Here is a 72,089-nt window from a genome sequence, read left to right as displayed (position 1 = left end):
CTTTCTTGTTTTTTTTTAAATTAATTTTTAATTTTCTTTAATACCAAAAAACACCAAACAAACGCAAACATTCTTAACTTTTGATCCTTCTGTTCTACATATATAATCAGTAATTCACAATATCATCACATAGCTGCATATTCATCATCATGATCATTTCTTGGAACATCTGCATCTATTCAGAAAAAGAAACAAAAAGAAAACAGAAAAAAATTCATACATACCATACCCCTTATCCCTCCCGTTCATTGATCACTAGCATTTCAATCTAAATTTATTTCAACATTTGTTCCCTCTATTATCTATTTTTATTCCATATGTTTTACTCATCTGTTGATAAGGTAGATAAAAGCATCAGACACAAGTTTTCACAATCACACAGTCACATTGTGAAAGCTATATCATTATACAATCATCTTCAAGAAACATGGCTATTCGAACACAGCTCTACATTTTCAGGCAGTTCCCTCCAGCCTCTCCATTACATCTTGACTAACAAGGTGATATCCATTTTATGCGTAAGAAGAACCTCCAGGGTAACCTCTTTACTCTGTTTGGAATCTCTCAGCCATTGGCACTTTATTTTGTCTCATTTCACTCTTCCCCCTTTTGGTCAAGAAGGTTTTCTCAATCCCTTGATGCTGAGTCTCAGCTCATTCTGGGGTTTTTCTCAATCCATTGATGCTGAGTCTCAGCTCATTCTAGGATTTCTGTGCCACATTGCAAGGAAGGTCCACACCCCTGAGAGTCGGGTTCCATGTAGACGGGGGAGGGTGGTGAGTTTGCTTGTTGTGTTGGCTGGAGAGAGAGGCCACATCTGAGCAACAAAAGAGGTTCTTTCGGGGTGACTCTTAGGACTAATTTTAAGTAGGCTCAACTTATCCTTTGTGGGGTTAAGTTTTATATGAACAACCCCCAACATTGGAGGCTCAGCCTATAGCTGTGGTTTGCCTGCACTGCTTGTGAGAATATCAAGAATTCAACTTGGTGAAGTTGAATTTTCCCCCTTTCTTACCATTCCCTGAAGGAGACTTTGCAAATACTTTTTATTCACTGTTCAAATCACTCTGGGATTTATTGGGGCTTCACTCTGGACAAACCAACAAAATCTCATTTCCTACTCAAAGTTCCATGTACTTATGGTGTTCAATTAAGCTATCTATATAAGTTGTATTAGGAAATGCACTAGTCAAAATATATATTTTGTACCAAATAAACATTTTTTGCTTTAGTCTCACACATAAGTTAAAATTTTAAAATATTAATTACCATCTATTTTCAGCACCCTGCAGTAATGATATTCCTTTGTTCTTCCTCATGCAAAAACATTTTTAAAATTTGTACATTTAGTCACTATCATTATATACTCTAGACATTAATAGACTATACCATCTTAGCCTTATCATCTATCTTTCTTTCTGATTTCATTTGTGCCCCCAGCCCTCCTCCCTCTATCATTCTCACATTCAGCGTCATTCAGTGTTTTAACATAATTGTATTGCAGTTAGGTAGTATTGTGCTGTTCATTTCTGAGTTTTTACATTCAGTCCTTGTGCTGGCTTGAAAGGAAGTATGCTCCCTAGAAAAGCCATGCTTTAATCAAAACCCCATTTCATAAAGGTAGAATAATCCCTATTCAATACTATATGTTTGAAACTGTAATCAGATCATCTTCCTGAATGATGTAATTTAGTCAAGAGTGGCTGTTAAGCTGGATTAGGTGATGACATATCTCAACCTATTTGGGTGGGTCTTGATTGGTTTACTGGAGTCCAATAAAAGAGGAAACATTTTGGAGAATGAGAGATTCAGAGAGAGCAGAGCAGAACGACATAGCCATGAGAAGCAGAGTCCACCAGCCAGCAACCTTTGGAGATGAAGAAGGAAAATGCCTCCCAGGGAGCTTCATGAAACAGGAAGCCAGGAGGAGAAGCTAGCAAATGACGCTGTGTTCACCATGTGCCCTTCCAGATGAGAGAGGAACCCTGACCGTGTTCACCATATGCCTTTCCAGATGAGAGAGAGAAACTCTGCCTGTGTTTACCATGTGCCCTTCCACTTGCGAGAGAAATCATGAACTTCTTTGGCCTTCTTGAACCAAGGTATCTTTCCCTGGATGCCTTTGATTGGACATTTCTATAGACTTATTGTAATTGAGACATTTTCTCAGCCTTAGAACTGTAAACTAGCAACTTATTAAATTCCCCTTTTTAAAAGCCATTCCGTTTCTGGTATATTGCATTCTAGCAGCTAGCAAACCAGAACAGCCCTGTTGCACAAACTGTATCCCTTCAGCTCCAATTACCCAATATCTTACCCTATTTCTGTCTCCTAATGGTCTCTGTTACAATGAAATTCTCCAAGTTTATTCACTAATGTCAGTTCATATCAGTGAGACCATACAGTATTTGTCCTTTTGTTTCTGGCTAATCTCACTCAGCATGATGTCCTGAAGGTCCATCCATGTTGTTACATACTTCAAAACTTTATTCTGTCTTACAGCTGCATAATATTCCATTGTATGTATATACCACAGTTTGTTTAGCCATGCTTATGTTGATGAACATTTTGGTTGTTTCTATTTCTTTGCAAATGTAAATAGTGCTGCTATAAACATTGGTGTGCAAATGTCTGTTTGTGTCCTTGCCCTCGTGTCCTCTGAGTAGATACCTAGCAATGGTATTGCCAGGTCATATGGTGATTCTATATTTAGGTTTTGAGGTACTGCCACACTGCCTTCCACAGCGGTTGTACCATTTGACATTCCCACCAACAGTGGATAAGTGTGCCTCTTTCTCCACATCCTCTCCAGCACTTGCCATCTTCTGTTCTATTGATAATGGCCATTCTGGTGGGTGTGAGATGATATCTCATTGTGGTTTTGATTTGCATTTCTCTAATAGCCAGGGAAGTTGAGCATCTCTTCATGTGCTTTTTGGCCATTTGTATTTCCTCTTCTGAGAAGTGTCTGTTCAAGTCTTTTGCCTGTTTTGTAATTAGGTTGGCTGTCTTTTTGTGGTTAAGTTGAACAATCTTTTTATAAATTCTGGATACTAGACCTCTGACATTCTGATTAGTAACTGTCTTGGAGCACATTTATTTGGATCTATTCTCTTTGGCGTATGCTGCACTTCTTGGATCTGTAATTTTAAGTCTTTCATAAGAGTTGGGAAATTTTCAGTGATAATTTCCTCCATTAGTTTTTCTCCTCCTTTTCCCTTCTCTTCTCCTTCTGGAACACCCACAACGTGTATATTCATGAGCTTCATGTTGTCATTCAATTCCCTGAATCCCTGCTTATGTTTTTCCATTTTTCCCCTATATTTTCTTTTGCTTGTTGGATTTCAGATATTCCATCCTCCAGTTCACTAAATCCTGGCTTCTGCCTCTTGAAATCTAACATTTTAAGTTTCCATTGTTTTTTCATCTCTTCTACTGTGCCTTTTGTTCCCATAAATTCTGTGATTTGTTTTTTCAGACTTTTGATTTCTTCTTTTTGTTCATTCCTTGCCTTCTTTATATCCTCCCTCAATTCATTGATTTGGTTTTTGATGAGATTTTCCATGTCTGTTTGTACATTCTGAATTAATTGTTTCAACTCCTGTATCTCAATTGATTGTTGGTTTGTTCCTTTGACTGGGCCATATCTTCAATTTTCCTAGTGTGATTTGTTATCTTTTGCTGGCATCTAAGCATTTAATTACCTTAATTCATTTATTCTGGAGATTGTTTTCACTTCTTTTACCTAGGGTTTTCTTGCTGGATGAATTTGTTGTCTGTTTGTTCTTTGACATTCAGTTCAGCTTTTTCTGGACACTAGCTTAGGTTCTGTTTAACAGAGGAGAAATTTTCAGTTCTTGTTTTCTCATTTCTTGCCCTGCCTGTATGGTGCCTTCCTCCCCTCACCTTAGGAAGGTCTACTTAGGTATTATAGCCCCCAGACGGATTTTCCCAGAGCAAACTGGTCTCCTGTCAGGAGGAAAGAGTCACCTGCATCAGTTTTCCCTGATGGTGAGACCCAGCAGGTTGAAAGACTTTCCTGTGAAGTCTCTGGGTCTGTTTTTCTTATCCTGCCCAGTATGTGGTGCTTGGCTGCCTGCGGGTCCCACTAGCAAAAGATATTGTGGCACCTTTCACTTTGGCAAACTCTCCCTGCTGGGGGCATGGTGGAGACAGAGGAGAGGTTGTAGGCTGGTTTTAATGGCTTCAAATTACCAAGCCCTGGGGTCTGGATTCCTTGAGGGAGGGATTCCACCTGAGTTGGGCCTCACCCCTCCCCTGGGGAAGGCACAGGCTCCAGACAAGCTCTCAAACAAGCTTGTTTCTGCCTATGCCTGGGGCAGTTGCAGCCTGAGAAGCCCTGCCACTGTATCCAAAGGCAGTCAAGCCTTTGCAGAAGTACAGCCACAAAAACCTCTGGTTTTTTTTTTTTTTTTTTTGTCCATCAGCCCTGTCCCCTTGGTGCCAGGGCAAAAATCAGTGACCTCTGCTTTGACCAGGTTCACCTGAGCTGGAGGCCTATTTTTAATAGTCAGAATTTGTGTATTAATTCCTCACTTGAAGCTTAGTTGCACTCAGCCCCTGCTGCTGGTAAAGTCTCTTTCCTTTCCCCTCTGGGAAGTAGCCTGTGGGGGAAGGGCACTGGCCACCACAGCTTGGGGCACTTACAGTTCTGGGTGGGCTTGCAACCAGTCCAGCTGGTCCAGATTGGGGTGCACTGTGTGTCTGGTCACTGATGTGGCCCCAGGGGCTATTCTATACTATTCCTGGTTATTTAGTAGCTATTCTGGAGGACATACTATATCCCACACTTTGCTAAGCCACCATCTTTCCAGGATCTTTTTCTTGTTTTTTGATGTAGGCATTTAGGACAATAAATTTCCCTCTCAGCACAGCCTTTGCCACATACCAAAGTTCTGATAAGTCATATTCTCATTTTCATTCTTCTCCAGATAGCTACTGATTTCTCTAGCAATTGGTTGTTTAAGAGTGTGCTATTTAATCTCCATATATTTGTGAATGCTCTTACTCTTTGGTGGTTATTGAGATCCAGTTCATCCCATTGTGATCAGAGAAAGTGCTTTGAATTATTTCAGTGTTTTAAATTTATAAACGTCTGTTTTGTGCACCAGCATATGATCTATCCTGGAGAATGTTCCATGAGCACTAGGGAAGAATGTATATCCTTGTGTTTCAGGGTGCAATGACCTATATATGTATCTGCTAGGTCTAATTCATTTATCAAGTTATTTAACTTCTGTATTTCCTTGTTGATCTTCTGTCTGGTTGTTCTATAGAGGAGAGGAGAGTGGTGTATTGAAGTCTCCTACTGTTATTGTTGAAACATCTATCACTCCCTTCAGTTTTGCCAATGTCTGTCCCATGTTCTTTGGAGCTCCTTGATTGGGAGCATAAACATTTATGATTGTTATATCTTCTTGGTGAATTGACTCTTTAATTAGTATATAGTGTCCTTTATCTCTTATGATGTCTTTACATTTAAAACCTATTTTGTCCAATATTCACATAGCTACTCCTGTTTTCTTTTGGTTACAATTTGTGTGGAAAATCTTTCTCCATCCTTTCACTTTCAATCTGTTTGTACCCTTGTATCTAAGATGAGTCTCTCGTAAGCAGCATATAAATGGATTATGTTTCTTAATCTATTCTGCCAACCTGTATCTTTTAATTGGTAAATTTAGTCCATTAACATTCAAAGTTACTACTGAAAAGGCATTTCTTGAATCCACCATCTTATCATTTTTTATTTTATTTGTCAGGTCTAAATATTTGTTCCCTTCTTTCTCTTTGTATTCTTTAAATTACCCTTAGTGATATTCTTCAATTCTATGTCCTCCTCCAGACCTCCCTCTCCTGTCATTTTTTTTTTTTTTCAGCTGGCAGAACTCCTTTCAGTATCTTGTAGGACCAGTCTCTTGTTGACAAATTCTTTCAGGACTTCTTTGTCTGTGAAAGCTTTAATCTCTCCCTCAGTTTTGAAGTACAATTTGGATGGGTACAGAATTCTGGGCTAGAAGTCTTTTTCTTCAAGGATCTTGAATATATCATACCACTGCCATCTCACCTCCAGGGTGCTAGTTAAATAGTCTGAACTCAATCTTATATGAGTTTCCCTTGTATGTAGTAAATTGTTTTTCTCTTGCTGCTTTCAGGATTTTCTGCTTCTCTTCAGCATTTGACAGACTGGTTAGTATGTGTCAAGGGGAAAGCCTATTTAGATTTATTTTGTTTGGAGTTCATTGGGTTTCTTTGACTTGTATATTTATGTCCTTTATGAGGGTTGGCAAATTTCCCCCCCTTTTGTCCTCAACTACCCTTCCTAGCCATTTACTCCTCTCTTCTTCTGGGACACAAATGATTTTTATATTTGTGCACTTTATTTTGCCTATCATTTCCCTGAGATCCAATTCAACATTTTCCATTGTTTTTGCCATTTGCTGTTTTGAGTCTTCGAAGTCAGTTATCTTGTACTCTATATCACGTATTCTTTTCTCTGTCTCTTCAAATCTGGTGTTGTATGCCTCTAGTATGTTTCTTATTTGGTCAACAGAGTCTTTAATCTTTTTGTAATATCCACTATTTTTCTATTTATTCTTTCAAATTCCTTTTTATGCTCTTCCACTGTCTTCTTGATCTCCTTTATGTCATTTGCTATCCCACTTATTTTATTAAGTACAGTTATATGAACATCTTTGATTAGTTGTTCTAAAGTCTGTGTCTCCACAGGTCTTTTAATGTGGTCATTAGGCAAGGCTATATCTGCCTGCATTGTGATATGCTTAGTGATCTGCTGTCTTCGTGGCATGTAAATATCTTGATTGATTTACTTTGGGAGTTGATTTCTTTCAGTAGTTTACAGCCTTGTGTTTGCTGGGTGTTTGTACAGCAAGGAGCAGGGTACAGGGTGGAGCACTCAGTGTGGTGATTTGTTTCAGGGCAGGTATAGGCGCAGGTTGGGATGTTATACTGATGCTTGTGAACATCAGCGCTCAGCAGCCAGGGAGGATGTAGCTGTGTGGGTGCACCAGTCTGGATTGTGTAACCCTGGTGTGTGCTGGTCTGAGGCACGGGGCCTTTTGTGTGCATGCTGTAGAGCTACGGCAGCAGGTCAGCATTATGGCTTCATGAATTGGGGGCAGGTGTGATCCAGCTGTGTAGGTCAGCACTTTCTCAGAGCTGGGAAGAGCAGCTGAGGGCCATGTACATGTGCAGTTCTAGGACTGCTATAAACTGAGGTTCCTAGAGCTGAATGATGTGATTGGGGGCCCATGCACATGCTTGGGTCTAGGAGTGCTATAAACTGATGCGTGGAGCTTGGGGGGGTGGGGTGAGGCTGTACGACACTATAGGCAGGGGAGCAGGGGTAACCTGGGTATGGAGGTTAGTGCCCACAGCCTTTGTGTGGTGGCAACAGCCTGTAGGGAACAGGGAGGGGGAGGTAGTGCCCAGGAGGGGTGTAGGAGAGATGAGTTGGGCTGCACTTGGGGTGGGGGTGTGGGGCAGGTACGTGCACTGGGGGCTGGTGGGGTGGAGGCACCTGGAGTGCGGGTGATGGGGTTCAAGTGCGTGGGGTGTGGGGTGAGTCACCAGTCATGGGGCTGCACTGGTGAGGGTAGTGTGCCCAAGCAACATGGCCTGGCTTACTTCCTAGTCCTCAGCTCCCATCCATGTACTCCCAGTGGCTCCATGCCTCTGCACCAGTCTCCAGCTTCCTGCCTCTCAGTTCCATGGCCTCTGCAACTAGGGCTGCCCTATGTGGTGCATAAGGCTCTCCCAGGTCAGCCGCACTCCTGAATCACCGCCTCAGTTGCCTTCCTGTCCCGTGACTAACTTTTCCATGGAGCAGGGCTAATTTCAAGCTACTCTATTTGGCCATCTTCCCAGAAGACAACTTTTTTTTGTTTTTGACTTGAATAAAACATTTCTAAGTTTTTACCAAGTGTGATAATTTTGTAGGCTTTTGGGAAGTTATTTTAGTTTATATGTTCCTATTTCTCTCTAGTTTGGAAATACATTTTAATAACAAAAAGGTGTTGAATTTCCTCAAGCTTAATTGACTGAGCTGATGGTATGACTTTTTCCCCTTTAATCTGACTATGCTGTATTACATCAATAAACTTTTCTGATGTTGAAATATCTTTAAAATCATTATATACTCACCTTGCTCTTGGTCATGGTTTATTACTATTACTATTTCCAAAAACAATTAAATTTGATTTGCTTTAAAAATTAATTAATTCTTTTTAGGATTTTTGCATCTATGTATACTTGTGAGATTTATCTATGATTTTATTTTGTAGCATTGGCTCTGTCTCTTTTGGATATGTGTTTTTCTAATCCTCTCAAATGGGAATCTTATTTTCCTTGTCTATTCTCTGAAACACTTAGTAAGAAAAATTATATGTTTATGAAAGTTTGGCAAAACTTTCCTCTAATACACTATGGGTCCCATAACTTTTGGATATGGAAATTTGACTGCTAATTTACTTTTTAAATGGATTATTGGTTTAATCAGTTATCTACTTTTTCTAGAGTCAGTGTTGATAAGTTTCTTATCTAAATTTTCATAAAGTTATTTATTGAATTCACTCCTGATTTTTTAAAAAGTATAAAAGCTCTATTGAGTATAATCATGGCTTCATTTTTTCTTAATATTATTAATTTGTGTTTTCACTTTTATTTGAACCAGTCTTTCAAGTGATTTGTCTATTTTATTATCTTTTTCAAAGAAACAGCTTTTTTATTGCATTATCCATTATTTCTTGGTTTTCTATTTTATTGTTTTATTTTTATCTTATCTCTTATCTCTCTTGTTTTTAAAGTTAATGCATTTAACACTATACTTTTATAATACTCTCATAACTTTATCTTACCAGTTTTTTAATGTATCACTTAGTTCATTATTGTTAAGTTTTTAAAATTTGTATTGTGAATCCCATTTTACCTGTGAGTTGTATTATGTGCAGTTTAAAGTTTCTAATCATACATGACTTTTTAATGTTGATATATAATTAAGTTGCATTTTGATCAGAAATTGTGATTTATATGATACTAAATCTGAATTTTATTGAGGCTTCCTTTCTGACCTAAAAGGTCATCATTAAATATATAATTGGTGTGAGAAGAATGAATATTACAAGTTCTTTGGATGCAAAATTATATATAATTATATTCCTTTCCATCCCCCTTCTCTCCCTCCACATCCATTAAAAAGATTTTTTTGCCTGATATTAAAATTGTTTGTATTAAAAAACCTATCTGCAAGGCATATCATTTATTCTTTTATGCTTAACCTGTTGTACTTTTGTTTTAGATAGTTTCATACAAGTAGCATGTAGCAGGAGTTACTTTTTAAAGCAAGTCAGATAATGTATTTGTTAATGGATGGGTCAATTCTTTTACATTTATTGTAATTATTGATGTATTTCAACCACCATAGTTCGAATTTTCTGTTTATCACCCTCTTTATCTGCTTCTTTCTTTTTATTTTTGCTCTTTGCTGGATTTATAAAGCTTTCTAGATGTTCCTTTTTTAGTCTCTACTATTTGGAAGCTACAATTTAATTTCTATTTTTAATATTTAATCAGTTATCCGGACTTTTTTTGTATTTCAATTACTTTATCAGTTATTCTTGACTTTAAACCAACATCCTTAACTGTAAATTTTACAAACACAGTATTTCTATCCTGCCTCTGAATATGACATGGATCTTAGAACATACCAATTATCCATGGACTGTTTTGCCCATCTTATTTTTGTTTCTAGTTTGGTTTAAGTGCATGCACACACACTCACACACGTTATTTCCCCCAGCTAATATTTCATCAAATCTATGTAAGTATTTTATCCTTTTCCTTGCTCAGTTTTCTTTTTTAATTTTACACTTACTCTCTGAGTTTGTTTTTCCTTTTCCTGAAATATAATATTTTAAGATTTTTTTAGTGAGCATCTGCGAGTATTCAACTCTCAATTTTTGTCTGAACACGTTTTCTTGAGTTATTGTTTATCTGTGTGTCAAATTTGAGATTGAGAGTTATATTTTTTCTCATTAAGTTGAAAATACAATTTCATTGTCACCTGTTGTCTATTGTTGCTGATAAGTTTCATTCTAGTCTTTCTAACTGGTTGTTTCTTTTAGATAGTTTGTCGTTGCTCCCTGGTAGCTTTAAATAAATTCCTTTGGTTCTTGCATTTTGCAGTTTTACTATCATGAGTCTTGGAATGGCTTTGCCATTATATGGCCTGATTCGTATTGGGAGTATACTTTCTATCTGACGGCTGATATCTTTCTTCAACCCTGGGTGATTTTAAATTCTGAATAGTGCTCCTTCACCATTTCCTCCATTTCCTTGTTTGGGAATCCCTGTTGCACATTTAGAATCTCTCAGTCCATTCTCCATGTATTTTAATTGTATATAATCTCAGTGTGATGCTTTCAATCTCAAAGATTCCTTGGCACCTTGTAATTTACTACTCTGTGTGTCAAGTCTGGGTTTATTTCATCTATTAAGATCTTTAACTCAACGCTTATATATTTTTTCATGTATGTTTGTTTTTACTTGAACGTTTCTCACTCTTTCAATGGAAGCCATTCATGTCTCTTTTTGGGCAACCGAACATAACCTATGTTAAAGTTTTGCCAGTTGGTTCCACAAATTTCAGTTCTTCTGGGGAACATGCATGTTTAGAATGTTGATTTTGTTGTGGGTCTTTCTGTTTTCAGTATTAACTTCTTCCTCTGTTTTGGAATCTTACTTTGCAGGCTTATTTTTTTTTTGGGGGGGGGGGGTTGTTCTTCTTTCTGTTTCCTTTTATGCTCAGCCCTCTTGGACTGGCAGCTCTGTGGTTACCTTCATCCGGCTGCTCAGGATTCCCTGCCCTGAATCTGGGGCATTATGGGGCTCCTGGCTGAGAATGGGGTTGGGAATATTGTGGCTTGCTTCCCTTCTTGACTGGAGACTGTATCTCCATCTTCCTTCCTTCTAGCGCATAGCTGTTAAAGGTCTAGCTCCAAGGGGCTGGTCAGCCATTGTTTTTAGTTTCTTTTATGGATAGATGTTGGGAGTGGGGTCAGAGTTGGTGAGTGACAGTAACCCCAGTTCCCAATATCGGGTGAAGGAATCTTTTCCTCCTTACCTCAATGGAACCAACTTGTAGGCTGCCACTGCCTCCTCTGGAAGACCCCATAGCTCCAGCAGTACCCATTCTTTCTGGTTCACGGACATTGTGCTGGTTTGAAAGGATATATGGACCCTAGAAAAGCCATGTTTTAATCTAAATCCCATTTCATAAAGGCAGAATAATCCCTATTCAATACTGTATGTTTGAAACTGTAATCAGATCATCTCCCTGGAGATGTGATGTAATCGAGGGTGGTTGTTAAACTGGATTAGGTGGCAACATGTCTCCACCCATTCGGGTGGGTCTAGATTAGTTTCTGAAGTCCTGTAAAAGAGGAAATTTGGAGAAAGCAGAGCAGAGTGACATAGTCACGATAAGCAGAGTCCACCAGCCAGTGACCTTTGGAGTTGAAGAAGGAAAATGTCTCCCGGAGAGCTTCATGAAACAGGAAGCCAGGAGAAGAAGCTAGCAGATGATGCCATGTTCACCATGTGCCCTTCTAGATGAGAGGGGAACTCTGACCATGTTCACCATGTACCTTTCCAGATGAGAGAGAAACTCTGACTATGTTTGCCATGTGCCCTTCCACTTGAGAGAGAAACCCTGAACTTCATTTCGGTCTTCTCGAATCAAGGTATCTTTCCCTGGATGCCTTAGATTGGACATTTCTATAGACTTGCTTTAACTGGGACATTTTCTCAGCCTTAGAACTGCAAACTAGCATCTGATAAAATTCCCCATCTTAAAAGCCATTCCATTTCTGGTATATCACATTCAGGCAGCTAGCAAACTAGAACAGATATTATCTTCCTTTTGAGCCTCATTGTGTGGTTAATTTCTGTTTTTCTAGTTTGTCTATTTTTTGCTTGGCATTTGGATTGGGGGAGGCATGCCCCCTTAAGTGGTCTTAGTTAGGGAACGATGACTAGCTGCATGTTGTAAAAAGAACTTTCTCCTTGTGTGAAACGTTGTTTATGGAGCGAGGTTGGTAGGCAGGAAAATAAGTGCATAATCCGGGGGGCGGTGGCGCTGACCGGGATTTTAGGAATGGCAGTAGAAACTTGCACTCAGCTGGTAGAAACCAGGAGTTTTTGATCAAATGAGGCTGGAGGTGGGGGAGTATCACCCCTAGATGGTCCTCTGTTGGTATTCGATATTGAATGCAGCCTTCTCAGGTGTCCCTCTTCTCATTTGCTTTTATTTCTTCGCTCCTCTCTTTTTTTTTCTTCATTCATCATTTTAAAATATTTCTTCCATATCTTTCCTGTTGTTAATGTTTTTCTGCCTATCACCCACTCCTCAGTGCTCATAGGGCCAGATGCAAACAGGGTGTGAAGTTCAGAAACAGGGCATGGCAGGGGTCCTGCTGGGGAGGGGGCAGCTGGTGTGGGGGAGGGGTTTCTGGGTCTGCTTTCCTGTGGTTATGAAAGCTGAGATCCTTTTCAGTCCTTCAGCCCCATTCCCCCTCTCCAACCCCCTCGGCACCCAGCCCCCAAACTTCCTTTGCTATCTAAGGCCAAGTGGGCTTCTGAGCTTCTGATGAAAGGCAGGATGGCCTGGGAGGAGATGAAGAGAAATTTCCAGAGGCTGATTCTCACACTTGCACTACTTTCCAGAGCTGGTGATCCTATTTAGGAAGTTGCATGGGGAGATTTCTCATAGTCTTAAATTGTTACACAATTTGTATTTAAATGTCCTCCTAAGGAAGCGTATGGCATGTGTAGACTCAGTCCCCATCCTAGAGCTCCCAGTCAGCTAAAAACTGCTGCATTTGGGCAGCATAAAAAAGCAGAGGCGGATGAGTCAGTGTAAAATTGAATACTGGCAGTTACGAATGCCAAACCATTCGCACCCACTTGTAGACTGTGCAAAGATAGGAACTAAGTTTGAAATATTAAAAATGAAAAAATTATCACTGTTTCCTGTAGTTAATTATAAAATCCCAAACCTTTATCAGTTGTAAATGAAGTAAATGAGAATATTCCTGCTAAATACTAATGACACAACACCGTCACATACCATTACCTGTCATCCTCAGAGGGACCCCAGGAGGAAGGAAGGGCAAGTGTTATCTCATTTTTGAGAACTGAGAAAACTTGGTTTAGTGAGTGGTCCAAAGTCACAGAACTAGTGGGGTGTGGGAGTGGGGAGGGGAAGGCATGTGTCCCTGTCGGGCAGGTGACTGCCCATGGCTTTCAGATGGGTCCTTGGCTTTGAATTTGCTTAGATTAGCTAGAGCAGTTCATTCCAGAGCATGTGGTAGAGTGATAGGAGATCCAATTCTTTTCCCCATGAAATCTGGGTAGCTGTGTCGGTAGCAAAAATAAACAAATTATATGATGAATTCGTTAAAAGCAAATAAAGGACCCCGGCCTCCTTGTGGGGCTATTTATTTCAGGATCTAGTCTGGCACTGAGTTCACTTGGTGGACAGCATTTGGGAAGTGGGGTCTGCACTCCCATCGGCTCTTGAATTTGGTGTCCGTTGGGGCCAGCATGGAGTGGTTTTGTGAGAACTTATGGTGCTTTCTGCTCTTTCTCCAACAAGTCATACAGGTAAAAATCAGGGTGGTGTGGCAACAGAGGGGAAGGGGAATCATAAACAGCCAACATGAGACCTGAGGGACAGACAAGAGGGGTGGGTGTGGAAGGAGCCCAGACATAAGCACATCTGCATATTTATCCAAAATGCACCCATGGAAGGTGTTTTAGTTTGCTAGCTGCTGGAATGAAGTATGCCAGAAACAGGATGGCTTTTAAAAGGGGAAATTTACTAAGTTGCAAGTTTACAGTTCTAAGGCTGTGAAAATGTCCCAATGAAAGTAAGTCTATAAAAATAGCCAAATTAAGGCACCAACAAGAGGTTACCTTCACTCAAAAAAGGTCGATGATGTTGGGAGATTCTCTCTCAACTGCAGAGATGAACATGGCAACGTCTGCTAGCTTTCTCTACAGGCTTCTTGCTTCATGAAGTTCCCCTAGGGGTGAATTCCTTCTTCATCTCCAAAGGGCTGCATAGGCTCTTCTGTCTCTTGTGGATCTCATGGCTCTGAAACTTCTAAAATGTTTCTGCTTTTAAAGGATTCCAATAAACGAATCAAGACCCACCTGGAATGGGTGAAGTTCACATTGCCCTCTCATCAAAGGTTAATATTCACAATTGGGAGTGTCACATCTCCATGGAGATAATCTTATCACGTTTCCAACCTACAGTGCTGAATAGGGATTAAAAGGAAAGGCTGCCTCTACAAGATGGATCAGGATTAAAACGTGGGTTTTCTAGGGCACATAATCCTTTCAAACCAGCACAGAAGACCTCCTATGTGCGGGGCCCTGTGCAAAGTCCAAAGATGCAGCACAAACCAGGAGAAGGCCAGTGCTTGGCAGAGGGGGTCCTCAAGGCTGGACAATGACTCAGGAAGAGGCCTGGTGAGGCAAGGAGTGCATGGCCTGAGGACCCTGGGTCCAGCCTGAGCTGGCTGGGAACCTCGGAGCCTTTCCCAGCTGTTTCCACACCAGGTTGCTGCTCAGTGGGGGGCTCAGGAGGGAGGCACACATTGGCTCTGGAGCCAATGTGGAGAAAAGCCTTTCTCAGAATTATACTCTGGCCTTGGCAAAGCTTGCTCAAGTGCTGCTGATGACCAAAATCAGGGCTCCTGAGAGGCATTTCTCTTCTGCTTATCTATGTCACAAGAAGAGAAAGAATAAGAAAAGGGAGGAAGGGCAGAGACAGTTCTCACTGAGCTCCAGCAGAGCCAGATATTTGTTAGCCATTTAAGGATATTGGCCGAGTCCCAGCCAGTGCCTGGAACCTTCCTGGAAAAGATGTTGAGACTTTCACCCAGATGACATGACCTCCCAGTGTGAAGGCTAATGGGGGCTACAAGAACAGGGGCAGAGAAATTTATGCATTCTAGCAACACAGGTCCTTAGCCTAGGTTGTGTGATTGAATCAGAGTAATTGCAAGAAGGGTGCTATAGGAATACTTTTCACTGGAGCTGTCCCCCAACCAAACATCCTCTCCCAGGGGGTATTGGCCTTCCGAGGCTGTGAAAATCCTTGAGACTTCGTGAATCATTCTGGTAACTTCAGTACATGTATTTTATTAGACTGCGGACGTCATATGAAACCATCAAGTCCCAGTTAATGTGGACATTCTGCTAAATGTGATTACTGTCAGTGTGGGTTAGGCTTCCAGAGAGAAAATTAAATAATGCAAGTGTCATTTATCTGCAGATAATGTCAAGGCTGTAAGCGGAATGCATTTTGCTGGGTGAAGAAAGTGCTTCCCTGCCCTAGGCTCGGTGAGAAGCCAGGCTGAACGGCAGTGGTCCCTGGGGACGCTGGACAGAAAGGGCTTCGTGTCCGCGGGCGTCCTGGGCATCCTGATTCCTGTTAATCATCCCTGGGCTCGCGCTGGGTCTCTCTCTGGCTCCATACTCTGCACAGGTAATGACTGAGGTGAGGAGAAAATGCCCCTTTCCGTGGGAAGTTATGGAAATGCAATCAGACACAGTGTAGGAAGGGTTCGTAAGTAGGAACAGGTGTGAGATTAGCTGCAGCTGAGAAGCACAAGGCCCTGCTGCTTGGCTTCTAATAGTCCAACTTGAAGCTGCTGAAATAAAGCAAGAAATTCTGCTGCTCCGGCGATTTTCCTAAAAATAAATTTCTTTTTCTGTTTCACTAAGCATTTTCTCTTCTTGCTCATACAGCTAATCATGCCATTTATTTTCAACTTTCCCTGAGGACTAGCTTCATTGTTGACAGCGTCAGAAAGGGTTAAAGTGCCCTCCATGCTGTCAATCCAGGGTCTGTGTTAATTGGCATCACAGAAAAACTGACCCCACAGGATGGAACTAATTTAAAGTCTCATGTTTTCAATCAGTGATTTATCAGAAAAGCTCTCACAAATAGTGGAAACTTTTCATAAAAGTCTTGCCCCTGTATCTAACAGACAGCATACATCTCAAAACTTCATTGTGCTTTGCTAACATCTGTATTTGCTTTGGACAGTCATGGAGTGACATTGTCCAACCTTACATTGTATGGATGACACCCAAGCAGAAGCACTGGCGAAGACACCGTGAGATTGCCCTCCTCCCCCATAGGCACCCAGCCACCAAACGTGTATGGTGGGCTGTGAAGAAGTGGAGGGCTCAGGCTTGTGCATTTGCACATATGCAATTAATTAGTCACTGGGAAAAAAAAATCCATGTCATGTACACAAGCCTAAAGACAAATTGTGACACAGAAGGACTTGTATTCAGAATGAGGAGACATGGCCCTGTCTTGTAATGAATCTTAAATATATTTCATTATCTTCTTGTTGTAGTAAGAATTTGGCCCAGAGTGTGATCTGGTTGGTCCTTCTGGGCAGGTGAGTGTGACAGGACAGCACACGGTGGCTGCACTGGAGCTCCACCCAGGTTTGGCTCCAAATGTGAGTAGATTAAAAAACTCAGTTTGGGGAGCTTCTCCAGTGAGAGTATTCAGTTCCTGGGTCTCTGGTGCAAGCTACCCGAATTTACACCAAGAATGGGGGGGGGGGTTGATATACTTGATACAGAATTTATGCTGAGAATGCTATGTGCAAAGAAAATTGGAATCACGTTTATATCACTCTCACACATTGACAGTCTGGGCCATGGGGTCTTCCTGGGAAAAGAGCTGAAGTTATCTGCATTGCATCTCCCAAAAGAGAACTTACTTCTTTAGGGTGCTGAGAACTCCTCTGGGAGTGTGACAAATTGAGCCTGAATGCCCTTGAGTCCTTGTGATACTGTATTTGAATTGTGACAGGGAGTAAGAAGAGAGAAAGGGCATTCAGGGGGCTGAATGTCCGGTTCTGGAAAATGTTCTGGACCAGGAAGGCAGCTTCCCATAGCTGCTACTGAGCGAGCTCCTAATTTATCCATCTCAGGAAAGCAGGGAGGAGAAGTTTCTGGAAGCTCTTTCTGAAACTCCCTGTATTGTCCACATTTCTCACTGAGGTTTGGAGTGCTTCTGAAATCAGATGCAAGTTTTATATGCAAATGCTGGTTGAGGTCACTTTCTGAGATTTATTCCCAGGAAATTATAATCACTCCACTGGTTAAATTTAAAGGAGCAATAACAGATTTGCTTTTTAAACTTTAATATAGGGAAGGGTGGAGGACTTCAGTGTGGCTTTGGGAATCTGAACTCAGGCAGAGGGACCACAAGAGGAGAAGCAGAAGATAAGCTCACATCTGAAGCAATGATGGCAGTAGAAACATTATTGTGTGTTTACTTTGTGCCAGGCATGCACTCAAGGACCGAATTCTGTTTAGTCCCTCCAACACCATGAAGTGGTGATCAATTTCTTCCATTTTATAGAGAAGGACCTGAGGCTTGAGAGGCCACTCAATGAAATTGCTCAGGTTTCCAGCAGGCTCTGCATTTTGCTGCAGACATTTGTACCACAGCGTCGCTGGTTGATAGTAACCTCTCTTAGTCACATGCTTTGATACAGAGAAACTTTCATCCCCAGAGCATTAGTACTGAGGTTTTCCTTTGTGCCCAAGCCTTCAAGAGTTCATGGTAGTGAGTGCTAAGCATTGGCAGAAAGTTGCTGATGACAAATAACATGGAAGCGCAGAAGTGAGAGAGGTCACTTCAGGCCAAGGTTCTGGGGGGAGGGGGAGCTTCCTGAGAGGGGAGAGGTGTGAACTGGGTCCGGGGCAGAGGGGGGCGGGGCAGGACACGGACTTCCACACAGAGGGAATGGCAAGGAGATATGGGCTCCAAAGACATTAGGAATGAGTGAACAGAGGACATGGGCAGCTACTTTGATGGGGGTGAAATGACTGAAAGGAGGGAGTCTACGGTGGTAAAAGTTGCTGTATCGGTTTATGGGAGAATGGTGATAGCGTTTCTATTTCTATTCCAGAGTCTGATTTAAGTTCTAAATTGATTCTTTAATAATTGCCACCTGTGAATATCTGAGAGTGCATATATACATAATATATACAAGAAATATATTCTCAGCAGGTGTGTGGATATGTACATACACATACATATAACCTTAGAAAGCCGCTATGTGTTATATATATATATATTACAGAAAGTATGCATTTAGTTCTGTTTTGTTCTGTCCTGAGGATGCAGCAATGAACTAAAAATTTATATGAGATACAAAATATACACCTATGGAGCCAGAGCATTTAGCCCTGTTTTGCATTTTTATGCCTTTTAATTTTTAAAGAAAAGGGGAAAGTGTGTGCCACTTGTAATGAGATAATTTTTGGTGCTAATTATCGAGTACCTTTGGAAAAGAGTGAGGGAAAAGAAAAAGATTTAGGAACAGGAAAATGGAAAGACCCGGCAAAGTTTCTGCAGGTCTTGCTTTTCTGGGGCTGTCTGGGAAGAAGGGAGTCAGGTGATTTCATCAGTGTTTCTGACACAGATGCCTGAGGGCGAGAAGCCTAAGGAACTCGCTACTGAATAGAGTTGAGCTGATACTTAATACCCCAGCGGTGCCATGGAGCTAAGTGGGGTGGGAGTGAAGGCGAAATTAGTCAGCTCACTGAACCTTGATAGAATGATAGAAAATAAAATATTCCTAGGTACATGATTCTGTCAGTTCCGAGAAGAACATAAATTGAGATCTTTGATAAGGAGAAATTTAGGAAGTTGTATGTCTCCTTAAATTTTCCCTGCATTGAATTGAAGCTGCAGAGAAAAGCTTTCAGTACAAATAAACCTTACTTGGGATGAGAATTAAATGTAGCCACCTGATCAAATACACTACTTAAAGATGCCAATAAATATGTGGCTTAAAAATACTTGGGAATTAAAGAAGACATTCTTCATTTGTTCATCAAATATTATGTGTGTACCTATTACACATCAGGCACTGGTATAAAATAGGGAACAAGAAGACCATGAGACTTTTCACTAGGAGATTATTTTGGAGGGAGGAAGACAACGACAAAGGAAATAATTTATAATAGTGAAAAGTGCTTTGAAGAAAATAGAGGATGAGGCTCCCATCACCTCTCTGACCTTACTACAATTCTCCTACCTCCTTGCATTCCTCAAACAAGTCAGGCACCTTCCTTCTTCGAGGCCTTTGCAGTGGCAGTTCCCTCTACCTGGAATGCTTTTCTGTCCAGACACTCCCTCATTTCTTTAGGAATGGTCTTTTTACTCAAATGGCCCTTGTGGTAGAGACTGCCCCTGACTGCCCTTTTTATAATTGTAAGCCCTCTCTCCCCACCTCCTGATACACCCTCTCCTATTGCCTGTTTTATTGTTCTCTTCAGTATCTATCACCTTCCGTCATATTATGTAACACACTTATTTATTTTGTTTATTGCTCTTTCCCCCCATCTAGATTGTAAAATCCACACAGACAGGGATATTTGTCATTTTGGTTCATTCCTTTATCCTCATAGCCTAGAATCGTGACTCGCAAATCAGTATCTGTTTAATGAATTGCCTTTTATATATTTATTTTCCATTTTTAGCTTTTCAGAATAAATCGATGTTGAACTTTATCAAATGCTGTTCTGCATTTATTGAAGCACATGGGTTTTCTGATGTTAAGTCAATTAGCATTCCGAGTGGACTTGATTAAACTGTATTTTTTTTAACACACTGCAATTAGCAAGTATTTTGTTTCATATGATGTCTGTGTTCTTTAGTAAGATGGGTTTATACATTTTTTGTATTTTTCTAATCTGATTTGTGAATTAAGTTTATATTAGGCTTATAAAATGAATCACAGCTTTCTCTTTTTTTTCTGTTTTCTGGAACAACTTGTATAAAATAGGGACTTACCTTAAAAATTAGGTGGTACACATATGTATTTTTAAATGGGTTTACAGCTTATTGGGGAGTGGTGAGAAAAAGAAGGCTTTGATTACCATTTGAATTCTTTAATAGTTACCGGTCTATTGAAGTTCCCTATTTCTTAAGATCAGTCTTATCAGAGGTTGTTTGCTTTCTTAATCTTTTCAAAGAACCAGACTGTAAATGTTTTCCATTTTTGTTATTTACTATTTTATTGATTAGTCTTCTTTTATCTATAATTTCCTTTTCTTTTTCCTCATATTTCCTTGACTTCATTTTTTTTTCCTTTTTTCTAGTTTCTTGAGTTAACACTTGGGCTATTTGTTTTCAATCTTTCTTATTTTCTGATAACTGTATTTGAAATCAGAAACTTCCTTTTGAACACTACTTTTGCTTTATCACATTCATTTTGACATGAAGTATTTTTATTATTGTTCAGTTTTAAGTATTTTAAAATCCCTTTTGATTTCTTCTTTAACTAAGATGTACCTAGTGGCATGTGTTTTTGTTTCCAGGCATAAAATCTTTTTTTTTATTTTACTTTATTTTTTAACTAACATTTTTATTAATGATTTTCAGTTCTGCTTGATTGTAGATAAGTGAACGTTGCCCATATAATGCTAATTTTGCTTTGTAATTTATTGAGGATTATTATGTAGTTATATCTTTTCAGTTTTTGTAAATATTACATGTATATTAGGAAAAAAATGGACTTTTCCTGTTTGGTGGGTTTAAGATTCTGCATAAATGGAATAGTTCAAGCTTAGCAGCCATTCTATTTAAATCTTCCATATCTGCTGAGTCTTGACAGCTTAATCTATCACTTTCTGAGACAGGTGTATTAAATCTCTGAAAATGGAGGCTGTATTGTTAGATTCTCATGATTATTAAAGAATTTTGATCTATTTTTCCCTTTAAAGAGCATATGTCATTCTATCTTTCTTTTTCCTTCATAATGTTTTTCACACTGAATTCTCTTTTGTCCAATATTAAAATTGGTACCACAGTTTAATGCATATCTATTTGACTTTTCTTTTTCATTTCTTTATTTCCAAACTTTAAATATTCTTAACTTTTAAGTGACTCTCTTATGGAAAACCTTCATTGTCTTGTCTTTTTATCCTAAACTAAGCAATATGTTCTTTTGACTGAGTTGAACCAATGTGTATATTAATTAAAATAATAAATAATTATATAGTGCTTTCTGTGTGCCAGGCACTAGCCGGAGGATTTTACATATAATAACGTGGTAATCCTTACATTAACTCTGTGAGGTAGGTGGTATTTTTATGCTCATTTTACAAATGAGGAAACTGAGGCGCAGAGAGGCCAAGTAACTTGCTCAAAGTTACACAAGTGGTAGAGCCGAGGGGCAGAATACAAGCCCAGGCAATCTGGCTTTGGAGTATACATTCTTAGTCATCATGCTATGATGCCTCTGCGTCATAACTAGTGTGAGATTAGGACTTTTCTCTCATTCATGTTTTATACTTACCATCTTTTAGCCCCTTCTGTCATGCTTTCCATTCTTAGATCATATTTTGTTCTGCTAGCTTGGAGGTTGAGACATGTCTATATCTTCTTTGGCATTTTTAGTGTGGGTTTGGGGTAAGAGCCAACATCCCATGTTACTTTACATCTGGTAAGACCTGGGAGCCTAGCTGAGCGCGATTGCTCTTTACATCTTATTTCTACTGTTACTCAATATAAATCCTCAACTTTAGCCTCATTGACTATTCCATTTTCCACATATCTTTTTCTTCCCTGATTTTTTTTTTTTTGTCTCTTTCATCTGGAATTTCCTCTTCTCTCTTCTCCAATGATTCAAATCCTTCCCAGCTTTTGAATGCTCAGTCCTTACTTTCTCTAAAGTCTTCCTTGAGCTAGTATATCACTGTTCTTAGATTCCCTGTAGCTAGTTTAAGTAGAAAGAGATTTATTAGAAATATTAAATGGCTTACAGAATCTCCAGGGGGTGGTTAGAAAACCAGGTTTGGATGGTACACAGTTAGTAACATTAGAAATCTGGGGAAACACTCAGTCATAACATGGAAATGTAGAGAAAACTCCATTGCCACAGTTTCACGCTACTTAGCACCTATGGTTCCGGGGAATGCACCCTAGAACTTCAACCAGAGCTACCCCAGAAAGCCCCCACTTATGCCACTGCGCTGGTAACAATAACTCACCTATGTGACTTCTTCATGGGGCAGGTTTCTCAAGTTGGTGCAGCTGTTTAGCAGCACACAGACCACATCTAGAGCCCATATCTATAATGTTATCTGGGAGATGCTTTCTAGACTCTGCATTACAGAAAGACTTTCTAGAAGACAGTTGGAAAGAGAGTTGGGTAAGTAAATCCATAGTCATCACCGTATTTGATTAGCTCAATCGCATGTGTCTCTGCCTACTATGTACTGCTAGAGATGTGTGATCTTAATCTTTTGTAAAAAATGAATTTGTCACTTGTTTTCATTTTTCTTTGGTTTCTAATAAAGCTTATTTTTTGCAATGTTCAACTAGGGTATAAAATAAGGATTTTTCAAGCTTAGAATACATGGAAAAATATCTTAAAATATCAGATATTCAAAAAATATTTATTGACTGAATAGTGTAATTTCAAGAGATTGAATTTATAAAGCTACACCTTATTCATTAGTGGGCCTATACATAGATTGAAAGGGGTTATATAGAGCCGTGCATCCCACCAATTAGCACTACAAATATTCTAATAAGTTCTTGTGAACTACTTCGAATGTATGAATCTTGTACAAAGAGTAAATAATATTGGAGTATAGGGGGAAAGGTACTATTGCATACTATGGGCTATGTTTAACAGGAGACATCAACAGTCCCACAGCAATATAAGGTGGGGGTGGGGGGGAAGGACAAGAGTTAAGGGGAGGTTTGCATTTTCTATTTGGTGAGTGTGTGTTTATCAGTTATTTTTTCTCTCAGGAGCAGTGAAAATTGTCTGATGATTCTACCACTAAGTGAGGATAATGTGAGACGTGGACTGTTGACTTTGGACCTTAAACATGATGCCCAATGCATGGAGGGGGCTGACTGAGAAGGAGGATGGTGAACTGTGGTCTATACATGTGATTGAATGTTGTGCTGCTACAGAAAGAAATGAAGTCATGAGGCATGAAACGACATGAATGAACCTGGGGGACATTATGTGATGCAAAAAAGCTAGAAACAAGAGAGCAACTATTGCATGGTCTTATTTAAATAGTTCTTATAGTTCAATTCCTGGTCCATGCACTTCTCCCAAAGCAAGCAAACAAACAAGATACAAAAAAAAAAAAAAAAAACATACAAAAATTCACCAAAGGATGCTGCAATAATTAGATACTCACATGGAAAAATAATGAGATGTGTTTTGTACGCCATACAGCATACAAAAACAAAATTCTTATAAAAAATTGGGACCTAGATTGAAAGCTCTTATAGCAGTCACATTTAGTCTGGAGCTGTAATTGTTATTTTGAGAGTCTATGCTGTATATGTATAACCTGATATTTCCCTGGAACTTGTGTGACACCTAACCTGGGTACCTGTGTGATACCTCCGACTCAGAGTTGGGGTTCTGCAGCTTTGAAAGTCAGCATTGCCACATACAACAACTGTCAAAGAAACTGAAAAAGAGAACAGGCTTCAATCAGAGATAAGAATGAAACTGATGGAGTAAAGACTAAGGTAAATCTGCATATAGGGGTAATGTCTGTATTTTAGAATTTCACCTACTGTATGACACCAAAGGAAGACAGGTTTATGTTGTCCAAAACCTAAATTCTCTGTAACATATAAACTAACTCAATCTGTCTGGATAGCTCATTTAAACAACCCAAACACATGGAATTCAGAATGGGAACGAGGGTTTGAAATTCTGTATAGCTTAATGTAATGTCCAGATATATTCCAGAGTATGTTGATAATTAAAAATTATTGGAAAAGTCTCTTGAGGGACAGGATAAAAAATATTGAATGATTAAACTTTATTACTGGGGAAACCTCTGGTACTGTCTCATACACTGGGGACTCCCAAGTTAACAGGCCAAGCCCTTGATTTTGAGGCTTGCTTTTGTGAAGCTTATTTATATAGTACAGAGGATGTCTACCTATGGTTATGCCTAAGAGTTACTTCCAGAGGACCTCTTTTGTTGCTCGGTTGTGGCCTCTCTCTCTAAGTCCAACTCTGCGGATGAAATTACCCTCCCCCCATAAGGGATAGAAAATATTTCTCTGGCAAAGTGGGATATGGCTTCCAGGGATGTGCCTGACGCTGGCACTGTGGAATCAACAATGTCTTCTTGACCAAAAGGGGGAAAAGAATTGTAAGAAGTAAGTATTAGTGGTTGAGAAAGTTCAAATAGAGTTGAAAGGCTACTCTGTAGGCTATTCTTATTCAAGCTTCAGTTAGATATTGCTATTTATCATGGTTTGCCAAGCCCCAACCAAAACCATTCATGCCAACCCTAAAAAACACCTAGGGCTCTCTCTGAGATTCTACAAAGGTTCCATGCACAATTATTACTTTTCAGAAACCTACAACCTCCAGATGGGTTCCTAGGTCAGATAAGTCCTGAAACCCAGAGAGGCCAGCCTCTTCAGAACATCAATCCTATCCCATATTATCAACAGCCCCTTCCAAGATGAAGAAGTTAAGGGGCACAGCCCAAATAAGCCTAAAGATTGGGAGAAAGATCAAAGGAGAATGTGGAGTTATAACAGACAAGATAGATTTAAAAAATGAGTATGACTGTTGGATCATTATATTGATATTTCTTTTAGTCTCCAGTGTCGTGGAGCAGCTAGAAGGAAAAACCTAAAATTGTAGAACTGTGACTCATACCAAACTCTGAAATCTATACCCAATTATTACGGTGTGCTTTGAAATTTATTGCTCTTTTGTATATATGTTATTTTCCACGGTAAAAAACAAACAAACAAACACCAACCAACAGACGAAAAACATTTATGGAACTCCACTACACACATAGTGAAACCTGAGTTATACCATGTACTACAGCTAATGGTACAGGTATAAAAATGTGCTTTCATCAATTGTAACAAATGTTCCACATCAATGGATGATATTATCGATAAAATGGTACATGGGAATCTTGGGTGTTATGCATGATTGCTCTAAAAACCCACAGCATCTCTAATTAAGGAAAAAAGTGAAAAAAAAGCTACACTTTGTATCAAGAAATTTTTGTAGTAAAAAAATGAATTTGTAAATGTGAACATGCCTATCAAGAATGTGTGATTATTTGCTTTACAAAAGAATTCTTTACTTAAAAAAAAAGGTTTGCTCCAGATTTAATGGAAACAAATGTGTCCCTAGAGGAATTAAAATGTGAAATTCATCATCATTATTTATAGGAAATCATATTACATGTGTCATGTATGAGATGTAGCTGTGGCATAAAGTCCCATGTACCACTAGAATATTTTACAATGGAGAAGAGTACATCCACCAAATCCTGACAATAATATATCTGACAAACTGAAACAGCATTTTAGGATGACCTGAAGTTATAAAACCATCTTACAGATGATTGCTTATATTATTTAATAATAATACCATGTTCACATCTGATCTTTGAAATAAATTTTAGCATGTTTTATCTGGGCACTTAGACCATGTGATCATTTCTACCCATTGAGTTGACCTACATCTGGACAGGTGGTGTGGTTTTCTGTATTGATATTGATATCTACTAAATATCTTGTGCTTTCTCTTTTCTCCCATTGTCACTACCAGTCACCCTAGCTAAGCCCTCTTTTGTCCCCTTTGTGTTTTTCATCTTCTGGCTTATATGTGTGATGGTTTCTTAAGTCTCTTTGCTTCCTTTCTTTTTCCCCTTGGTCAGTTGGGGAATACTTCTCGCTATAAGTAATAGGAAAACTTGGCCTAAACTGACTTAACATACTAGAGAGTTTATTATATAAAAAAACTGGAAGTCCAAAGGTAGAACCAACTCATGGTACAGTATCCTCAGTAGCTGAGTGATGATACTAAGCACCCAGGTTCGTTGTGTCTCTACATCTGCTCTTCTTAGGAGCAGCTTCATTGTGCTTCCCCCTGTGGCTGCTCATGGCAATGGGAACCGCATGTTCAGTGAAGAGAGAGAGAGAAAGAGGGAGGAGGAGGAGGAGGAGAAGGAGGAAGAGGAGATGGAGGAGGAGGAAGAGGAGATGGAGGAGGAGAGTCTGAGGAAGACTTAGGAGCACAGAGAGATCTGCTTTAATTATGAAATACATAACCTTTTCTTCAGGTTGATTGGCCCAAATTAAGTGTCTTGCTAATCCCAGACCAACACAGTTGTTAAGGGAATACCATATATTGATTGACTTATATGAATCAGAATTGCCTTTTGGAAATGGAGATGTGGTAATAGACCATCTCAACAGGAAAAATGGCACCCTCCATCCCGAAAGAATTAAATAAAGGGGCAAATTACTGGGCTGTGGGCAGAAATTATTGGGTTAAAGGTCCCAATAAAGAATGGTTAAGCTCATGGGGACTAGTAATTTGGGGAAGCTACTACCATACCTGAGCTTGAAGAGGCACTGAAACACATGGGGGCTGTCACCACGAGAGATCCAGCAGACAGGAGATGCAGCCATGGAGGAACATGGGCACTGCCAAAACCTTGGGTGGACAGGAAGATCAGCAGGAATAAATACCCCAATGTCTCTCTTTTCCTGGCTACCAGTGATTCCCATTGGCTGAATGCAAACAGAAGCCAGACTGCAAGGAAGTCCCCGCAACACAGTTCTTAGGGGTCAGCCTCCAGCACAAAGAACAGGGCAGAGAAAGCTGGTATCTAGGTCTGGAGGGACAAATACAGAATAATAGGTACAACAAATGAACAAAATCTGTTAGGAACAAAGAGGGGGATGTGGATGGTAGGTGGCAACCTCTATGTCTAACTAACATACCCTCAAATCCATTTTCCATCTTTGGGGCAAAAGGGATCATTCCAGAATGTAAGTGTAATTATGCCATTTTCCTGCTCTATCTTTTAAGGTGTCCCTTGTACCTTCTTCCAAAGACCCTCACCATCAGGCCCTACCTGCTATCCTAGCCTGCCTGAGCTCAAGCCTGAGAGCCCTCAAGGGAAGGGATTCTGGTTTCCTTCCTCCATCAATGAGGATTTGTTGAATAAATGATTGGCTATCTTGGTTTCCTTCTACTCCGGATAACAGCCTTGATCAATATCCAGAAGAGTGCACCGGATGGAACTCAGCACCTCAGGCCTCAACTCATGTTCTGGTTCCACCCTGTTGCTGCCGCATGACTTTGAGCAAATTCTTTACCTTGCTGAGAATATTTTTTCACTTGTAAAATGGAGATAAAGCAAAGCAAAACAAACAAAAAATAGTTATTTTGGATCACAAATGTAATAATCATAAATCTTATGCCCTCTGCTTGGTTCTGAATTCTTGCCACCACCCAACCCCCAAACTGCCTGTCTCAGTTTGCCAGGGTGGCTAAGATAACTTCCTTTTGGCTTAACAACAGGAATTTATCAGCTCACAGTTTGGGAGGCTAGAAGTCCAAAGTCAATAGACTAGAGTCTGTGGCATGCTGGTCTGGCTGGCCGCAAACCCAGGGGTTTCCTGCCATGCAGCAATGTGTCCTCTCATCATTTGGTGATCACCTTCATTTTCTGGCTACTTCTGGTTTCCAGCTTCTGCTCACAGACTATGTCAGCATTTCCTCTGCTTAAGGCCCACCCTGATCCAATTTGGTTCATACCAATAGGAACTGCAAAGATCCTATTCGCAAAAGAGTCCACATATTAACTGATGAGAACATCTTCAACGGTGCCATTTATAAATGGTTTCACTACCACCGGAACCCAGGATTCAGATTTGAATGTGTCTTTTTGTGGAGGGCATGAGTCAATCCCCAATGCTGCCCCAATACAAACGTACATGCCAAGCCTTTTACTATAGCCCTCTTCACTGGCCAGACAGATTCCCAGTGCAGCCAGCTCTGCTTCCCAAACTCTGCTGCCTGGGAGAAACTTTTTCCAATTTGGCTTCCAGTTGAAAGTTCCCTTCTTTGAACTCCAACTGTAGGGAATTACCTGAGGGAACTAAGACAGAAAACTTGTTTGGAAATTGTATTTTTAAAAAGTGGGGGCTTTTTTTTACAGAGGCAAGATGGTTATTGGATAGTAACTCTAATTCAGATACTTCCGCAAAACAAAGAAAAATGAGTTCTTAAGCACAAAACTGTAATGAACCAGTGATTGTCACGATAAACAAATAGGAAAGCTATTATTATTCTGTATATTGATTTCAATTTGCCACTTTAACCACAATTATTTGAGAAATAAAAGAATAAATAAGTTATTCATTTTTGTAATGGCAAGGAGCTAGTTGGTCAGATTCCCACTTGAATCCACTGCCAACACTTCCTCCTCTCCCACTCCTCCTGTGTATGATGCTTTCCTGGTAGCCGTTCCCCATTATTTTCACATTATCTTCTTGTTTTCTTTGCTTTTGCCTGTTGCATAGAAATAGCTCTATTTAGGGACTATCAGCCTGTATGAAATGGATTGTGAAACTGGATGGTAGTGGAGAATGAGAGTCCCATTCTATTTCAATTAGAAAATGGAGCAAAAAAGATTCCCAAACTATGAAATATTTGAATTGGAAAAAAGCCCTACCCCTGCCCCCTCTTCTTTCCGACCAGTTATATAACAGATAGTCCAAGCGATAATCAGGCAGTGCTAATGTCCATCTTTCCGTGGCCATACTGATTCTAGGAGAGCTGCCTAAGGCATTTACATAATTGCACACATTAGCGATGGCTCGAAATGAAAGGTTTCCTGGTGAATTTTCTCTGCCCTTTCATTTGCTGGTTGCAGAATTACGAGTGCCCCCGCAGCGCCGAAGTTGTCTCCTTTCCCGGGGCGCGGTGGGGTGAACCTTCGGCCCAGCTTGCGTCTAAAACCGGCTACGTGGAGGCACCAGCCCAGGCAGCTTTTTGGGAGCCCGCAGAGCTCGTGTTTGCTGGTCCAGGGCCCACCCCCCGCGACCCGGTCGGCGCCCTTTGCCCAGCCCGCTGCATACAGGGAGCAGAGCAGCTGTCCTCCCTCCCCGCTCTTTGTGCCTTCCCCACACCTCCGCTGTCAAGTCTGCAAAGGGAGAACTGGTTATTAGGTGGAATCTTGGGCAACACATTTTTATTAGGCGGTTTATCTTTTCCCTACCTCTGATTATAAATTGTCCTTTAAAGCGCTCTGAAAGGTTAACTGCGCTAGAAATTATTTGCTGGAAGTGCCTCTGTAGATTGAAAACATTTCATTCTGGAAAGTTTTTAGAGCAGGGATAACTAATTGAAACGCCAAATTCCATCTTACTTAAAGGAAGAATTTGTGTGTCTTCTTTCAGAAGTCTTGGTTGATATGAGGGAGGAGAAGAATATTAAGTCAGGGAACTTAAGGTTTTAGCTATGTTCCCCTTAGCAAACTGTTTACTCCCTAATTTGCTTTCCCATTTGTTAATGTGCAAAACAGAATACCTGCTCCACTTCTTTCGTGTGATTGCTCTCAGAGTCAGGTAAAAATAATGCACTATAAAGAACTTTATATTAATATAAAAGTATAAAATAGTGATGTAAAAAGAGCACACATTTTAGAGTTGGGAAGCCTGGATTTAAGTGCTGGCTCAGCCACCTGCTATGTGATCAAATGCAAGTCAAGTTCATCTGATCAAATGGGAAAAATAGGGACAAGTTCTTTGTAAAACTGCAAAGTTAGTAAACAGCAGGTAAATACTGCCTACATGCCAGAAATCATGCAAAATGTACTCTGTGTATTTTAATCCCCATAAGCCCTTTGAGGAGAATACTATTCCCCATTTTCCAGGTAAGGAACTAAGGCGCCGAGAAGTATAGTACCTGACTCATCGTCACGCACTCATTAGTTGAGCCAAGATTCACTCCCATCGATTTTAACCTATTTTTTACCTGTCCGTACAGCCACAGATGAGCTGTTTTGCTGCTTTTGTTATTTTAGTAAATGACAGTGCTATAAAAGAAATGGAGGATGTTATTTTCTCCAAGATGGGTATTTTTATGTTGACCTGATAAAGCTCCGTTTAGGGAATACCTTAAATATTCCTCATTTATGATTTTACTTAGCAAGAGATGTTAACTAATAACTCCTCAAAAGGCCATGAGAAGAAAGGAGAAAGATTCAGTAAGCTTGATCCCTCTCTCTCATTAATGAACTCTATTGCTTGAATGTAATTATTGGTTCATCTTTGCCAGACATGTGGATTATATATAGTCTGGGTAGAAGTTCAGATCTTTGGGAAATGAATTTATCACTTACAAGATCCCTACTTTAGGGCAGTAAATGGTATCTCCTTTCTGCTGCTTTTGGTCATTTGTGAAAGGAGGAAGAAAGCAAAAGGAAACACAAATATGGTATTTTAGGAGCTCTGGTAAAAGGCTTTGGTCAGAGAAGGCTTAGCTTCTAAGTCGAATACAGACATTTGTTATTTATTTACATATTCATTTATTGCTTCTTTTTGTCTTCCGAGTATTCATTTTCTGGCTATGTGATGCTAGCTATGAGAGAAATCTGTCATTCTCCCTGCTTCTCATTATACCTTCTGCTGTAGCTTTTGTGGGTAAACAAGGGTGATTTTCTAAGGAGAATAGACCTGATAACTTTGGATTGAGAAAAGGAAGACCAGAAAGAAGAGGGTTGGGTGAGGAATGAAAATTATTTAGAAAAGGTTCCATTCAGTAGAAACGATCTGTGCTGCGGGGACCTATATGAGCAACCAGCCATGTGCTGAGAACTTCCAGTGGTCTCGGCCTTGGGGATATCAAATCTCCTGGCTGACCTGATGTAGACAGTGGACGACAGTTAGTAGTACAATTTTTTTTTTTTTTTTTTTTTTTTTAAAGGAAAGACAGAGAGAAGGAAGGAAGGATAGAAGGAAGGAAGGAAGGAAGAAAGGGAAACATTTTTAAACATTTTCTTGTTTTATTGTATTCTGTTTCTCCGTTTTTGTTACATGGGCTGGGGCCGGGAATCGAACCGAGGTCCTCCGGCATAGCAGGCAAGCACTTTGCCCGCTGAGCCACCGCGGCCCGCCCAGTAGTACAATTTTAATAATCGCTCATCAGTTGCAACAAAGGTAACTGCGGTTAGGACATGACTCCCAGGGGTGCAGACCTTCCTGGCAACGTGGGACAGAAATCCTAGAATGAGCTGAGACTCAGCATCAAGGGATTGAGAAAACTTTCTCGACCAAAAGGGGAAAGAGTGAAATGAGACAAAATAAAGTGTCAATGGCTGAGAGATTCCAGAGTCAAGAGGTTATCCTGGAGGTTATTTTTACGCATTAAGTAGATATCACCTTGTTAGTCAAGATATAGTGGAGAGGCTGGAGGGAACTGCCTGAAAATGTAGAGCTGTGTTCCAGTAGCCATGTTTCTTGATGATGATTGTATAATGATATAGCTTTCACAATGTGTCTGTGTGATTGTGAAAACCTTGTGTCTGATGCTCCTTTTATCTACCTTGTCAACGGACAAGTAGAACATATGGAATAAAAATAAATTATAGGGGGAACAAATGTTAAAATAAATTTATTTTGAAATGCTAGTGATCAATGAAAGGGAGGGGTAAGGGGTATGGTATGTATGAATTTTTTTCTGTTTTCTTTTTATTTCTTTTTCTGAATAGATGTGAATGTTCCAAGAAATGATTATGATGATGAATATGCAACTATGTGATGATATTGTGAATTACTGATTATATATGTAGACCGGAATGATCAAAATAGGAATGTTTGCATTTGCTTTGTGTTTTTTGGTATTTAAAAAAAAAATACAATCATTTCATCAATTGTAACAAATGTTCTACACCAGCACAAGGTGTTAGTGGTGGGCTGCTGCATGGAATTGCTGTATTTTATGCATGATTGCTCTGTAGACCCACAACTTCTATAATTAAAACAACAACAACAACAACAACAACTCCTGGTTGGTGCTTCCTTTCTGGTGAAAAAAATGGTTTGGGATGGCAGGAAGGGGAAGGGGCAAAGGATATAAGTTGCTCACTGGGGCCAAATGGGGAGCCATGACTTCACTGGGGAGAAAAGCGAGGTCTCTTTCACTGAGAGGGGTTGTTCAGGCAAACAGTCGGCTGGACCACGGTGGTGATCAGCTTGGAGAAACTCAGTAGGACACCCCCTTCCTCAGGATAAAAAGCATCCTGCATCTATTATATGAGCAGGCAATTACCTGACTTGAATGTGTTTATACCCTGATTCTCAGTCACATTCTTTATGAAAAAAGTCTGATGAGAATAAGTCATGGCTGTTATGATGGTTCATTGGAAGAAACTGCACTGGGCAAGGGGTTGGAGGAAGGGAGAATGTTGTGACAGGTCATGGACCCCAGACATTGCTGAAAATCGTAGGCAGGGACCTCTGCTGCCCCAAGTGGTGGGCCAAGCCACTGAACTTCCTTCAGAGTGCCACGCTACCGCATGGATGGATTAAATAATGTAAGACCTTTCCTTGTGTGCTGTTCTTTGACCTCTCAGATAGGCCTGATTTGGGGAGAAAAATGAAGATTTCTAGATGTGTTTGGAGATCTGCTTTTTATGTACAGCAGTCTCGTTGTGTCTGGAGGAAAACGCTATCGACTTAAATGTCCCCCTTAGTCTCATTTTGGGTTTGATATCTACATATCTAGGAAAAAAAAAATCTTTCTCAATTTATCAAGCCATTGCACACTTTTCTCAGGGCAGAGTGACATCAGCAATTGTCAGGCTCAGTTGGCTTGTTACACAGTTCTCCAGCAAGTAACTTTCCTCTCCTTAAACTTGAGACCTATGGTGAGTAAGGTAACCCTGCTTTCCGAAGCCATGATCTGTGACCCACTATGACCCCCTGATCAAATGCCCTCTCAGCTCCTCCCCCAGTTATCCCATGGGCCCCACTTCTTTTTATCCCATGCCTGGCTCACTCACAAACCCTCCTCATTTCCCCACTCCCACATCCATATTCCTCCTAGCAAGCATCAGAAGTGGGGGAAGTTGAACTTAGTGCTTCACCAGGAAAATGCCTGAAACTAAAGGGACAAGGGTAGAAGAGAACAGAATTAAAGGCATCATGGATTTCACAGCTCCTAAGGTAGATTACTGGGAGAAATAAATGCTTTGAGCCACTGTCTGCATTTACAATGGGATGCAGAAACGCAACTCTTTTCAATTCCTACCCTTCCCACTGCTTTCCCTTCCCCCCGCTCTTCTCTTCCTACATTTTTCATTTTAAAAACAGATTTAGTGTTCACAAGGTCTCTTCTAACTGGTTCTCTAAAAAAGCAAAGTTCTAGTTACATATTACAAAAGCTTTTCCTTCTCGATACAAGCTGAGGCTGTATGGTCAAGTCATTTATTCATAGACTCCTTTGTTCATTTCATTTATTGAATATGCTTTTTTCTAGTCCTAGTGATTTCAAAAGAATAAAAACAGTGATAACTAATATTTATTGACTATTTTCTGTTAACAGCCCTTTACTAAGTGTTTAATATTTAATAGGCAAAGAACTCTCACTACATGCTCCCAATAGCTTAATTTTTACTGCCTGTTTTCCAGGTGGAAGTTGAGGTTTAAAGAATATAACTGGTCCCAGGTTAGCCGAGCTGGAGTTTTTACCAAGACAGTTTGGTGATAGAGTCTGGCTATGCTCTATACTCTGTCCTTTCTAGGTCAGCTTTTCTCAAACTTTAACTGCATCAAAATGGCCTAGAGGATTTGTTTAAAACACATGTTGCTGGGCCCTATTTCCTAAATCTCTGATTCAGAAGCCTGAGAATTTGCATTTCTAACAGGTTTCACTGCTTCAGGCTAAACTATCTCTCCAAAGCAACCCTCTGTGGTCCGGGTTGTTTTAGGAAAGGTGACGCAGATGCTGGGTAAGATTAATTTCAACTCAAATCCACACTTCCTGCAAATGGAAGAGCCAGATTTCTAACCAAGGCACCACACTGGGTGCCTTTCTCCTGTGCCCTACGCACATCTGTAACGTTGCCTTGTCTTCTATTAGTTCCTCCATGCTTCCTAAGTGACTACTCTGGGGAGGGAGCTGTTTCCAACTGAAGTGCAGGCTGCACTAAGTGACAGGCTGGGGGAAATATTGAATACAGCCCAACCTGTGATGGCAATGGAAGTAGTGCAAACAGTACAGGCATCCCAATAATCCTTGACTTGACTTCTCGCCCATGTACTAGTGTTAGAGTCTAATTATTCTAGGAACATCATTCTGAATCAGGAACACAGCCAGGAAAACAGCAGCTGTACGGAGACCGTTTATTTACTTAATCCCTCATGTAAACACTGTGGATGATGATGGATCATCATTTGGCCCTGAAAATAACAGTGCTCCCTCAGAGGCTTGTGTCCTCATTAGAGCCCACTAGCCTTTTCCTGTGTCTGCAAACAGTGGCAAAGAGGAAACAGAAGGGAAACAGGAGTGAGGAAACGGTGCCGAGTTGCAAACACGTATAAAAAATTGGCATTGCAATTCCCAGGACAGGCAAGGGCCTCACCAGACTGCAGAGGCACAAACTTCTAGCAAGTTCCATTTCCAGAGGGGGTGGTTCTGTTCTCTGGCACTGAGGTCTGTACATTTTTGCAGCCTTGGATTCGTCTTGCCTCTAAGGAAGCTATTTACAGTTTTGCACAGTGGGATAGTTTTATGAGCCAACCCTCTCATTTTTATGAGGGTCCCCAGGGTACAGCGGTTATACAATCTTACACCAGCACACCGACTTCAGTGAAGTACAAACAATATAAAGTAGGCCAGCCAGGGCCATAAAGCGGGCAGTGCCAAGCAGTCGTGATTTAAGTTCAGTTCAGTGGTGACCTGGCTTATTACGATAAGATAGAGGAATGAATAGACCCTGAGCAGGGAGAGAGAGTGAGTGAGAAATAAATAATTCATTGGGTGCCTTCCAGAAGCTGTAGGCTGAAGGGAAAGAATCTCGTTATCAGAGAAAGGACCAAAATTCAATTGCTAGGATGTTCTCTCGAATTATTTCTCAGATTTGTTGGTTGAAGGAAACAACACCTCCTTCTACCAAATGTTTGGTCAGCAGTCCCTTATCAACAAAACAGGGCGTTCAGATCTCAACACAGCTTTTGTCACAAGCCAACTTTTCGCCAGTGAACCAGTAGAGAATGAGGTCTCTGGGTGAGCTTGTATTTACAAATGAGTTTGCTAAGCTTTGACTTCATAAGAAGACAGGGTTAATTATGAACTGGACTATGGATCTTAAATTTATCAGCAGGCTAAGTAGCTGGTGGCTGCCCCGATCGGAGTTGGCTTCAAGGAAATGAAATAGGACTTATTTACATTTAGAGTGATGCTCAGCTTCTTTAATCACCTCAAAGCATTTAGAAATTAACTTTATTACCAGCAGCTCAAGAAGTATAATAAACCCTGGGAGGGCATTTGCTACCCATTATTGTTTTTTTCTTTTCTTTTTTTTTTTCTTGAGCTGTCTATTTATTATTTTAGTTAGTGTACTCTGCCTGTTTTTTTCTTTTTTTTTTTTTGCTAAATCCTGGAAAGTTTCTTTTTGATGCAGTTTTGCTGAATAATCTGTGGTTTATTTGGAAAACTTCCTTGTAAAGCAATTTTCTGAAACCTGAGTAGAATTGCTAATGGTCACCAGCACTAGTGTAACTGTGTAACATTCTGGTAAACTCTCTTAGATTTGAAATGTTTCAGTTAAATTGATTGGTTACCAAAGCATTACTATGAATTATGCAAGTTGAGCGGTATGGGTGACTCAAGCTATTACTTCTCAAATCGCACTTTAGCCATTTTTCAGGGAACACTATTTTATAATGCTGAGATAAATTTTGCATTAGAAATTACTAGTTGGTTAATAAACAGACCCAAACAATCAGAATGGTAGATCCATATATAAATGGCAGTCTCTGTTACATTTTGGTTTAATCCAACCTACAAGTCAACTGAAAGCTCTTATTATTTGAAGCTATAGCCTCAAATTATTTTAGTTTTTTGAAATCAACAAAGAACTGCAAGATTTGCTGCTGGGGTGTGAGTGCCTTCCCTGCCTGGCTCAAAGAGATGTTGCAAAGATTTATAAGATGTTTATAAACTGAAAGAAGCAGTGTTAACATGATATATTGGCATTCTGTTGTTTAATATTTTAATAACATGTTTACCTATTATTTGAGTTTTAGTTTAAAAATGGACCTTCTATAAAATACTATCTCTTTAAATTTATTAAAGTTTTCTTTATATGCAGTAAACTACAATGGGGAAACTTTTTTTTAAAGAAAATTGCTCTTTTCTTAGGAGACATTAATTTTAGAAAATGAACCCAACTGAGGAATTAGCAAGAGCGTACATTGGAAAGAATGAAGTATTGCATTTAAAGGACTTGTGTGCTTTAAACTTAGGAATCCATTATGCTATGAATTTGAGTAGGAGCAAACCCTTCCTTCTTGTAAGTTACAGCAGCTAGGAGGTTGAGGGGTTGGCTCCTAGGCTATAGCCATGGAAGACAATTTACCTACTGCAGTGGATGGAGGGAGACCGGGGTTGTATGACGTTGTTTTTTAAAAATAAGCAGAAACCAGTAACTCTGACTCTGTATCTTTATTAGAGGCAGAACATACTGTTCTTACTGTACGTAATCTGCTGTGGGAAGATTGGCGGCTATACCTCTTGGGCTTTCCCATAACAAGATGTTGATCTCTTGAGGCTATCCTGGTGAGTGAAGCCATACATAAATCCATTCTAATCAAATATGCTACTCTCCAGGGGGAGATGCCTTCATTATAGGGACTCATTTCAGGGGAATATAGATATGTGCAAATCTATATTTTAGGGACAGACACCAGTGTCTGTTTGCAGGCAAGGGAATATAGCATTCCCCTCTTCCCCTCTCATCTTACATCTTGCTCTCTAGAGACTCACACAAACAAATCTCTGGGGAGTGAACATACTTTCAAATATGTGAAGCTAAACCCTTCTCAGACATATGCTTCTTTCCATTATGAGCACAATGGGACACTTTCTACAACTCCAAATTTAATGGTGCCATCTTTAATTGAAGCACATGGCCTAATTAGGAGTTAGTAAGTACTTTCTGATGATAAAAATAACGATCTGTTACAGTGACAACTGAGAAGCATTTCTATTTTAATTAAAAAAAAATTTAGAATATAATTCTGAAAAGAAAAGTAAGTCTACATGTAAGAGGTCAAAACATTGTCTTCTTCTTGCCTGTTCTTAAAAGTGAAAACTACTGTCTGAACTTAGATGCTGAGTCTTATACAGAATGTTATACCCACATCCCTAACTGACTTATTAGCCATAATGCTGCTTCAGAAGTAGAAGAGTAAAAGAAGATTCTAGAAGTAAATTATCTGCTTGTCAAGAGTTCTGCTTCTCCTCCACACCCCTCACCCATGCCCTCTAAGGCGAGTTTAAAGGATGCCACATGGAAACGATGATATGCAAAGAGTGGCAAAGAATATTCAGATCATGCTTGTTTCCTTTTCCCCTTCACTACATGATGAGTAAAAGGAGAATGAAAGATGCAGTCATCAGACCTCAGGTATTACTGTCTCCTTCTAATTCAAGGATATTTATGGTTGTTGTAGAACAAGCACTAGGTACTTGACTAGACAGAGAAATGAACTGAGGGGTGAACATTTTCAAAAACATTTCTACATATAATCTCTATGCAGTTTTCACCTAGTTACCTAAATAATTCATAAGACTTTTTAGTTATACAAAAGCAGACTTTGTCTTTTTGATATGGAGAAGAATATGTTTTCTTATTTATGTCTTTATGTTTTCAAAGTAAATATGAAGTAAATTGGAGGGATTCAGACTCTAGTGAAGAAAAAGTTATTATATGATAACACCTGAGAAAGATGTTGAGCCAATTGTCCACTTACTAAAGTATAGACCTGCTTTTGTAGTATCTCTCTGATTCTATGAATTTAATCATAGTTTTTTTGGCATTGATAAACTTGCCTGCTCATGTATTCAGATGATGTGCAAATTTTCTGTATCTCCCTTGAGGCAGCATTCATAAACTTGGGGTCAAGGTGAACTTTACAATGTATTCTCATGTTGGGATTTGCTGGGGCTCATCAGGAGGACCTTCCTTTTGAATGAAAGGAATGATTTTTCTGGGTCCTTGACAGTGAGGATGAGTATGGAAGACGTTGCAAATTGGTCTAACGATCTTTTAGTCCCATGTGTATTTGTACTTTTCTTTTCTTTTTTTAAAAATTTGCCTTGGACTTTGGGCCTAATACCTTTCCTTCTCAATCAAAATAGTATCTTTGCAAGAATTCCTATTTCTGAGTGATGAGAAATAAGTCAAGACCAAAATGATCTTTGTGAAAAGACTCCTTTGGTGAATTAAAAGCATCAAGCTTTTGATTAATTCTCTATGGCATTATTGAATTTTTTGGAGGTCTATTAAAATCTTACACTATACATTAACTTTATAATGGCATGTCTCTTCCGGATGGTAAGGGGTACATCAAAGACTATATTGAGAGTCCATATTTTGAATTGTTGGTAGGCACTCCACATACCTTTGCTGAAATTCTTGACCTAAGCATTTGTATTGGAAATTGTAGGGTAGAGATTTGGTAAAATCTGACATTATGGTTGGTGGCCAGGCATTTAAAAAATGATGGCAGCATTGAGCATCATGATGGTGCATCCATAGAAATTCAGGAATTTGTGAATGATGGCGTCTTGGCAAAAGCACACCACCTGTGTCCTTACTGACCTACAGTATGGAGGGTACAGGGCTGACAGTAGCGCCAGGTGCTTCTACCCCTGCAGGCCAAATGGTTCCAGGAAAGCCACAGGGAAGAGCATCAAGATGGCCTGAGTCAGAATATTGTAGGGCTTTTCCAGGAGGATTGGGCCAGAGTGAGGTCATCCATGGCCTCAACTTTGTTTAAAGGACTAAGCTTGTACCTGGGTCATCTTAGTGGTGAGTGTTAAAGCATCGTTAGGAATAAACTTGGGTTTCAGGAGTGATTCATCCCATGTTGAGGCTTCAACTGGCTTGATCGGAATATAATGGACCAAAATTACAGTGAGTGAATTCTAAACCATGCCCTGCCAGGTCAGCCTGGGATCACTTTTTAAGCAAGGAGTTTCCCTTAGTGGAACTAAGCAAGGAAGAAAAACATTTAAAAGGAAATATGGTCCTTATCCTTGAGAATCCTAGCATTTAATGAGGAGATGAAATGGAGAGAAATGAAATGACTTGAGTGTGATCAAATAGCACATCAGTAGCTAAAGATAAATTTAATGAGACTGTAAGAATTATCTTGATTTTCATGCAAAAAGACTGACTTCACACTTGGGCAGAAGAAGTCCCTGTTCTCCAGCCTTTCCCCCAGAAGTGTTGCAACCACCACAGCTCTAAGAGGAGAGAGCCAAGCAGACTACATCCTTATCTTGTCCCTGCCACTTGCTGGCTGGGTGGATTTGGGGGAAATTTCTTAGACTTTCTAAGTCCTTGTTTTTGTTTTTAAACTCTAATATGGGACTAAGAATGACAGTGAGTATCTCATAGTTTGTTGGGAAGCATTTAAAAATGTAACCCCTCTTAGGCTCTTAGCACAATGCCTGGCCTTTAATATGCCCTGGAGAATGTTAGCTGTTTTATTTAGCTATGCTAGACTGCTAATGGCACACATACATGCCCCTCACCTACAACTGATTTGGGAGTGCTAGTTCTGGGGACAAGGCCTTCAGGGATTCCAAGGAGAATCCAGCTTAAATATGTAGAATTGGCACCCACTCTGTGTGCAAGGGGGAGGGCTACATGGTTGCTTGTGTTAAAGCTTCTTTCAGGAAGCAATGACTTCTCTTTGCAGGGACTCAGTATAGAGCATTTCCACCATTAATCAAAGGAGTGTGCAGGTTGTGAAGGAAAGGAAAGAGGATTCTGCCAGGATGTGGAACCCCCTGCAGTGGGGAGGTAGTGGGAATTGGTGAGTTGAGCTAAGCAAAGGGAAGATACCAAAGACAAACAGCTTATTTCTTGGCTCACCATCTTGGCCCAGTTTGCCTCTTACCATGCAGGTTACTTTACATACGCTACGGATACATTTGGCCATGAGAGCAGGACATGACACTGAGCAACTTGAGAATCCTGAATTAATGACCAGGAGAAATAAACTCTGGGGCTTAGGCCAAAGTTCCAACTAAGCTCCAGGAACGTGTCTCCTGAGACTCATAATATGACGCTGATGTCTGCTTCTGCCCTCATGGGGAATTGCTTTTGACAACACTTGTCATTGTGGCTTCCAGGCACAAGCATGCCTGCCAGCCCACCCCAGGCCTTGGCAGGCTTTGGCTCTCCCTCTTCCTGTGCAGATCTTAAAACTCCACTAAGACCTTATCCTGCGAGAGCTTGCCTGATACAAACTTCTTATCTCACACACACCCTTCCCCGATTCTTATTTCATAATTGTGATCAATACTTACTTTGACATAAGAGTGTGGCTGAGAGTACTAATGTCATATAATTGCCAATTTAGGGGAGATATTACTAAAGGAGGCAGTAGCTTCCTTTTGGATGTAGGGACCCACACATATAAAAAGTCTGCTCCCAGCAAAAAAGTGTGATAAAATACTACCCTTGGGGGTATAAGGGACGCTGAAAGCTGCCTTCCTTTCTGGTTTAAGATCGGATGGGGAGTGGCAAACTGAAAGGAACAGAGTTCGTGGTTTAGCATCATGGGGTTTCCAGGCACCAGACCATGATTTTGTTTGGGTGGGGGTGTGGAATGGCCCCTTATTTCAGAAAAAAAAAAAAATTCCTTCCAGCGCACATCACAATAGCCTCCCTTGGAGAAGCAGCTGTCTGTGGGAGGTATCTGAAAGCTGCACAACAAAGACATCTGGCCCACTTTTACCACGCTATAACCTCAGTGTGAGTTGTACATCTTCTCCTACTGTTTGTTTCTTCTCTTGCTTGCACTGCTTAAATGATAAATCAACTTGGCAGGAACATTATGTTTCTATTCATTTGCTAGAGCGCCAGACCCAGGGTGCGTACTTGATACAAGTTAAACGATAATACTGTGCCGATAAGGCAAAGCCTGAGAAACCAGGGGTGGCATTTAGAGAAGCCAGTGGGAAGTAGGAGTCTGAAAATATATACAAGCTCGGGCAAACCACTCACCTTTGCCATTTAAGTGGCTTCCAAAATATACTGTATCCTGTGACGGATTTGAATGGGGGCATTATTCACGAGTGGTAAAATATGTGCAAATTGTAGAGAAATCAAGCTGAGAGGACAGGAAATAGCATTCAAAGGAGCCAGGCAGTGCGGGCAGCCAGCGAGCAGCCTAACAGTGTGACAGATCCCAGGGGCATCTCGGAAGCTGCCAGTATAATTATCCATGGACCTTGTCACCTTCACCAGCTTGGCACCTGGATCAGTGGAGGAGGATGGGGTGTGGACTGGTGGCTGGAAATTGCCTTCTCTGGGCTGCTCTTTTTCCTTTGTTTGTTCTTATCCCAGGATGAGTGATGGTGGCTCTTGTTAGCCCAAACAGAAGACACGAGCATCATAATTTTTATTATTTAATTCAATTTATTTATTTCTCTGGGCAGGCACCGGGAATCGAACCCGGTTCTCCCGCATGGCAGGCGAGCATTCTGCCTACTGAACCACCGTGGCCTGCCCTATGATTTTTAAAAGAGATCGTTTTGATTAGCTTTGTAAGCAGATGTGCTGCCACACACACAAAAAATCCATAATTTGAAAATGCATGTTCACATCCTCTAACATCTCCGGCTTGGTGCTTTGGGTCACTTGCTCTTGAAAAATTTAAAAGGCAGCACACTGAGAACAACAGGCCTTTAGTGAGTTGGGGTGGATTTCTTCAAAGGCCTGGGATGTACGTTCTCCCCAGAGCTCCCCAGCAGGGCACTGACCAGAAATGACCCTGGCATCCTGGGAGCTTTGCCATAAAACAAAAGAAATAGGAAGGTGGATAAGGCACCGTGGGGTGGGGAACCGAGGACCCTAGAGATCCCGACAGAGTCTGCAAAGCCCTGTCTCTTTCATCCCACCTTCCTCGGAAACCTCGAGGTTACCCAGTCCAGACAGAGGAGTCCCCCTTCCTGTGGGTGCCTGGGCCTTGGAGAGGCTTTGGGGAGGGAGGTAGCAGCAGCTTTAGCTGGACCATCCCGGGCTCTGTTCGTTGAGTGGAGGAGCTTTCCCATCAGATGACGTGACCCGAGGCTCTACCGAATCTTTGCAGCAGGAGCTGGTGGCACAGGGTGTGCTGCCTCCTTGCTCCCCACATAGCCTGGTACCTGGGCTCACTGTCCCCGTCTCTGACCCCCACCTGCCAGGGTGTGTGTCTGCCCAAAGCCTCTAGGAGATGAGGTGCCTGTAAGGTGCAGGCAGCCCCTAAGGCCATTTGTCCACTGGCTTCTTTCAGCCCCTTGCTTCTAGTTGCCCACTTCCGCTGGTCTTGCGGTAGGTAATAATTGTTCCTCATAGTTCAATAGCATCTCAGAAGTTTACAAATCCTCTGGGGTAAGTTATTATTTGACCTCACAAAAACCTTGTATGGTAGACAGCATGCCTGCTTTAAAAGTGAAGATACGGAGGTAGGGAGAAGAGAGAGAATTCAGTTTGCGCGTTAGATGTGCACGAGTCAGAACTGGAACCCAGACCCTGTACCTGCCAAGCCCAGTGTTTGACCTCGGGGCCCCCCAGTACAGCATGGTGGTGAGGTTTGGGCTCTGCAGCCCTCAGCCAAGGTGGGAGTTCCAACTCCTTTACCTCCTGGCTGTGCTACCAGGGGCAAGACTTCCTTTACAGATAAGGAAGCTGTGCCTCAGCTTCCTTATCTGTAAAATGGGAGCAAGAGCTAGTGCCTACCTTATAGGATTTCATTAACATATGCTTACTAACGCAAGTGAAGTGTCTATAATAATAGCAAATATATATATTTTTCCTTACAGCATGCCAGGTTCTGCGCTCTGTGCTCTGTACGCATCAGTTCATTTAAGCATCACAGCAGTCCCAGGGAACAGGCACAGAGAGGTAAAATGATTTCTTAGTTGTAGAAAGAGGATGCTGACCCCAGAGACCAGGCTTTTGACCACAATACTGGGCTTCTTCTTTCCAACAGAGCTTCACTCCTGGTAAGATGCTCAAAAAGGTTGCCTGTTTCTGCAGCGGTTGTAAGCACTGGGTGAAATGGTATCAGGGTCCCACCACCCCAAATACTGCTTTTGCAAATTTCTTCACTGTGGCCTGATCCCCTGAACTGAAGTCAGGACCTCAGTTTGACTGGATGAGCATTTTGTTTCTTTTTGAAATGCAAAGTCACCCTGGGATGGTTTACCTTAAACCTTAACATGCTTCTAAATCTTGATGTCAGCGAGTTGGGGAGGCTTTTTCTGAGGGCAGGTTGGATGGGGGAGAGGGAGAGAGATTCTCAAGACACTGCTGGGAGAGAAAACGAGGGACACTGGCCCTGGTGGGGATGAGATGGGAATGGGACAGGTATAATGTGAAAAGGGAAGATGAGGGCTCATTCCTCTGGCAATTTTTCCCAGGTGCTAAAATAGATCCTTACCTGAGTTCATTTTCTGAGCACTCTCTCCATGAATTGATGTAGTGTGGTTATGCATTGAGGATCCTGTATGGTTGTGGCTTTAAAATCCTCTGACACATAAAGGTCTCAAAGCTTGGGGAGGAACTGGCCCAAGTTCACAGAACTAGAGCGTGGATAGCCTGCCCTAGAACTCCAGAATCCTGTGTCTCCCTGTACAAACACAACTTGTTTGCCTATTCCTGGGTAAACTTAACAAGAAATATTGCATAGGATCTTTATAATAACTTAACAACTGTCAGTGTTGATTGCTCTCTTTGGACTTAGCATGGAGGAAGGGTCAGAAGTCCTTCTTTGTCAGTCCTGGTAAAACATTGAGCCTTTTCTGGTGGAGGGCTCACCATTTAAATTCCGGTCCCCTCTCCTGAAACCCAGGGCTTAATGATACTTTCCTGCCTTCCAGGTATGTTGTGAGGGTTAATTAGGTAATGTTTGTGGAGTGCTTTGAAGATGAAAGCACCATATAATTGTTCTTACATATTGCCTCTTCCAGAAACCAGGAACGCTTCTACTTCAGGCAGCACTGGACGTGTCTTCACTTGCAGCATTTCACTTTAGGATAAAACTTGTCAGGCACGGGTGAATGAATGATCCCGCATAGAGCAAAGAGGCTCAAATGGTCAAAACAAACAACAGACATCAAGAACTCCTTAGATCACAAGGGAGCCCCGTTGGTGGGTGTGGTGATGAAATGCGCCCACCCATCCGGCTGACCCCTCGGGGCAAGTCCCCGCCATACCTGGATGCTCAGCACAATGGAATTCAGTTCATGAAGAAAACGTCATGGCTCCATAGACCAGAATGTTCTGGTGGGGACAGACATGGGATGAAATTCTGTAGGAGCCGGGGCAGGGCATGTGTTGGGAGAGAGGCACCAATGAAGTAAAAGAAAGGCAGACTGAAAAGTCCTTATTGCTTCCTTCAAAGTGCCAAAGATATTTGTTTACTTCTTAACATGTTTATAACTCATGGGCAAGTATGGTTATATTATGGACTTGAGTTAACGGGATTTGGTCTTCATTTCTTTAGATGTTAGTTTCTTTTCTGTGGTTGTCCCAGAAATATCTAGTTACATGATCTTTGGCTAAACTTTGCTGACACTTGGAAAAATAAGTATACTCATTGGTATCTATTATTTTTTTGTTCTTCTTATGTGAAGGTACTGTTTTGCAGGTTAAACAAGGTTTTGAGAACTTCGTCCATACTTCTCCATTGCTCTGAGAGCCTCTTAACAGTAAAGCAGTTGCAGAAAGTTCCAGGAAGATGGCTGAATAGGGTAGCTCGAGTTCAGCCCTGCTCCAAGGAAAAGTTAGAGAAGGGACAGGAGGGGGACTGAGAGGCAATTCAAGAGCGCAGCTGACCTGGGAGAGCCTTCGGCACCACGAAGGGCTGCCCTGGTTGCAGGGGCTGAGGAGCTGAGAAGCAGAAAACTGGAGCCTGACACGGAAGTGGGGACCCCACAGGGAGCACAGATAGGAGCTGGGGACTAGGAAGTAAGCCAAGCCGCATTCCTTGAACATGCTACCCTCACTGGTGCAGCCCTGTGACCCACGACTCACCCCACACCCCAGGCACCTGAACCCCGTCACCCTCCCCTACTCCCGGCGCTCCACGTGACTCCACCCCACCAACCCCCAGCGCATGTACCTGCCCCACACCCCCACCGACGTGCAGCCCAGACCACTTTTCCTTTACCTGTCCCAAGCACTACCAACCCCCTCCCTGTTCCCTGCAGGTATTGCCAGTGCATAAAGGCTGACCGTGCTACCTCCATACCAAGGCCACACCCACCCCCGCCCATTGTGTCACAAAGCGTCACCCCGCCCGCCTTGAGCCATGAGCATCAGTTTGCGGCCCTCCTAGACCTGTGCATGCGCACGGACCCCAGTCACGTCCTCAACCCTGGGAACAGCAGTTTACAGGACTCCCAGACCCACGCATGGGCATAGCCCTCAGTCACGCCTCCCAGTGCTGAGAAAACGTTGACCTGCGCAGCCTGGTCACCTCCGCCTCCAGCCGGTGAAGGCAGAACGTTGATCCATGCCGGAGCTCCACGCATGCGCAGAAAGGGCCCCACGCCCTAGACCAGCGCACACCAGGGTTACGTCCCCCAGCCTGGTGCACCCACACAGCCACATCCTCCCTGGCCGCTGGGCTTCACGTTCACAGGCATCAAGGTAATATCCCAACCTGCACCCATACTTGCCCTGAAACAAATCCCCGCACTGAGAGCCCCACCCCATGCCCTGCATCCGGCCACACAACCATCCCGCAAACACAAGGTTTTAGACTGCTGAAGGAAATGCACTCCCAAAGTGAATCAATCGAGATATTTACATGTGACGAAAACATTAGATCGCTAAGTATATCAAAATGCAGACAGATATAGCCCAGTCTAATGACCAAAGTACAACACCATAGGAGATGCAGACACTGGAACAACTAATCAAAATGTTCCTAGAACTCTACTTAATTAAATAAGTGGGATGGCTAACAGTAAAGCAGTTGGTAAGTGACAGCTTTTTTTTTTTTTTTTTGGCACGGGCAGGCACCGGAAATTGAACCCAGGTCTCCGGCATGGCAGGCAAGAACTGTGCCTGCTGAGCCACCATGGCCTACCTGGTAAATGACAGCTTTGATGTTAAGATGCTGTAAACAGGACTTTCCCGCCCACCCCATCGCTGGTCCTATGTCTATATCATCTGTGGGTACCTTTATGGAATCTCTTAGCATCAGACATTGTTCTCGAGAACAATGGGATCTCAAAATTACGATTTCTGCATTTTGAAGGGAAGGATGGAGTCTCTAGAACGTGAGGATTTCTGTCTGATTCTTTCTTCCTCTGTCCCCATATCTGAGCCAGCATCGAAACTGTGGCTGGAGCAGCGTAGAGAAAGCTATTCTGATTAGATGATGCTCTGTCATTATTCATTGATTCAGTAACATTTCCTGCTTCCCTACTATGTGCCAGGAAGTGGTACCCTTGGAGTACTCCATAAAGGAGGAAATGCATATTAGAGATGTGTTTAGTTTGATGAGGTGGCATCCAGCAAAGAAGTAGAGGATTGCAGGGATGAAGTTACTTCAGGCAGAGGTGACACCTCAACTGGCTTAGTGTGGGTGTGAATAGGGCATGAGTTCCTGTGAGGGCAGGTCCCCGAGAAGAAGCAAAGGGTGTTGAGGGGATAATGGTAGTAAATAAGGCAGAAGGAGATGTTCGTATCAGATGGTAAAGGTCTCGGATGCTCTGCTAAGAACTTTGTTCTTTATCCTTTTCGAAATGGGAAACAATGTCAAGTGGAAGAAATTTTAACAGGAAAATGATATAGATCACACTTGAGATTGAGACTTGTCAAGCCAACAGCAATGAGGAAGAATATTCAAAAGGGAAAGGAAATAGAGTGAGGGTAGTGGTCCGGGAAAGAGATCACGAGGCTCCAAAGAAGTAAGAAGAGAGACAGGCCACAGATGGAAAGGGTGTGAAGGCTGATTTTGAAAAGACTTGGTGTCTGGGGTGGCAATTGAGGGAGAAGAAAAAGTTGAGAATAAATCTGAGTTTTCTGCTTCTATTTGGGTGACCTATGATGTCATCAATAGATCTAGTCACACAGGGAAAGGGGCAGGACTGTGGGAGAAAATAATGAGTGCAGGGTTGCACATGCTGAGCTTTAAGCACCTCTGGGAAACACAGGTGGAGATTCTTTCTGCTCTGGCTTTTTTTTTTTTTATTTTTTTTTTTATGCCTTGAAATGTGGTTACTCAAAGTGTGGGCAGACGGTCAGCATTACCCACACCTGGAAGCCCGTTAGACACGCAGCATCTCCCGCCCCAGCTCGGACCTCCTGGATCAGAATCTGCATTTTAACAAAATCCCCAGGTCATCAGTATGCACATTAACGTTTGAGAAGCGCTGCCTTAGAAAGTGTTGGTCTCTCTTTCTCCACCTCCCTCTCTCCCCCACATCTTATAACTCTATGGAGACCTCAAAGGGAAATTTCCTTCTTATCTTCAGTTGATGATACTCGGCCCTGGTAAGTGTTTCGAGTTACTATTATGGATGGGCCATTAAAATGGTAACGAAAGGCCTACTGCTGATTCATTTGCAGTGGTTCTAGGTGGTTCATGGAAGGAGGAAAAGCTCTGTAAGACACCCCAGACAGAGTGGTCAGCTGGCGTTCCTTCTAATAAACACTGCCTGTGGAGCCTGCCCAGCAGAGCAGGAGGCACTGCTGACTTCTAAAGCAATCTTTTGCCCACTGAATGTATTTGGCCCTAAATGAATTTCTTCCTATTAATACTGGCATAATTGAAGCAAAAGCTGCTGCTGAGAACTCCCATCATTTACCTTATATTTTATGGCTTAGAGAGTGCCTGCCTTCATTTTTCTGTGTTTCTTGTAACTACTACTAACAGAGTGGACTGAAACCTGCCAGGTTTAGTTGCCAGACACACTTATTTTCCATGCAATTTGTTCCTTTTAACACCCCTGGGTTCTTCATGCCTTACATAAATGGATGTGCTACCTTGTACTAAGGAACTACTTCTTTTCACAAACTGACCTGCAGACCAATGGGGTAAGTACAATCATATTATTTTGACTGTTAGATAGGGGTTCACTTCCTGCAGCATTCTGGGTGCAGTTAAGAATATTGAATGTCATCCCCATGGGCTGGCTGAGAATGCATTAAATCATCTTTTCTTTTCCAGTACAGCGAAAAGATTAACTGTTCTCTTTCCAAATACCCACTGAAATGTCTTGAGTTGAGATTATGTGTAAGCCAGCTGCATTTAGGCTTATTCTGTCACGTATCTAGGAGGCTACAGGAAACTTGTAATGGGGATCCTGGCTGCTTTTACAAATAATAGCAATGAAAGTGGCAATTTCTCTCCTTGTTAAAATAGCTGCATGTAACTAATGTTGCTACTGGTTTGCTTGCATGATCCCAACAAATTCTCACCCTATGTCCAAAATTCCTTGCAATGAGTAGAAAATGGTTTCTCTGTCATTTTTGAGTTTAAAATTTTTAAAAATATAAAATGACATCTCAGTACAAGTTACATTCCATGTCTTAATAGCACAACTCTATCATATATCCATAGTGGTCTCCATCTTTTTAAGGAAAGTGAGTTGCAAAAAATACAAATACAAAAAACAATATTATTTTTCTTTATAGTACAAATTATATTTCAAATCATCTCTTTTTTTATGATATCTGGTTATTAGAATTCCATAATTTCTTCTTAAAACCTCGGCTTAGGATCATTACAGCAAATGAAATAAGATCAAAATGCAAGTAGCCATACCCCCACGCTGCTTACTCTCTATCATTGCGTGCACACACACTGACCCCCATCCCCACTCCCAATCTCACACTGAAAGGTGGCAGACAAATTAGCTGACTGTGTAGTGATTTAGCAGATAGTCCTACATCTTACATCTATTTGGACCTAGCTCATTTCCCAGGTGCTTCAGCTGTTAGCTTGCATGCAAATACCTGCTTCGCAGTGAGTGAGGTGTGGGCGCCTGTGAGCCTAAATAGATTGCTGAAGTTACAGGACTTGAAATGCCTCAGGTAAAAAATTCAGTCAAAAGAAAAACATGAAGTCGACAGCTATGTAAAGTATGCTGCCTACAGCCACTGGGGCTTGGTGGGTGGGTGGGGGGGGCATGGAGGAGCCTATGCAAATAAGGTCAGTGGAATTAACACTCAATTATCCCTTCCCCATGAAAGGGCTGTCAAGGCGGGTTGTCTCTAGTCCAAATAGATTTCTGACTTGCGTGAATTTTAAGTTAACGTCTGTCTTTATGTGAACTGCCTATAATTTAGAGACAGATAATTTGCTTTCTCCCCCCGCCCCCTCCCAATTAAAGATGTTCTCCTTATTAACTGTTTTGGTCTTCAAGGGCAGAAAATTGCATTAATATGATCAATGTTCCTCCTTGTTTTATTTCACATTAAAAGAATTATTCCAATTTCAGACTCTTTTATTTTTTTCCCCTCTTTGTCTCCCAACCTCATAAGCAATTTCCTGGCTGCCCATATTGGTTTTATTCTCATATGCTGAATGGGGAGCTACTTTCTATGTAGCTATGAAAACTATATGGTATGTTTTCAGTGTGCTGTGAATTGATACCAATAGTATTGTGCCAGTTGTATTTATAAATATATTTTTCTCAGTATTATTTATGAGTTCTGTCTTTGGCAATTGATCATCTTTTGATCCCTGACTAATAAACAATTGCATTCATAAGCCACACTTTATTTTTGTCAGTTTAGCTATAACCTGGTGCCTCCAATTTGGATTTCTCTGATTACCTGTCATTGAGGATGGACAGCTGTTCCCATCAGCCATCCGGGCTTCTACTTAAGAGTTTTGTGCATTTTGTATCCTTTGCCCATTTTTTTTTTCTATTGGTCTGCTTGTCTTATTTTTACAAATTTTCTGGAGTTTCTTAAATATTCTGGGTATTAATTCCTGCTTGGTTATATACATTGGACATATCTTCAATCTATTAGTTGTCTTTTAACTTTGTCTTCAGTGTACTTTGTTGAGAAATCTTTAATTTTTATGTAATCAGATCATATAATTTTTTCCTTTATAGATAATGCCTTTTCTAACATATTTAAGATGTATTTCCAGATCCCCAGGCCAGAAGGCTACTCTCCTATACCTTTTTTTTTCTTCCCTAATGACTTGTTTTTCACTGAGGTTTTAATGCATTTCAATTTATTTTCACTTATAGAGTGAGGTAGGGATACATTGATTTTTTTCCATTAAAATTTTCCACATTGAATAAGTGATCAATCTTTTCTCTGCTAATGTGTGATGCCACTTCTGTTATAATATGGGTCTGTTTTAGACTCTCCATTTTGTTCCATTGGTCAACTAGTGTATATCTGAACCAAAACTATAATATTTTAATCATTAAGGTATGCATCATGTCGTAATATCTAGTAGGGTTATTTTGCCTACAGACTCTTGTTTTTATAGAATCCTTATGGGATTTTGATTTGTCCTACACTGATTTAATATTGTCATTGGTAGCCCTGATCTTGAACCTCTGCACATATGGAATGCCATCTTCAAATAGCGCATGAACAGTGCAAAGTTAATTTTGGAGTATCCAAATTTCTAGAGAAGAAATGAATTTCTGTACTAAATCAAGTGTTCAAGCTCTTTAGAGGCATGAAGATGATTTTGAGAAACTCTTCTGTCCCAAGTCCTCATTTATTCATACACACACTCACCTGCTTGCTGGGCAGTAATGAGCACTACTGCGTATGAAAGACACAATGCTAAGTGTTTCCAGTAAATATTTCTGAGCTTTCACTTCACTCAGATGTTTTCAGATGAACCAGCTGCGCTCTTTTGTTGTTCTTGGACTTGACTATTGCTTGTACAAGGGAGACTTTTAGGGCATCTATATTTTCTATTAAAGAACTCTGCATGTGTTTGTCAGTAAATGGTGTTGATACTGCCAAAGGTTGATACCGTCAGATTTGGATCTATGTGCTGACAAATATTCTCTGGAGGTCTGGACTTTAGTCTTCATTCTGCCACCAATTAAATGCTACCAGTTACATTTTCCAAGCCTCTGTTTCTTCGTTTGTAAAATTAAGATATTGGACCACATGGTTTCTACAGTCTCTTTTGGCTCTGAGAGGAATTTTATGGTTTCCTGAAAAGTGGGACTGTGTGGAGACTCTTTCATGATACATGCAAGCATACCTGAAGGTCGTGGTAGTAGAGTGAAGGGAATTGTGTGGGAAAACTTTATGAGGGAGATAGAAGTTGAGCAGTGTTCAAGTTTGCTAGCTGCTGGAATGCAATATACCAGAAACAGAATGGCTTTTAAAAAGGGGAATTTAATAAGTTGCTGGTTTGCAGTTCTAAGGCTGAGAAAATTAAAACAAGCCTAAAGAAATGTCCTATTTAAGGCATCCAGAGAAAGATACCTTGGTTCAAGAAGGCTGATGAAGTTCAGGGTCTCTCTCTCAAGTAGAAGAGCACATGGCAAACACAGTCAGAGTTTCTCTGTCATCTGGAATGGCACATGGTGAGCAAGGTAAGGGTTCCTCTCTCATCTGGAAGGGCACATGGTGAACATGGCATCACCTGCTAGCTTCTTCTCCTGGCTTCCTGTTTTATGAAGCTCCCCGGGAGGCATTTTCCTTCTTCATCTCCAAAGGTCACTGGCTTTTAAACCCTCTGCTTCTTGTGGCTATGTTGTTCTCTGCTCTCTCAGAAATCTCTCATTCTCCAAAATGTTTCCTCTTTTATAGGACTTCAGAAACTAATCAAGACCCACTCAGATGGGTGGAGACATGCCTCTACCTAATCCATTTAACAACCACTATTGATTAAATCACATCTCCAGGGAGATAATCCAATTACAGTTTCAAACATGCAATGCTGAATAGGGTTAAGAATAAATGGCTGCCTTTACAAAATGGGATTAGGATTAAAACATGGCTTTTCTAGGGTACATACATCATTTCAGACCAGCACAAGCAAAGTGGTGAAATGTGGTTTATTTACTGAGGCAGTTTATAAGTGTAACCTCAGTATTATTGTGTAACGTTATGAATTCATGTGTATCACCTCAGTATTATTGTTGTATAATTTTATGAATTTGTGTATATTCATGTGTATCACCTTATGACTTTATGTATGAAATTATGTACTCTTAAAGTATGTAAAAAGCAGGGAGTAAAAAAAAAAATGTCTGCAGCGTGTGTCTGTCTGCCCCTGGTTATGCCCGCAGACCCTGCCTCTGCTCACATCTGCAGACCCTGCCTCTGCTCACATCTGCAGACCTTGCCTCTGGTCACACCTGCAGACCCTGCCTCTGTCACATCTGTAGACCCCGCCTCTGCTCACATCTGCAGACTCTGCCTCTGGTCACATCTATAGACCCTGCCTCTGTTACATCTGCAGACCCTGCCTCTGGTCACATCCGCAGACACTGCCTCTGGCCACAACTGCAGACCCTGCCTCTGTCATGTCTGCAGACCCTGCCTCGGGTCACGTTCACAGACCCTGCCTCGGGTCAGGTCTGCAGAACAGGGTCTTCTGCGCATGTCCCATCTCAGACAAAAGAAATTCCGTACCTTTCCCGTGTTTACCGCCCATTCCCATAGTGACTCCAGCCTTGCTTACTAGCCTATATAATCCGGAAACAAAGAATATTCAGGGCTCAGACTTTGGATGGGAAGTCCTCTGGGCTTGCCAGCAATAAAGTTTTGTCCACCTCTCAGAGGCTCAGGTGCTTTCTTGAATGATTGGAGCTTTCCCTACTTCAGTGCGAGTCAGAGATAATGGCACAGCAATGCAATCACTAAGTGGGGCAGGGTCGGGGGGAGGGTGGCAGGTAAAATTTTTCTGGTTGAAAATGTGAATGTGAGCTAAGACTGAAGATCATTGAGAAATGAGGTTATCAGTTGCTGGTAGACTTAACACAATTAGTAAAACATTATTACAATTAATCATGAACTTTTGTCTGCATAAACATATAAACTGAAGTCATGTTATCTATTTGATCCTTAAAATCCCATCCTGTGTGCATAGTAAGTAGTTATAGCTCTATTTTGTACGTGGGAAAACTGAGGCACGAAAGTTTAAATGGGCTGTGAGACTGGGGTGCAAACTCATATTGCCTTCCAACTCCAAAAGGCTGCGTTATTTCCATCTCATTGTGTCACAAGAACCAGAGTTTTCATTTGATGAGATAAGCAGCCAAAAAGTGTATATGCCCATTTTTTGTACCTAGAGACAGGATGAACATCTTAAACCTGGGTTTGTTTGACCATCTCATGCAACCAGTTCTCTGAAGAGAGTCCCTTGATTAAGGAAGAATAACCACAGGCCCCTTTTATACAAATCCCAGCTTAAACTATTTTTTTTCAGCTAAACTTGACCATCCTCAGGGCTTCTCAGACTCTTGTCTGACCTTTCCAGATCAGATATTCAGTATGAAAGTGTGGCGGAGGGAAAAAGCATTGAATTCCTTTCTTCATATTTTTATTCCTGTGCTTTGCAGCTTCCTGGTTTCATAGTATATGAGAGTTCAGTTGGTCTGCATATAATTGACACAGTTTTGAGTTAAATGGCCAAGATGGGCACCTTTTTGTAGAAGAGCATTTAAAAAGAAAGATGGAAACAGATTTTGAGCCTGGCAAGTTCTAGCCAAGCATTTGGAAAGCCTGTTTTGTTAGGTAGGGTCTGGTTGGGAGCTGGAGTTCATGCACACCTTGACACTTTTTAACTGAGGTTGGAGCTTGTCTTATAATTTAATTAGAGGAATATTTGGTAAGTTGTATTTCTGGGTTTTTAGAAGGATTTTTTTTTTTTTTATGATGTCACTCCCCTAAGATCCACAAGATCAAGGGCTTGTCAGGAATTCTGTCTATACTATCAGACCTTCAAATGCCTTGAATTTAGATTTTATTTTTTTATGGTCAAATGTTTCATTTTCTTCTTTCCTTAATCCAAGTCTATCTCTATTTGAAATGATATTAACTTTCAATAGCCTAAGAAATTATTTCCCAATAAATATGAGAAAGAAAACAGGAGAAATTCTGTAATTTGCCTCTTTAAATTTCTTATATTTGTTAAATCATTAGTCAATTGATTGCAGCTATGGCTGATTGCATCTACAATCAACAGTGAAGATTGCCTTCAGCAGTGAGAGGAGTCTCTTCATCCTATCAGTTGGAGGCCTTAAGCGAGAACCAAGAAGTTGACCAGTCAGAAAGAACAATGTCTATCTCTATGTTGGCCAGGCAGGGGAATTTCTCCTGGGGAATTCAACAGCACCTTCATGCAGTTTCCAACTTGCATCCTGCTGTATGGAATTGAGACTTGCTGATTCCCTGGTTGCGTAAGTCAATTCTTATAATACATCATATATCTCCTATAATTTCTGTTTCTCTGGAGAACTCTAAGTAATACAAGACTGCAGAAGAAGTGCTGTTTTCATCATATCATATCAAAGGTATGTGCTGTTAATGTGATTTATGATCTTGATTTTGACCTTTATCACCTGCCTGAACTAACATCTGTCAGGTTTCTCCACTGGATGGTTACTTTCGTCCTTTCCATAGGGTCCTCTTTGGAAGGAAGTCACTATGTGCAGCCTACACTTAATGAGCGGAGAGCTATGCTCCTCCTTCTTTAGGGAAGAGTTTCTACATAATTTACACAGAATTTTTCTGCCTGGGAGTTTTGTCTCTTCTCCCCCCATTTATTAATTTATTCAATCATTTATTTATATCAATTTGCACTCATGGATATTTACTTTAGACTCTTGGTTATTGTCCAATACTACTTTATTTTTGTTGCTCAAACTGTTCTAGTGTTTGCCTTTGGGAGTTTTCATTTGGCTCCTGTGTCCCATCAAAGTATTTTTCTCCCCAGCAGTTTCTTACTTTCTGGCACTACAAGATGCTCCAGGCTCATCTTGTATATTTTCTGCCCTAGTCTTAGAAATTGGCCATTTCTCCAAAGAGTACTGGTTTCTTTTATTGGAGACTGGTATTACAAATTAAGACTGAGTATTCATAGGTTATTTTTCAAGAAAATTGAAATTGCATTGCACAAAACACTAATGTATTCAACTTAGAATGTTAATGTGTTGTCCTAGTTAACTGAGTATTTTTATTAACTGGGGTTAATCCATTTATGCTATGACATTTTAAAAAGGTGATTTTATTGGGATATATTCACACACCATACAATCCATCCAAGTATACAGTCAGTGGTTCACAGTATCATCATATAGTTGTGCATTCACCATGATCATTTTTAGAATGTTTGCTTTACTTTAGAAAAAGAAATAAAAAGAAAACACCCTATATCTGTTACCCTCTGCTCCCCCTTATTGACAACTAGTATTGCACTCTACATAATTTTAAGACCTACAATAGAGCTAGGTTAACTAAGATGGTTAGTGATAGATATATAGATCAGTGGAGTGGAACAAACCATCCAGAAGTAGATACATATAAACACAGATAACTGACTCTTTTTTTGCTATATTTTTTTCAGGTATTTCCTTCCAGTTATTTTAATACCTAGAAATTAAAAAGAAATATCCATATAATGCATAAGAATAATCTCCAAAATGACCTCTTGGCTCTATTTGAAATCCCTTAGCCATTGAAACTGTTTTGTTTCATTACTTTCCCCCTTTTTGGTCAAGAAGTCATTCTCAATTGCATGATGCCAGGGCCAAGTGCAACGCCGAGAGTCATATTCCACGATGCCAGGGAGGCTTATGTTCCTGGGATCATGTCCCACATGGTGGTGGGGGGCGAGGGTAGTGAGTTTACCTGCAGAGTTGGCTTAGAGAGAGTGGTCACATCTGAGCAAGAAAAGAGGTTCTCTGGGGGTGACTTTTGGCTATAATTATAAGTAGGCTTAGCTTTTGCTTTGCAGGAATAAGTTTCATAAGGGCAGCCCCAAGATCAAGGGCTTGATTTATTATATTGGCAGTACCTAATGCTTGCGAGAATATTAGAAATTTCCGAGGTGGAGAAGTTTAATATTTTCACATTTTCTCTCAGTCACTCAAGGGACCTTTGCAAAAACATTTTTATTTTCTGTACAAAATACTCTGGGATATATCAGGGTAATATGAATTTTGCTGCCATAAGCACCAGCATGCAAATGTCCATTTGTGTCCCTTCTTTCAGTTCTTCCAAGTATATACCTTATAACAGGGTTGCAGGATCATACGGCAACCCTCTATTTAGCCTCCTGTGGAACCACCACACAGCGCTTCAGATGGGCTGCTCCATTCTACTTCTCTACCAACAGTGAATAGGAACAGCACATCCCTTTCTCCAAATTTTCTCCAGCACTTGTACCTTTCTGTTTATCTTTAAAACAGTTTTATTCATATACCAGACAGTCCATCCTGAATGAGCCATCAACAGCTCCTGGAATAATCACATAGTTATGCATTAACCACCACAGTCTATATGAGAGCGTTTCCATTTCTTCTGGGCAGAAAGCAGAAAAGGTAAAAAAAATTAATAATAATAAAAAAGAAAAAATAAAGAATAAAAAATAAAAAGGAAAAATAACAACAACGAGAATCTCATTCCCCCTCTTATGGCTCTCATTAACATTTAGCTTTGATATATTGCCTTTGTTACAATTAATGGAAGACTATTGCAAAGTTACTGTTAACTATAGACCCTAGTTTGCATTGACTGTATTTTTTCCAAATACCATCCAATTTTCGACATCTTGCAACATTCATTTGTTCTCCCTCATGTAAAAACTTTCTTGTATTTCTACATTTAATCACCATGATTGACTGCTTTAGGGTTTGCTAAGTTACAAAGTTATAGTTTTTATCCTCTAGCTTTCTTTCTGATGTCAAACATGCCCTCTATGCTATGACATTTTGAAAAACAAGATTTTTACTTAATTGCTTGGCATTTTATTTAAGTGTGAATTGTGATATTTGTTTGTGAATGATATACCCACAGGTATATTCAGCAAGTGGACATAAGTTAGCCAGGACAGTTACATTGAAGGCTCAGATTATCATTTTTTTCCAAGTTTTTCTTCTGTGTGAATAAAACATATTCTTCTTTTCCCCTCTTCCCACCCCAAGCATGACTCTCTAGCAGTGATGTAAAATGAGAATAAACCACATGAAGTTTTTGCACCTTTGGACTGGATTGGGAAACTTGTGGTACTATTTTTGATACCTAACCAATTTTTAGTAAAAAGTGACAATGCTATTGCAGTGTGGCATCTTGATGTTCAATAGCTTGATCATAGCTCTATGAAATTATTTGCACAAGATGAAGAAAGAGTACCAAAATTCTAAACATGATGACTGGTTTTGAATGGGACAGATGTGAATTTTTTCTTCTTTCCATTTTTAGTATTTTCCAAATTAAAAAAGAAAGGGGAATAAACAAAAATGGTAATAAAAAAAAAACCCTTTTATTTTAAAAGCCGTCATATTTGTAGACATGGAACTGATGTTAACGTCCTGCTTTCCAAAGTCCCACCCAACTCTACAGCCCATTGTCAATCAGGGTTTGCTTTTCTGGGGCTCCTCCGTCCTGCTCTGCCCCTCCATCAGCTCCATCGGACTCTGCTTGGCTGGGAAATTTACTGTTAACCTCAATCCTTTCAGCATAGTTTCGTGTTTTCAAAAGGGAGTTTATCAAAAAATTAATGACTAATTGGTGGAATGTGTAAAAGAAACATATTTTCTTTGGGAGTCTCTGCCCTTTGACATCTGTTCTAGTTTGCTAGCTGCTAGAATGCAACACACAAGAGGCAGATTGACTTTTAATAAAAGGGGATTTATTTTGTTAGTTCTTCAGAGGAAAGGCAGCTAACTTTCATCTGAGGTTCTTTCTTACGTGGGAAGGCTCAGGGTAATCTCTGCTGGCCCTCTCTCCAGGCCTCTGGGTTCCAACAACTTTCCCCAGGGTGATTCCTTTCTGCATCTCCCAAGGCCTGGGCTGAGCTGCCAGTGCTGAGATGAGGTATGCCGAGCTGCTTGGGCTGTGCTACATTGAGCTCTCTCATTTAAGCACCAATCTATTAACTCAAACGTCATTCATTACAGCAGACACGCCTCCTAGATGACTGCAGATGTAATCAGCAGCAGATGAGGTTCACGTACCATTGGCTCATGTCCACAGCAACAGAACTAAGCATGTTCACCTGGCCAAATTGACAACTAAATCTATCCACCACAACATCTCTATACCCAAGCTAGAAGAATTTATACTAGACCATCATAGACCCACTCTGACCTTGGGCAAATCATTTAACCTCTGGATCTTTGTCTCTTCATTTTGAAATGAAAAGACTGAACTTGATAGGTCTTTAAAATTATTTTCATATTGAGACTTGATGTCAAAGAAAAAACAAACTTTTCTATGCTATTTCTATATTTTGAGTGCCTATCTTGAGGTTTTGGGTGATTATTCTTTTCCTCCTATCCTTAATGTCTTTTCTAAATTCTTGATAAAATATATATCATAATTGTCTTCCTTCACAAAACAACAATTAACCTTACACTTTATTTGAAGGAGACAGTTTATTTTCTCACATTCTGTATTTGCTCATTTGTCCTTTAAGTATTTCAGCATTATTTTTCATAGACAGAAGTTTTTAGGATGGTAGTTTTTAAAGATATTTAATTTGAGGACTGTACTACTGACAGCAAAGACAAGATAATCAGTTCACCAAATAAAGGGGGATCAGAAAATGGCAAGCTTTTAGTGAGTCCAAATGAGGTATTAACTGCTTCTGATCAACCATTCCTTTAGATCAGGAACACTTCTGGGGATTGAATCATGTCCCCCACAAAAGGCACATTCAGGACCCAACCCCTGTCCTGTGGGTGTGAATCCATTTGTGAATAGGACCTTTGAAGATGTTAGTTCAGGTGCCCAAACTAAATGAGTAGATCTTAATCTAATAGGGTTGAAGTTCCTATAAACAAACAAAATTGGACATAGAAGAGGAAGCCACAAGGAATAGCCAAAAGCTGGAAGTCAGTAGAATCCAGAAGAGAAAGGAGGAGAGGCTGTCATGAGCATCACCATGTGACAGAAGAGCCAATGACCAAGGATTGCCTACAGCCACCCCCAGAATGCCAGTTTTCAGAGAGAAAGCCTTGTCTTGCTGACATGCTGATTTTGGACTTTTTATAACTTCAAAATTCTGAGCCAATATATTTCCATTGTTTAAGCCAACCCATCGTACGGCATTTGTTCTAGCAGCTAGGAAACTACAGCATATACCTACAAAAACTTATAATTTAGGAAGCAATAATAACACATGAATTGGTAGAAGAGAACTTATTGATCATTTTATCTAACTTTCTCATGTTGAAGATGAGGAAACTGAAGCTACAGAGGTTGAGCAGATCATCCAGGGTTATATGTTTGATTAGCAGTAGAATTCTTACAATCCAGGCTACTTGACTGGCTGAAAGTATACCACAAAACCCAATGATGAATTGGCAGTAAACACCAGAATGTAGGCACCATGAGACAGGGGATACATGCTCTGGTCATCCCTGTACCTCTACTGCTTAGCAAGTTATAGACTTCAATGAGATATATTCAATTTGTTAGGGGATTGGCCCTGAGGGACAACCAGTGATTCTTCAGTCACACTCTGAGAATGTCTAAGGTTAGCAAATGCACTTTGGTAATTTTTGGTTAAATCGTGTCCCCCATATAAATATGTTCAAGACTTAATCTGTGTTCCTGTGGGTGTGAACCCATTCGTAAACAGGACTTTGAGGATATTATTTGTTAAGGTGTAAACTTTTTTTGTAGATAGGAACTTCAAAGATCCTTTTTAGATGAAGCCAAATTGAATCAGGTTGGGCCTTAATCCATATGACTGGAGCCCTTGTAAAGAGAGGAAATTTGAATGCTGTCACTCAGAAGATGCCAGAAGTCAGTAGAAGCCAGGAGTCAGAAGAAGCCGGAAATGAGAGAATACTATATGACAGAGGACTGCTGTCACCACCACGCTCCTGACCCCAGTAGAAAGCATGGCCTTGTCAACATCTTGATTTTGGATTTGTAGTCTTCAAAAGCAGAGACAATAAATGCTTGCTGTTTTAAGTCAACCCGTTAGGTGGTATTTGTCATAGCAGCTCTGGCAAATGAAGACAGTAATATAGCATTCAACATCATTCCATTAATATTTATTGAGCGTTCAATCCATGTCAAGCTGTATTAGCTGCCAGAACTATAGCTGTGAACAGAAATGGAGATGACCATTGTCTGCATGGAGCTGGCAGTCTCTTTGGGGCGACAGATAATTAACCAAAGATCCACAAAAGTACAAATAGATTACAAATGTGACAAGTACCCTCAGGACCCTGAGCAGTGAGAGCTGACTAGTTAGGGAGGCCAGGGAAGACTACTCTGCAGAAGAGAGCTATGCCCTGAGATGTCAGTGAGAAGGAGCCATGTTCTAGGAGAAAAGGAGGAGGTCTTATCTTTTATGTTTGTTTACCCGGAGAATGAAGGTAATCATTGAAGGTAATCATTGAAATGTGCATGTGTGTATGTGTGTGTATGTGTTTATGTGTGAGGTAGAGAGAGGAGACAGAGAGAGAGAGAATCTGAATAGATATTTACAAAGACTCCTTTAGTCTATAGGATGGTGAATCGTTTTGGGAAAAGCCGGAGTGGATGTGGCTAGAGCCCTGAGGGGGCTGACGTAGACATTCAAGTGCAGATGATGGAGTTAGAGAATTCAGGCAGCCTGTGATGGATTGGAGATGGTGGTGTCCTGTGATGGAGGTGCCGAGGTCTGCTCGTTATTTCTGCCTTGAGCTACTGATGAACTGTGGTGCTGTGTGTTTTGTGGAGCAGAGGGTACCGGGGGATCATCAGATCTAAAAAGTGGTGGGCATCAGAGTGAGGAGGAGAGCATTGAAAACATGATGATGATGCTTTTAAGATTTTCTGGAAAAATTACCTGGACTACTGTCAGACATTTTGGATTTCATCTTAAGATGTTCTGAAGTATTTTGTAGAGTTATACACCAATTCTTTGTATTTAGATCAGGGCCATTGAGTACAGTTATATTGTGATAGCTCTGGACGGCAGGCAAGGGAGCATCCTGTTTGTTTTAGAGGTGAGGAAACTGGAGGTCCGGAGAGCTAAGGTGACTGCACTGAGGAAAGTTAGTGACAGAACCGGAAGTAGAGCTATCGTTTCCTTCCTCTCAGCACAGGATCTCTGCACTGTGCAAACTGCGTATTACTCTCCTTGGTCCTTCCTGCTGAACAAAATTTGAATTTGTAGCGTTCAGCTTTAGGTTGAATTCAGGTTTCAGAAAATCTTATGAAAAAAGAAAGAAGAATCCTTTCCCCCTCATTTGTACTGGATGTCCATAAGCCTTCCTGGGGCAAGGTGGAGGTTTATGATAATTATTTTATGCAAACTGAACAGCTCTGTCTGGGGCATTGCAATTTTAACTAGACTCCAATAATTTATCTCATGTTTCAGATCCACACTCCAGAAATGCATCATGTCAGCATACTGCTTCTAGGCTGAGACTCTGCCAAATATTCTTTAGTCGAGGAGGAACAATGAGAGATGATCTGTTTTGTTAGTATTGTGAAAATAAATCTGCAGCCTAGATTTCTTTTTCATTTTGACCATACAATATTTACATTTTTTATCACAGTAACATTATTATGGTAAGCAGACATATTTCTCCTACCTTCTGGTAAGACTGGAGAGAGGTAGAAATGAAAGGCAGTATCTAGATAATTCTGTTGACAGTATATTTACTTTCACAATAGTTGAAATATTTTATCTTTAATAAAAGTAAAAATCATAAGTTATAATTCTACTCTTTCCTTTACTTTAGTAGTAGTTCGTACCACAGAGTCAGGACAAGACATGAGCTGATTATTTTAAAGGCAACTCTAGTGGATGGATCCAGTTTGATTATTCGAATAATAGAACTAAAAAAAAAAAAAAAATCACCCAGATAGTGGATGACTTCCTTATGGCACCGCTTTACCTCGGTCAAAAGGAGAAGGTCCAATATTAAAATTGCAGAATATTTCATTTGAATTATGTGGGTGTACAAATGTTCTCTGAGGGCTCTCCCTCGGGGCCCAGGTCAGGCAGGGGCAGTCTACGCATTCTCCAGGGTGAGTTGTGCTGAAGGGTGGATGGATGTATGGATGGTGCAGTGACTTGAGGGGTACTGGGAGGATTCAGGCCCCAAATATCTCCCTCACTTCCTGTCCCCAGGACTGAACTGTTGGTGCCTTGTTCCTTTGTATAGTCAAGAGTGCTTTACTGCACAGTGGCTGCACCATCCTACACTCCCCGCAACAATGCCCAAGACCTCCCACATCCCCACATCCTCATCAAAACCTGCTACTTTCATTTTTTTTTTTTTGAGGCACCCATTGCAGTGGGTGAGAAGTTGTACCTCATTGCAGTTTTGTTTTTTTTTTTTCATGTTCACAAATACCTTTATTCACTTACGGTGTGGCCCAGCTGAATCAGGATGGGTCTAAATCCTATTATTGGAGTCCTTTATAATCCCAATGAAATTCAGACAGAGAGAAGAGAGAAAGCCTCTGGGAGAGCAGCCAGAAGTTAAAGCAACTTAGAAGAGAAGCCAAGAGAGACTGCCATTGCACTGCCATGTGACAGAGAAGCCAAAGACTGTGACTCACCGAGAGCCATCCTCAGAATGCCACAGTCTTTTGGGAGAAAGCATCGCCTTGGTGTTGCTTTGATTTTTGACTCCTAGCCTCAAAATCGTGAGCCAATAAATCCCTAATGTTTAAACCAACAAAAAAAAAAGTGTTCTAATAGAACCTAACTGGTCGATGTAATATCTCATGCCCTAATCAGATAAAAGGGGAGGCAGCATCTCATTAAATATAGCATGAGAGGAGATGATTGATGCTTCAGCCCCGTTGCTAGTAATGGAGTGCAAAAGGGGTCATTGGGAAGCCAGCAAAATATGAATTTCACTGGCACCCTAAATTTCTCCAGGATCGGTCAGTTTGGGCTTTCGTGTTGAAATGATATCACAATTATGTCAGAAAATATGCTTTTTTTTGCTCTCTACTGAGAGAATGTGGAATTACTTTGTAGGTATCTTTTTTTTCTTATATTACCACTAAATTGGGTAGAAATAGATTTGTTTGTTTTTAAACCATTTTATTCATACATCGTACAATCTCCATCCAAAATGTACAGTCAATGGCTCTTGGGATAAGCCCTGAGTTATGCATTCACCACCATAAGCAATTTGAGAACATTCTCATTGGTCCCAGAAAAAAAAAATCCCATCCCCCTAAAGCTGTGGGGGTCTTGCAGATTTCACTGTAATTCAAGGGTCCTAAGATTCAGAAGAGAACTTTTGAATTTCTTAGTCATGTTGCCATTAACACTTTTTCTTATCACAGCAACTCCATAGTACCTCATTTATATCAAAGTGATAGTGATTACATATACTTTTAAGTTTCAAAACTGAGCACATGATTCAGTAGTTGGTCTCATAAGAGAGCAGAGCATTTGCAATACCTCGCCACAAATACATTCAGGTGAAAGCAATAGAAAACAACTCAAATCACGTAATAGTAAAGAGACAGTATCTTCTTTCATAAAAAGCCTAGAGGAAGAATAGTCTCTTTGGAGGTTAATTCAGTGGCTCAAGATTAACATGGGCCATTTTTTTTTTTCTCTGCTGCCCTCAGCATGTTGGATTCTGTTTTTAGACTTGTTTCTTCATGGTTGCAAGATGGCAGTTCAAAGTGTCCTTTCAAAATATTACTTTGTCCAAAGGCCTGAAGGAATGAAGAAAGTTTATACTTCCTCATGTCCCACTTAAAGAGGTAGGAAAATGTCTGCAGAAGAACTGGCAGATGTCTTATGTCTCATGGGCCAGAATTGGAACTTCTACCCTTCCCTTGCTCGGACGCTGGCAAGAGGAATAGAACCTGCCCTATTGAAGATCCAATCTTCCCTGAAGCACATGGCCACAAAATGCCAGAACTAAATTGGAATTATAAAGCTAGGAATGAAATGGAGGATGACTATTAACATCCCATTTTTCGTATATTGCATTCCAGCAACCTTAGCAAACCGAAACATCGGGGTACATACCAGATTCACACCAGAACACATACTATGGTCAGACTTTTTACATGATGGTATCACTACCAAGGGCTTCTATTTTGCTTTAAAGGAAGCACCTGGGGAAGAGATGAATTAGGAGATGGGATGTTGAAAACCTGCTCTAATTGGTCAGGTCACATAACCTCTCTGGGTCTTACTGTCTGTTTAGACAAAATGAGGGGCTAGAATATGACCTCCGCCATTTCTTCCTGCACTATTTTGGTCCTTTACTCATATTTAAATTTATATAATTGATAATGGAGTCCCAAAGAGGACAGTCTAGCAGCTCTGGCTTGAACAATACAGAACTGATGGTGTCTCTTCCATCGAGCCTTTACTGTAGGTGATGGAATTAGTTTTATAGACTCAAGTTTTCTGGCTCAACCTTCCAAGCTGCTTCAATTTTTCCACTTAACCTTTCTCAGTGAGTGTGATATGGTTAATATTGAAGACTAATAATGATATGTGATGTATATGACCTAATGGGAAAACCTTACTGGGTTTAGTTTTATGTGGGGGAAAAAGCTGTACTGTCTCAGACCAGCAGGCTAGATGGACTCTGTAACCCTGGAAAATGTGCATTTGTAGTTAAAGAGTCCATTAGTGAACACTGTTAAAGAAATGTGATGTAAATAATAAGTGGATCTCGATTTTTGGGATTGAATTATAGATATTTAAGTGGAATTAAAGAAATAAACTATCTACAATTTTTATATCCTATTTTTCCAGAAGGAAAAAAAAAATCTAAACAACAGAATTAGGAAGGAAACAACAACAACAAAAAATAAACACAGATTTTCCAGTAAAGGAAATGTACAAGAAGTAGTTATGGAAATGACTATAATTGTTTTAACTTTTTAATGTTTATGGTACACATTCCCAGACACAATACTTAATAATGATTATCTTGGAAAGATTCAGGTTTTTCTTGTCACAGCTTTGCTTCTTTCCAAAGCATCTAGGGGAAACATCTTAAACGGGATCCTTTATTTCCTACAAATAATAAAACACAGATTTTTGAGTCCCTTTTTATTTATTTTTCTGATACTAAGTAAATGTGCATCCTTATATTGCATCTGTAGTTTGACTGAGGCTATGTACTTACGTGAAATTTTCTTTTAAAATGCAATTAATAGTAATGTATTTATTAACTGTAAAGCATATAATGGGATGTAGAACAAACATCTCACTATATGCCCAAAGTTTTCAACTTTCTCTGAGTGTTTGACATTGGGTAGTGGTCCCTATCTATAAAAATATAATGCATCACAATAATGTATTGATGTTTTTACATAGCTCAAGCCTAAAGCACAATAGCCACTTATTAAAAGAGTGAATAAGAGTTTCAAAAAAAAAGAGAACCCTCACCAAAATGTTCATAAATGTGTGGCACTGTGATAACTTAAATATACTGATTAGATTATTGGCTTGAGCTTGGAGAAAAAAATCCAGTAACTACACTCCAGCTCACTGAGAAGTCTGACATTGCTATGTTAGGCCTAGAGTCCGAGGCTATTTGAAGACTGCCACAGCTGCCAGCTCTTTTGCCTCTGACAGATTTCAGATGGACTGTCACAGAAACTCAGATGATCTCTAGTATCTTTTACATAGAGACAGATGTTCTATGTAACAAAAAAACCAAAACCAAGTCAAAACTTCGACTCGAACACAATTCACAATATTGACTTTATGTATTGCTAAAATTATCCATATTTTTGTTATATATTGCCAGGGTGGAGAGTAAAGATTTCTGTGACGTTCGTTGGAAAATGCTCCCAAACTGATAGGGGGTTACGGTCTCTATTTTCTGGTTAAATAAATGATAAATTTTCTACCGGGCAAAAACAAAGAACTCATCAAGATGCTATTAATTAATTAATTAATTGTTATCAATTAAAATATGTTTTTAGTTGAAAAACCTTTTCTTAGACTTTTCTAAGACCCTTTGTAATTTGCTAGGGCAGATAGTTGAAAAATAAAAGACAATCAAATAATGACCTATATACAATTCCTCATTGTTTCCCTGAATTAAGTGATTGTTTTGATGTCAAGAATAATTGAAAAATTAAAGCAAATATTTTTATAGTCTCTTATGAGCCAGAGGCTTTCGAATGTATCCATTTGGGCACAGAGTAGCACCCTTATTTTTAAATAAGGAACTTTAGACTCAGTGAGGTTAAATGGTTCATCCAATTGTACACCACAAATAAGTGACAGCCTGGGGTTTGACCCCACATTTTCCTGACTCCAAAGTCTTAACTCTTTTGACATACCATCCAGACAGAGCATGAAAAATATCTTCTCTATCACCAACACTCTGCAAGACACTCAACTATTTAAGTTAAACATAAGCTACTGTGTATTAATTTTCTTCCAGGAATCTCGCATTACAGATGAACAATCTGGTGTGATTGTTACTATCTCATGCTTATTAAACAGACTCAGAGTTTTCAGAGCACTGGAGGAGAGAAGGGCGTTACCAAAAGAGCCTTAAAAACCTTCTCAGAAACACGTGGAAAAGAAGATTAAGAAGTGGCCCTTTACCTCCCATCAGCAAAGGTACAATTACTAAGATATACAATCACCCCTTTCAGACTTTTTTTGAAACTGTGGTCTGTTCCAAAATGTGAAAAATCATATAATGCAGTGAGAAGCAGTTTCCTCTTTCTTTTGGGTCTGAGAGGGCAGTGCCCAGCTGTCTAATTTCAGCACATTTGTAAGTTTAGGGAAGGAACAAAAATGAAATTTTTGTAATGTGTAGATCAGGCCAAGAAGACTCGAAAGCTATAAGATGGCTAATATGAGATATGTGAAGCAAAGTCTCCTGCGAGTTCACACGAATCAGATGTACCGTAAACAAATCCAGTCATCTCAAACTTTGTATTCTTCATCCTTGAGCATTTTAATGGTTGGTTCCAGCCATTTCTGCTTACTTGAGAGTGTATGTGAATTTAGATCACATGGCTTTATTCAGGCTCTCTCTTTGAATCTAAATTGTCTATCAAATATCTTCTAGATGATTTCAAGATAATTCCCTGAGGAAAATCTTGCTTCCTCTTGCACTGAGAAAGCCATTTGCATAGGAAACTATAGAACCTGCTGTTATCCCATGACTGCTGAAAATTACACATATGAGTCAATGCAACAATGAACTTGGAGTCAGAAGAGCTGAGGAGAGCCTCATTTGCTACCACTAACTCATTGAGTCAACCGGACACAGACCTTGCTTTCCTCAAGCACAATACAAGAGGCTCAGTTGAGACCAAGGGTCCCTCCTGATGTAAGCATTTCATGAAGCATGGCTGTGTGGGGTTGGGGGAGAGAGAGGAAGTGGTAAGGTGAATAAAGCAGTGATTCTGTTAGCTTTACAGGTGGCTGCTGGATTTGTACCTCATGCTCCTCAGGGGGTCTAGAAAAGCTCAGACTTAGACTTGAACTGTACTAAACTTACACATTTACAGAAATGACCCATAATATCTTTTGCTAAAACTGAGGTTTTTGTAATCATACCCTAAAAATGCATTAAGTTTATCTTCTGTGACTTCAAAGCTCAAAAATATTTAGAACTATTGAATAAATAAATCATAAATTATTTATTAAATATGAAAAACTACTTGCAAAATAGATCACTATTCTAGCTCATAAAATATGAGATGCCTGGTGAAGACATTTTTGCTCTACAATGGCCATTGGAAAAAGTAGGGGAAGTTATTTCTTTCAATTTCAAATTCTTCACAGGAAAACAAAAATCGTGTTGATAGATTTGCTTTCTAGCCAGGATTGGTGATGAGATATTTGGAGGTGATAAACCCCATTTTAGCATACCATGTTCTGGGACACACATTCATAAAATAGCACTGTAATATTATGTAGAATGTTAACCTTTCAAAGTAAGCTGGCTGTAGCAGATGCTTAAGAAATATTTAGATTTAACTATAATTAGTTTTTGAACATTTATTCAGTGCTAGATATTAGGTAAGAATTGTTTAGACCCATGATGTCTCTAATTTAAGATTTTATTTTTGGTCCCAATTTTACATTTAAGAGAGTTCAAGAAATGAAATGTAAGTGACATTGCTTGCTTTGCCACTAGTAATCTTTGCTCCTAATTTTAATCCCAACTTGTGCTCAAAGTCGTATACATTTTGTGTTATCCGTTTTGTTCATCCTTTCTTATGTTTGTTTTCTTTTCTCCCTGATTTCCTTACCCATGTTATTTTAAAACTTTTGTAAGTGTCTCAAGTGCCTCTGTAAACCACCTCATCTTGTTTTTCTTTTTTGTAAATTTTGCTTTTAAAGGAGAGCAAATTAAATTGATGGAATAAATAATATATAATGGTTAGTATGAGCCTTTGCTGTTGTTTTGTTTCCAGGGTCAGAGCCCAGGCCACCTGGCCCTTCCTGTAGGGCTAGATTCCAAATGACCAAGAATCAGGTGGGATTACTCTTGTAGAAACTACAACTCCTCCCTCAAATCACCCATGAACTGTTTGGAGAGAGAGAGAAAAGAGGAAAGAGTAAAACGGAAAACAAACATACTAAATAGCATTCAAGGGCAAAGAGGGAACGATCACAGGTGTGTCTTCCTTTCTTCCTTTCTCCTGTCAGCCCTCTTGAAATTTGCAGCCTTGAAGTTAGAGACGAGGCCATTGAAATGCAGCGCAAGGAGAGAAGGCAAGTCTGGCCACGCATTGCTCCAAATCAGAGTACCCTTTCAAATAGGGTAGCCTGGTTAACAAGTGGCACTTTTCTAGACATCAAAAGGCAGACGCAAATGGAAAAAAAAAAAAAAAAAAAGCACCAAACACACCAAACCAACGTAACTGAACATGTTTTGTCAACAGACTTTTGTGAGACCTTCTGCTTTGTACACCAACCATATCAGGCAGCAACACAGACTTAGCCAAGGCAGCTGGGAGCTCGGAGTGTGTGAAGTTTAGGTGGTGAGACGATTCTGTAACCACACTTCCAATCCAGCATCATTCGTTTACAGTCACTCCTCTATAATTTGCACCTATGGGTTTGTGTAACTGTACTTTCATCAGACAAAATGGTTTCAGTTCCTTAACATTTTCCAGGGTAAAAAGGAGAGAAATGACTTTTAAAAGTATCTTCCACATCAAACAGGTGTTTATTAAGTGTTTGTCAAATGTATCAATAAATAAGTGAATGAAAAATAAACGATGAAGCAAACGATATGGTTATTTTTGACCAAGTGCCTGGATGCAAGTACGTTGTACAATTTTTTTTTTGTCAGAGAGAAGGGATCCTGATTTGACCAGGGATATAACTGAACTTTTTAGTGCAGAAGTGTTGTGTAACAGGGTTTTTCTGGTTGTAGAAATTTGGAAATTGATGGCCTTTGATATGAGAACCAACATGATACAAATGATAACATTGAGACTATTCCTGTCTTTAAAATAAAGACAGATCTATGGTTTCAACAGATCAGTAAATAAGCAAATATTGCTGAAAGTAGTATAAGCCGGGTTGGTAGGTTTTAAGAAGAAAGTATAAGACAAAGCTGAAATTTACTAGATAATCGGAGGAAAATACTAATCTGTAGGCATATAGCAAGTGCTGAGCTATGAATGCTGAAATGTTGTAGAAATTCAGAGAAGGGAGCAAGTCAGTATAGCAGGGGTGGACTCTGCGTGGGGCATTCCAGAGGCAAAGGAGGAGAGTGGGTTGTGAGAAAAACTTTTAGGGGAATGGTGGAGATGAGACCTTATGGAAGTAATATGAGCTCGGTAGTAGAGTAAGGAGGATGAGACCACAGGGTAGGCATGTAATTCTAAATGTTTTTCCACAATAGGATGGACAATTAGGCAGAGTAGAAGGACCAGGGATTATTGGTAGATCCGTAGCCATTTCTTTGTTATCTTGGCACATTAAACTGGGAGTAATTAAAGGGATAGAGGAGACCTAAGTTCCCATTTAGGTCTTAGAGAAGACCTAAATTCCTAGATTAAACAGAGTTTTTCGTACATTTTTGACTGGGACTTCTTTAACATAATAAAATCAATGGGCCAAAGTATCATACTTTAGATCATTTAACCTTGAAAGGAGACAAAGAATTCAGAAAATTTGGATGATTGGAGGGATGGAGAAGATGGGGAAAGGAAAGTGGGAACCTGGCGAAATAAGCAACCAAGGATGGATTTAAATAGGCCTGAAATCCACCATGATCAACGAGTCTCCCTTTTGGCTCATGCATTCATTTGATTTTTGGTTCATTTGTTTTTGCACTCATTAGGTACTTATTTTACCCTACCTATAGAAACACAGTGCTTCTGAATCTATTAAGGATATTGTGATGCATATGGAAAGAATGTCCACAGGTGCTGGGGACTGTGGGACAGTTGCGATAAATTTATAAGTTTATTTTCCTGGATCACAACTGTTTATGATGTAGGATGTAGAGGCATTGTTTTGTAGGTGCGTTCATCAGTTGTGACAGGCATAGAAAATCCCTTATTCAGAGAAAGGTAACTTAATTAATCATGGGTAAATATTGATAAATTTGCATTGTTATACAGTCAGAAAATTCAGAAGTTGCTTTCTTCTGAATTCCCCACTAGACTTCTCTTCTCCACAGAAGGAGGGAGGGCACACAACCCACCACCTTCTCTTTTTTATTTCCCTAGTTGTTGATTTTAGAAGAAAGAGAAATAAAGACTTTGAAGGGTTTATCATAGCAGGCAACAGGAACTACTCATTTTAATCCGTGGTCCTTTCCCTTAATTTTAAACTTACAATTTTTTACTTCAAATAGACTTTGATCTTTTTTCTAACTAGTCTTTGCAGAAATATAGTCTGGATAATTTGTGTCTAGTGTATATCCTATTGATACAAATGTCAGGTGTACAGACACCCACTTATTGGGTTAGCCTAATTTATCATTACCGGATTTTCGTGTCTAGCCTAGGGCTGGGTTGTAAGAGAGACAAAGTACTTCCACATTTTCTTCTGCTTGCCAAAAATTTCTCTACATTATATTACTTTATTTTAGCCTTTGATTCCCCCCCATCCCCAAATATCGCTTAACTTCATTTGTGAGCTGAGCTCCTTCTGTATGTTTATTTCCATTTTGTTCTGAAGGACATTTTGGAGTATGTTTTTCATTTATTTAAGATTTGCAAATTATTTAAGGCAATGTTCTTTGAACAGTCAGAGTGCATCCTTTTTCTTGTGTTTTATGCAAATACTTTATTTTCAATGGAAAAACCTAAAATGACATCCTATTTATTTACTGGCAAGCTCTGACCAAACTATGGTGTTCATTAAGTAAGCGGAGCCCATGAGGAGAGGTCCTTGTCCGTCTCACGGGTGAGAAAACTGACACACAGGGATGTCTTTTTAGCTTGCTTCACGTCATTTGCTGAACTCATTGGCCTCTCTCTCAGTATACCTCTATGCATTGCTGTTTCTTAGGCTGCTGTCTTGCCTTTTGCTTCACTTCTGCAAGTTCCTTCCTGCATTCTCTGTTCCAACAATGCTAGGTCTGTTGATCCTGGTTATGTATACCTCCAGGACAGATGATTGTGTGCTGGGAGGCTAAGAGCTTTCTTTTGGCTTTTTGTAGCGCACAGTGATGTTTAAAAAATTGCATCTCAGCTGCTGCTTTGTGTACTTATGCAATCCTGTCTTAGTGACACAACTAATAACACACAAACTTCCCTTCCTAGAGACTGTACTTTTTGTCTGCTCTACGATTCTCCACTCAGACATTATTAGGCTG

The 72,089-nt window shown here is 40.3% G+C and overlaps 1 long non-coding RNA gene across 1 annotated transcript; it reads left to right on the top strand.

Annotated features, from left to right (window-relative positions):
- The first annotated feature begins 45,537 nt into the window (after positions 1 to 45,537).
- LOC143688083 (uncharacterized) lies at positions 45,538 to 68,906 on the top strand. The gene is made up of 5 exons (XR_013177819.1): positions 45,538 to 45,855; positions 54,318 to 54,560; positions 66,788 to 66,907; positions 67,365 to 67,628; positions 68,722 to 68,906. It is a non-coding gene; the product is annotated as an uncharacterized LOC143688083 (long non-coding RNA).
- The last annotated feature ends 3,183 nt before the right edge of the window (positions 68,907 to 72,089 follow it).

Source organism: Tamandua tetradactyla, chromosome 1 (genome assembly GCF_023851605.1).
Source record: "Tamandua tetradactyla isolate mTamTet1 chromosome 1, mTamTet1.pri, whole genome shotgun sequence".
Lineage (NCBI taxonomy): Eukaryota > Metazoa > Chordata > Mammalia > Pilosa > Myrmecophagidae > Tamandua > Tamandua tetradactyla.
The sequence above is the reverse complement of the archived record's forward strand: the minus strand, read 5'-3'. Positions and strand labels throughout refer to the sequence as shown.